The sequence below is a fragment of the Aspergillus neoniger genome, assembly GCF_003184625.1.
Source record: "Aspergillus neoniger CBS 115656 unplaced genomic scaffold BO87scaffold_16, whole genome shotgun sequence".
Taxonomy (NCBI): Eukaryota; Fungi; Ascomycota; class Eurotiomycetes; order Eurotiales; family Aspergillaceae; genus Aspergillus; species Aspergillus neoniger.
In genome coordinates, this window is record NW_020291144.1 from 888 (window position 1) to 66,462 (window position 65,575).

Here is a 65,575-nt window from a genome sequence, read left to right on the forward strand (position 1 = left end):
CTTGACCAGGCATAAAAGCATATTAACTACACTGAGCTGTCACATTACAATTTAAAAAATACCCGGTACCACAGTAGCCGCTCGCGCTGCAGCACGCTCTGTTACTGTATGGATTTTCGGCATCGCATGAGGAGCTGTCTCGAGGACCAATAACACAGCTACTCCTATCCAGAGGTAAAATCTGGATATGTTTTGCATTGATTCCAACATGCTTGTCCCGCAGAAGGCGTCTATGTAAGGACGCCGCTGTAACTGGGGCAAAGACACTGATAAGAAATGCTGTGATAGCCAATTATTTCAGTTTCCTAGGCGGCTTTCCGAACAAACTGTCGCCCAAGGCCATAGTACAGGCGCTGTTATAAATAAGATGACTACAGGAATTCCGGCAGTAGTAGTTGTACAACACAGCCAAGGAAAAAATGCTTTACTTATCAACCTCATATTTTTTTCCACAAGGAAGATGCGATTGAATCAAAAACTGCTTTAGAATTCATTTCTATATTATATACCATGGGAATGTGCATGGGCTGGTCTCTCCACAGGGCATACTAGTATTGTGATAGTGGTAATGAGGTTACAACTGCTTGTTCAAACTGGATTAGCCTTAATATTATTGACTGGGTAGCTAATTAAATTAGATATGGAAAGTACGGGTCTGATATATCAATATTAGTTCCTGGGCAATACATTAGCTGAGATCTATGAACCTGAAAGAATGGTGAAAAATAAATAGAGATGCTTAGGTAGGCTTAGATAAGAAGGACTTGCTATGAAAATCCTTCATTATCTTTCAAGCATGGGCTTATCATACTAGTTCCTATATACTAACCATTCTAGGAAGTTGCTACTACCCCATTTCCTGGATCCCTGTCAAGCTCAATCTATTAAATACCGTGAGTCCTCAAATCTTGAGACTGGCATCTCCAGACTTATCGATATAGTCCGACTACCTGATATACTAAAAAATTTAATGGTTTCACACACATTTCCTGTATTTATTTTTTATGTGTAAATGGCTTCTTGCCAGCTAACAGTTTCGCCCTTTATTTGTTATTAAACTAAGACCAGAATTAGTCTACTCTAAATCTATCCCTGAATCCTAGTACCTTCATGTTATAATACAGCAGTAGTATTTTCCTTGTAGTAATTCAACAAATTCCAGTCTCTGAATTCTACTACATATAATCTCTTTTCATGCATGATCAGATACTGTGAGTATATACTACTGGGTGGTCTACATGGCACAGCTTTCATACTATTATCTCTAACTTATATCATGGACTGGATTGTTCAGTTATTTCCAGTTCATCGACTCCCCTTCTCATGTAGTTATTTCTGAGTAGAAAATTCATTACGGCAATATGATAAATATATTTTACTGCGGCATTAGCAAGCTTTCTGCCCCTGTCTTGGGCACAACAATTTGCTGGTACTACAATATTTATGAACTATACTGGCCTCAGTACATTATGTAAAGGCACCTTAGCAACAAATTACTTGCTCACCATATCTGGGGATTATCTCCGAGAAGCACACTCACAAAAGAAGACACTTCATTAGAGATATTGTGTTCGCTGACCAATCTAGCAAAAATGGCGTTATGACTACTGATCAGGTCAACGCAGTCTGTGTTGACAGCTGCTACACGTCACTAGAAGCTGCTCGAAACACCATCGCAGCAGCGTGTACTCTGAGTACTGACGTGATCACGGTACACAAAATTGCGTATCCCCCTGCATTTACCGTTGATAACTACATATACACATACGAATTATCATTATCTTGCAGAACAGATGAAACTACTGACAAATTTTGCGACCCTCTCATTGCATCATGGTCGAACAAATCTTTGACCATTCACCAATTGTGCTCTGACTGCTGGCTAGGCGGTCTAGCTCTGGAACTGGCCAGCCCCTTTGGATACGACACTGCCTTGGCAGAAAGCTACGCATCGCTCACCTCCAGTTGTAATGCCACCATGGACACGTATGCCACGCCAACACAATATGCCATTAATGCCACAGCATCGATTAGCTCAACAAATGTCCCGGCATCTGCATCTTCAACTTGTACAGTGTCATATATGGTTCAGTCGAGCGATGATTGCAAATCTGTGGCGCTGGACTTCACATCATGTCCACTGACAGTCTCTTATATATGAAGGACCTGGATCTGTACTGTCATAATTGGGCCGATACGGTGGTCAATTCAACTATATGTATGCCACCGACATGTGACACCTATGTGTGGCAAATGCAAGAAACTTGTGACAATGTCGTCAGTAGGCTCGCCAATGTCACAGTGCCACAGTTCCTAGCAAGGAACCCCAACTTCAACGCCCTTTGTCGGAACGCAGTAAACTACATTGGCTATGTTGTTTGCATAGGGTGCTATATGATACCCTAGCCTTGCACCCTTTCTTCGAGGAACGAGATGCTATGTTAGTATCAGTCCACCTGGAGGTTATCTCAATCACACCGCAGGCACTGTTAACTTGACTGCTTCAAATCCATCCGGCATAACTACTGTTGCCCCTATCCCAACAAATACTCTTAACGGATCTACTTTATACCGTGGCAAGTAGTACACTGTAGGTGTGCATCCCTCCCTGTAATCAGAGTTCAACTCCCCAACGGCAACTAGGTTGTGGAAGGCGACACCTGCAGCGCAGTCTCAGTTGTCAACTCAATCTCGCTGACAGACTTCTACTTTTTGAGTCCCGAAATTGATGCCAACTGTACAAATCTCGAGCTTGGTCAGGCGTACTGCATCACTGCCGTAGGCAATATCAAAACCTACTCTGGCTATCCGATAACCACGCCCTGGATCACCGTGCCGACAGCAAGCTTTTCTGCCGTCGATACATCGATTCCCATAATAACCAGCGACCCGGGATTTATTTACACACCCAGGTACCTCCCCGCCGCACCGGGGACCATCAGTAACTGCCAATCCTACGTGAATTATGACAATACAACCTCCAATCTCAATTCTTGTATTTTTATCGCATACGCATATGACGTCACAACTCACAACTTGTTATCGTGGAACCCTAGTCTTGACACAAACTTGACGACATGTGCCTTGCAACCTGGATACAGTTACTGTGCTTTACTCAATAGTACTTATTGTGAGATTATCCTGTCATTATTTGCTCACTGGCTTTTGTTTTTTTAGCACGAGATCTCTAATTTCAGTACCAAGCAGTAATCAATGGTGATTACACTGACAACGAGCGCGACTCATTATGCCTACCAATTAGTGCAACAGAGTCAATCACGGTGGTGAACTGCAATTGCTTCACGCAGATCTACGGGTACTTGGTTGGAGGTATGTTCCTATAGTCCTGACAGACAAAAGCATGACCACGGACATATAATAGAAAAGATCAAATACAGCGCGCAAATGCTTATGAATCGCAGACTACCAATGTGAAGACATCGAGTCTGATTTCAACATCACAGCAACCGAACTGAAAACATGGAACCCCTGGCTTAGCGGCAACTGTGATACTGCTCTTTACGCGAATATCACCGGTAACGACCTCCGCGCCGTTTGTGTTGGGGTAGGCTCTAGCTCGTCTATCACCACTACTGCAACTACGGCTACTACTACAACAAAAACAGCCGAATCTGCAGCACCAACCCAAACAGGTGTCATCACTGGATGTCAGGAGTTCTTCATTGTTAAATACGGAGATGACTGCTCAACCATGGAGGCTGAGTTTGGAGTCACCCTAGAAGAGCTCTATGAATGGAATCCAAGTAGTCCGTCTCCCCTCCGTCCACACTTTACTTACATTCTCCATGTTCATTGAAAGAACCATTCTGAAGGCTGATTAACTTGATTGGCATTAGTTGGACCTACCTGTACAAACCTGTGGCTTGGTTATGCATATTGCGTCAATGGGCCTGTACCAACAACAATAGCACCAGTCAGCATTTCTCCAACAAAGACGGGAAGTGTTAGTAACTGCAACAAGTACCACACAGTGTTGGACCACGACTCATGCGCCGCCATTGAGAGTGAGTATGACATTACCTTCGCGCAACTTTATGACTGGAACCCAGAAATTGGGTCTGATTGCCGGACGCTTGTCATAGGCGATGCTGTTTGTGTGGGTATTAGTTCCGAATCGGTATGTGTTCTGGACAAGCACCTAGAGACGATGTTGGGGAATGCAGAGGAAGAAATGCCACAGAAGATATTGCTTAGAATGGAATTGACCAATCAGACTTCCTTTTGCTGTGATTACCTTTTCACTCTTCTTCCAATCTTCCCTATAACCACTCATCTTCAGTCCTTGTACATGCAGAATTCTGTTGCGTATATTACCATTCTTTTTGGTTTTCGTTATCAGTCACATGTACCTAAATTTATTCTAGCTGTTTTCTGGATGCCATCCGACTGAGACTTGACCTCGTTGTGACATGGTGTTTATATTGAGGCTTTTGACTCAGTGCAGTCGGCGTTCTAGCTTTTCGTCTCGAGTGTCTTACATGCAACAGTACGACTAGTATATGTGACAGGAATGGATGCTCTACATCCTACAATATTATTATACGTAATAGACTTCATATTACCTATTCCATATTATTATATGAAATATGTTGAGCCATTGAAACTTATCACATACTCTACGCTTTACCTTCAGTAGGACGGTAAGAGGATATCCATCGTCCTGGCAATCTCCTCTTTATAATTAGATTGTACGACCCAATTGAGTTCAGAAAGAAGGGTTTCCGGATGAATATTGAACTTCAAAATGTTCACCCAAAATCTGATGTTCTATTCCTGATGACGATCAATGTCCAACTGACGGGAGGTAATCAAGCCAAGACGAAAATGTCTAGGTTGAGGAGTGTTAGTATTACATTTGCCATAATGTATTATGGGGCTCAGATTATTACTCCACGAGATTTAAGACGAGCCTAGAAGCTACGCTACAATATCAGCTCCATCGAAGGAAGGTGTAGGTGGGGTGTTATCGGCCGTCACCCTCGCTGCGTGGGAGTCCCAAACCCTACAGCTGGATCTTCGCATTCGCGAAACACTCTGACGAGCTCAGCCACGTACAGCGATACGGCGTAACATTGGACCTGACCTCCCCATTAGCGCCTATACAATCCCATCTAATGCCTTCATTCACCGATACCGGGCTGAACTGCACTCTTTATCTAGATCCATGGCACTAGGATCCCGGCCGAATAGTCGTGGACAAGGACGCGTTTATCGGATGGGGCGGCGGTATCTTTTATACAAAGGCCTGCATCTGGCCAACTTGGCCTTGAAGAACATATTGGCTTACACGCTGATGAGCTATCGGATTAATCTGGTCAGTAAGGATGGTAATTAAGTCGCTGGCGCCCCCGTCCAGACTGGAGGTACTACTCAACATGACAGCCCCAGGGGGTTGCACGCTTCGGTTTGTAAGGTGCAGACAGCGAAACCGTAGGTTATAATCATTGTACCAACACATGAGCAGGTAGCACGCCACACTGCAATCCCCACAATATCTCCATCGTTGGAGCATCAGTATTGATATATATACTATGCCTAAGCAATCCCTTCCTACTAGATCCCTAGCTAAAACCAAAACATATTGTTATCGCTAAAACTCTTCCACATTTTATTCAAATTTTCATATTTTATTGGACATAAGTCTATTATGCTATCGCATGACTTGAGTGCCTTGATCCTTGTACGTAGCTTTGAAGTATGTAAGGGTAGTTATTGTGATCTTTATCCGATGTATAACCCGCTACAATATTTTTACAACTTGAGTTATCCACCTCATATGGAAGAAAAGCGCAATTGGAAATATATTTCGTCAAGATGAAGGCTCAAAGATATATGGTTTTGATCTATTTAGATCCCAAGGGGCTGGGTGGTCGGTTGGAAAAGGTGGTGGTCGGAGACCACGCAGGAAGAAGAAGCGAAGGATCAGCTGACCGCTGCCTGGCTGCAGACAACAGCCTCCATGGGGTCGCGTGAAAGTGGCTTATCGGAAGACTTAGCATATAAGGGATATGTTTACCCAGCCCGATCGCTCAGAACCTTACTTTTCTATCTGATACCGTAACCAGTAGGCAGCGGGCACCTAATTAGGCGTCTGAGTCCCCTGGTGGAAATCAATGCTTCCTAATATTACCTTTAAACAGGGTAATATTTGTATGTTAACCGGGCCTACATTCCTAGTTTCGCCTATTTCGTCCACCTGCAGCATGTCTTAAGGTAAATAAACTGGTTCCTGGATTATATGGTTCCTAATTGACATTATTTCGCTGACTTATGATCATAAAGGACACACCATGGTTCTCTATGGGTTGTACTACTAGAAAGGCAACGTATATTAGCCATCTGATAGTTATAAAGACCTTGCCTTGTCTCCTTAGTTGCTAAGCATTGGAAGCCAGAAATCTATTTATGTTCGCTAGTGAACGTGTAGCCCGATGGCCCATACCAGGAAATTGAAAACTCGCAGCTTCAATTTCTACTTTCAATTTCCCCAACGTACATACTCAATATGACCTTTACCATGACGCGAATGTATTGCCACTATATCAATCAATACGAGGCCCCACAATACTAACGCATATTTCTCACAGGCCTGTTGAGTAATATTCTCTCTGCTTAATCACGAAGCAAAAAAGCTTTGATTCATCTGAGCTACAAAATGTCTCCGACCATCTAGAAGCTGTAAAGTCGGAAGCTCTGCTCGGTAAATGGGAGCTTCACTTACTCCGAACTGGACACCCTTCAGAGTCGGTAGCAGAGAGACTCCTACCTCTTATTAAGATTGTCCACTCCAACACGTCCGTGACAAAGTATTCATTGGATGGTGAAACAAAGAAGTCTCTTCCCGATTGGGGTGACATGTTTGTGAGTCTTCGCACCAATTCCTGGTCCTATCCCTTACATGTCTGTCCCTTTTTGATTATTGCATCTTTCTTGACCTCAACTGATGTGAATGGCTGAAGCTGTTGGAAATCGCCTATCGCGGTCTTTGCTCTATGGCTATGATATATGATGATCATCAACGGATAGATTACCTTCGCTATGTTAATAAACACATCATTGCCGGTGCTCACTGGCCAAAAAAGGAAGACGAAGCCGGAGTGTTATATTTCTACCTCACCAAGGGTTAAGGGGCAAGACCTGAGCGTCGGCCTTTTTTGTCCAATTATCTTCGATATATCGTGAAACTCTAGTTTTACGTTCCTTTCGCTTCATTTTACCATGAAATGGAATCCTGAGCTTGTCAATATTGCATCGACCGAGTCATTTTCTTGCCTGTATTATAATAGCCCCTTTCTTCCGCACGAGGTAAAACATGCCTTAAAGGCTTCGAAGTATTTGTCATTCGGTGAGGCTTGTATTGTGCCTTCTAGTCGTTTGCTCATAACATGCCTAAATTATCCGATCGCTGGATGACTGGAGGGCGCTTTGCCAGTATTGACTGGGGACATGAGTCATTTACGTAGTCAGCACATCGCAGACTTTAGTGAATTACTCATTATTCATATTTAAAGGGTAATAGATCTTGTATGATAGTTGAACCTAACCAATTGCCATGTTATATCCTGCAGATCATCTATGAGCTTCCCAATTTCGCCGGATACATAGTGCAATACATGCAAGGCCTGGTCCTCCTGGCGTCCCGTGTCACACCCATTCATACAAAAGTAGACCTTTATAATGATAAGATTTGTCAGTCTATGATTTAGGTTACTGTTTCACGTCCCTGGTTTTACAGCAGTCTTATCTAGTATTTTATCATAGCAGGACATCTTCTATCTATCTTAGTGTTACAGGTCTGGCACAGACAATTAGTGGGTAATATATATATCTGCTGGGAAAGTAGAATCCTACCATCCTATTATCATCTTGGCCACATTTACTTGATCCGGCAAGGTGTAGCGCAATTTATGGCAATAATATTTTAGAAGCTTGATATGTATATAGACTAGCTAGCTAGCTATGCAAGAAGGTGACTGGATCGCTAGATCCGAGATCATGTCATGTTCCCTCACACCATTAAAGACACACCCAGCACTATGATACCCTAAGGCACCAATAACTCCCTTGGACTTGCCCCGATTTTATGTTTAATTGCCTAAGGTGTTAAATAGGCTGAAACCACGTCACCAGCAGACCTGGCACTGACCTCAGAGGAGGACCCAGAGGCGGTGGAAGAAATATGGTATGAGCAGTTGCCACTGGCAAGATCCCATGACTGGAATTTCCTTATGATTTCTATCTAGGTGTCGCGAGGTAGGTGGAGATTGGTTATGAGTCGAATCTCTACAAGATCCAGAGAGCGCGGGCGTGCCTTTGGGGACTCAGGCATCAAGGTTGTGGGGATGTAAACCTTAAACTTACGGCTTGGCTTCCTAATCGGGTCTAGTGCAGTCACGTAGTACTGTACTTTGGAATTGTCGCATCTCGCATGGCTTCACATATCGTTGAGATGCGCTCTCGATGTTCCCCCAACCAGACTTTTTGGCTCGCTATACAGACGGCCTTTAGTTGATTCATGTTTGCTCACGATGAGCAACCCTCATCTCCGTCTCGATACGCCCCAATCCCACACCATTTTCATCCGCCCGGGCATCGAACCATATACTTCATCTTTGCCGGGTTCTGTTCGACTTTCAAGGAAGGCTTCCATGGACATGGACATGACAGATAGTGCACGCAATATCACTATAAGTCTTGTTCGATCAGTGAAATTCGATGGCCATAGCTCACTTCGCACAAACCTCAAGGGTCGCTGGCGGAGTACTCTTCGATATCGACAGTCCACGACAAAGCAATTTGTAGCACCGGGCTACGAAGAGACTATTTTGAACTGTATTCTTTGGTCCGCACTTAACAAACTGGTGTCATGTCGGAATACAGACACGGAAGATGGTGTGGTATACTACTTTAATATTCCGGTGCCGAACTGCCTCCCTCCAACGATGAAAACCGAGCTCGGGACAGTCGATTACTACCTCAAGGCCACGATTGACCTTGAGTCTGGCCGCAAACTGAGTGTGTCCAAGACCCTTGACATTCTTTATCGCTTGATACAACCAACATCTTTCCCCAGCAATTATTCTCGACGGTTCACTGCCTCCCCTCTGATGATCCAAACTACGATATCACAGCAACGACCAAAAGACGCGACTACCAAAGCCATGTTCTCCGTGGAGCTAGCAATTCGGAATTTGCTGACACCAGGTGCCCGAGATGGTGAAATGAAATATATAGCTATCTCAGCAATCAAGTGGAGGGTCGACGAAGTAGCTATGCGCCGTAATATAGCCCATTGTGAGATGCAGGCTTTTGCTAACACTACAACGACGTCGAAACAGTCATTGATAGAAGGAAAGCTCGAACCCCGATGCCCGAAAGTCATATTGAATTGCTCGGATCAGAGCTGCCTGCGTGATGGCTGCTTACGGGTCGACTTCGAAATCAGGATTCCGGAAAGTGCAAATGCTGCAGACGAAATCTGTGAGAGTTACTGTGGCGGTGACGATCCACGGAATATTTTTCCACTGGCCGATCTTCCAGGAATTGCTATCAACCACGAATTGAAGGTCGAGCTTATAACCCGGGAGGACACCTTTAGTGGTAGAACGAATAAGAAACTGGACCGGAAACCCATCGCTAAGTTGTACGGTGCAATATTCCCGCTGCGAATACACAAGCTTGCCAATGATGTCGACGCGATGGAGACATATTGTCTCGACGAGCCTCCGGCATTTGATGTGATCCAACAGATGCTACCCCCGAAATACGAACCATAAATCGATCCACAAATCGAAAGATTCTTCAAGAACCAGAGGGAGTTGGGGAAGTGGGAAGATAGAATACATGGATTGCTTCAGTCAGCTCAATAAAATTTCGAAGCATCCTTGAAATGCATATGCACACCACTTTGTAGCACTCACAACCTGCCAGATGGTTTCTTCTATTGCGCAAATTATCTGATGTCTGAGCTGCCCGTTTTGTTTTGCACTGAGTGTAGCAGGCCCTTACAGCACAAGCTGAGAATCTATCTCCTTGTGAGAACTGATGGTCATTGAGTAAGCACGATAGGATCCTCACCCTTTACAGACAACCTCAATCGCAATATACAAGGAAAAGTTACATATCATTGCAAGAGACATAAGCAGTTCTAATGCTGAAGTTCAATCCAGTGGGCCCCGTTGAACTCTCTAAAATCGCCCCTCAAGACCTCAATCCCATCGCGTCTTACTTCCGCTACCAGGTCCTTGATTTTAATGGCGATGCGATCTGGCACAAACCCGAAATGAGCATATGCATCCTTCGAAGGCAAACTCTTTCCAAAGTAGTTCATGGACACGGATGCATCAGCATAGCGCTCCCATCCGTTAGACGGGTAGGCCTCAATCACGACTGTTGGCTTGCCGGCGCGAGGCTTCAATACAGAGTGCTTGTATTCCCGAGATTGTTGCTCGAAAAGCCTTGTGCAAGGGAATGAGACAATCCGTGCGCGGAGAGCATATTCCTTAAGAAGTAATTCGCGGGTTTGCATCGCATATACCATTTCTGAGCCGACTCCGATGATGGTGACGTCAAAGTCGTCGCCCTCTGCCTCAGCAAAAACGTACGCGCCTCTGATTACACCTTCGCGTGAGGAGTATTGTGGATACTGGGTCAAACCCTGACGGGATAGTGAAATGACAGTCGGCGTCTCAGTCGCGCTAATGGCGGCGTTGTAAGCGCCTGCAACTTCTTCTGCATCGCAGGGGCGGATGTAGAGTAGGTTAGGCATAGCACGCCATAGCGCAGCAACTGCGATGGGCTGGTGCGTAGGTCCATTCTCGCCGACTCCGATGCTGTCGTGGGTGGCGATGTGGATCTGCTGGAGGCCTTGTAGTGCGGCCATGCGGATAGCGGCAGCGGCGTACAAATGGAAGACAAAGTATGTACTCGTCATGGGGATGAAGGTGCCTCTGTTAAATGCAGCAAGCCCGTTGGAGATAGCGCACATGGCATGTTCCCGGATACCATAGTGAATGTATCTACCGCTGTAGTCTCCGGTCAGACCACACATGGTTTGGAGGTCGGGCTGCAGTGCATGTAAGTGACTGAAATTATCATCAGGAAAGGAAGCTAGTGACACGTACAGACTGGAAATCGACCTTGTTCTTGTAGGCGACATTGCAGGAGGGTGTAAGATCCCCAGTCCCGATCAGGAACGAATTGATGTTCTGTCCCAGGGCGTTGGTTATCACACCAGCAGATTTCCTTGAGGCAGTGGACGCGGTAGGCTGCTCTTCCTTGTTGGGGATGTACTTGTTCCAGTCTTCTGGAAGCTTTCCTGCAACACGGCGCGCAAATTCAGCGGCCAGCTCGGGGTATTCTTCACGGTACTTGGCAACGGCCGCATGCCAGCTCGCTTCATGAGCCTCGCCACGGCCAGGTATATCACCGAAGAAGTCATAGACATCCTGTGGAATGTAGAAGTGTTCGTTAGGGTCGAGGCCGAACGATCTCTTGACGTTAGCCACTTCCTCGACACCCAAGGCCGATCCGTGTACATCAGCCGTGCCGGCCTTGGCGGATCCAATACCAATCACGGTGCGGACGTTTAGGAATGTTGGCTTATCGCTAAAGCGAGCGGCATTAAGCGCGTTTACGACGGCTAAATCGCATTAGCAGACTCTTCACACGAAGTCAAGGGTTTGGGAGACCTACCGGCAACATCTGTGTCCCCATTGTACACGTCTACCACATTGAAACCAGTAGCTCGCATCTTCATGTTCATATCCTCGGTGTTAGCAACATCTGCACTTCCATCGCACGTGACGTTGTTATTGTCGAAGATGACACATAGATTGTTCAGCTTCCAGTGGCCAGCGAGCGAGAGCGCTTCGAGACCAACACCTTCCTGAAGGCAAGCGTCACCGACCATGCACCAGGTCATGTTATTTACCACTTCATGGCCAGGTCGGTTGTATGTAGCAGCCAGATTTTTAGTGGCCATGGCGAGCCCAACGGCATTAGCGACACCCTGGCCGAGTGGACCCGTTGTGACCTCCACGCCTTCAATCTCGATTTCGGGATGACCGGGGCAGAGCGAGTCAAGTCTCGCGGAGTGGTATGTCTTGAGCTGATCGTGTGTCATGCTCGGAACACCAATAAGGTGCATAAATAAATATTGCCATAGGCAGGCATGGCCTACAATAATTTCGTTTTAGCCAGAATTTGAGTAGAGTCAGACAGCTCGGCCGGAACAACGCCCAAAGACTTACCATTTGAGAGCACAAAACGGTCGCGATTGAAGTAGTTGCAGTTCTTTGGGGAATACTTCATGACATATTTATACAAGGCGATACCAATGGCAGCCATACCCATCGGGGCTCTGTTGAGCTTGGTTAGCGCTGTTCCCATGTTGTCAATTAGGATATACAGGATATGGAGCTGACTCACCCAGCGTGACCTTCTCCATACTGCTGGGCAAGATCAGCAATGAAGGCCCGAAACACATTCATCACACGCTGGTGCTTCTCTGGGCTTTCGAGACCGATACCGACGCCGGCCGAAGCTCCATTGCGAATACCGGAGACTGCTTTGGTGGGCAGACTCTGGATGGGCTTCTCTGTAAGTTCTAGTGCGGGCGCCATAGCCGGTATGTCAAGGCTAACAGCGAAATCAAGAATTTGCTGTTAACAAAAAGGCTATGATAGTGAATTTGAGATTGTCAGGCCAAAGACATCGAGATAGCAGTATTCTTATATCTCATGCCATTCAACCCGATATGCCATATGCCCCAGATTTGAGGCACTGACCAAGTTATGGGTCATGTTGATTCTGGATCGAGACGAAGTCAATCAACTGTCAGTGAGGCCACTGACCATAGGGTCGCCGTGTGTCAGACGCAGTACAAGTATTTCCATAGGGTTCTGGGTGCTGGTCATGGGTCGGAATAGCGCCTCGCTTCGAGACCGGTGACCCTCGCCTCGATGACCCCTCGGCTACGTTACTGTGAGAAACGGACTGCCCCCACAGTGATGATACATGCCTAGCAGGCATAATTAGTCATCTTGACATATCTTTGACTAACTTACTACTGATGAAGTTAATGTCACCAAAAAAGGGTGTCGGATTCCCCTTCCCAACAACATGTTGTACTCCTACAAGCACAAGAGACATGGACTTGGCGTATACGCTTTGAAAAGAGGTGAGTTCACAAAGACCCACAAGTACTTTATAGTATGATTCCAGTTGCTTTATTATCGAACAATATGATCTATGTACATTGTACATGCCTAATATAGAGTTGCATTGAAGTTTACGAGGCCCAAGGTTCCCGCCCCTTTCGGTCATAAAACACCCGAGCCGGGCTATTATTTTATAAGTGACGTGGATGATATCATTTGGAGGAGGCGTTTTCAACCATATCCACCGTAGGAGCACTTTCCTTCCGCCCATGTAGAACAGCGTCAGTAAGCACCAAAGCATCTTGGGTGATTTTCGCCATCTTCTTCTTGGACTGTGGGCCAATGAGCCATTTAGGATTGGTCTCGAACAAGACATCAATATTTTCAAGAGACGCCTTGCGGGTTTCGGGAACTGTGGTGTCAAAATGTTAAGATAGGGTTCAAACTCGGGAAATCCAATCCGTATCGTACGATGCAGGAATACTTACTGAAAAAGTATATCACTGGGATGAAAGACAGATTCGTACATGCCCACAGGATGTAAGTACCATACTGAATGCGAGAGATTAGGACAGGAGATATCATAACAACAAAGAAATTACAGAGCCAGAAAAAGCCGGTGGAGATAGCGACGGATGTTCCACGCGTTTGCAGCGGTGTCAACTCGACGGGTAGCAAGAATGCCAGCCCGTTAGTGCCGATGGCACAGACAGTGTTGAAGATGCTAAACATTCAGGCGTCAGCAATGTAAACAAATAAATATCTATAGACACAATGACTCACAAGACGCAAACTACTGACACGTATCCGTATGCTGTATTGCCTGGATACGCAACGGTGGCGGCGAGAATAGCCATGCTGACACACTGCCCGACCGCCCCGAAAAGCAGCAAGGGCCGACGCCCAAGTCTGTCGATGAGGGGGATTGGAATGAAGCTCGCAATCCAGAATTCCAGGCCGACAAAGCCGGACATCAGCAAACTGAGATGTCGGGAAAACTTCAGTGTATTTTGGAAAATAACGGGACTGTAGTATTTAAACATGATGTGGTAAGCGGGTGATGATCACAATATATTTGAGAGATTGGGGGGTTCCGGACGATAGGACGATAGCTGGACTTACACATAATATGTAATAAGATTGACACCAGTAAGCTGGTACATGCACATCACAAATGCAGACAAGACGAGTCGCTGGAAGAACCGGGGCCTTCCCTGAGTGAAGATAGCCTGCCATTTAGAATCACTTTGGGAATCTTCTTGGAGTGCGTTCTCAATCAGAGACACAACAGTGCACTAGATCAAGCCCGTAACATTAGCAACTCTGTTTATCAAAGGATCTTAATACCACACGTGGTATACGAACAGCTTCAGCAGCGCGTGTAGCAGGATCTTCTTCCAACGACAACATATCAACAACGTCGCGTGCATCATCAACGTTTCCGTTGCGCATCAGAACTCGTGGGGATTCTGATATATCAAATACATTGCACATCAGTCTTCCGGTACAGTGTTTCTATATGAGTGTATTGCCACTTACCCGGAAGAAAGAGTGCCATAACAATAGTCACAGCCGAGAAAGCAGACTGTAGCCCCAGTGGTAGCCTCCATGCCCAACCATTGTTACTGGTACTAGAAGAGGCTGCCAGGCCATAGTCGACCCAGTATGCTAGGGCAATCCCGAACTGCAGGGATCAGCTTATGATTTCTTGTAGGTTGCTGTCAATGCACGCTGGCATACCAGGTTAATGTTAAGTTGCCACATGACGGCTCGACCTCTGTTCTTGGAACGAGAGCACTCGCCATTCCAAGTTGGCAATATAGCAGCTGCCATACCATTGCCAAACCCGGCTGCAGGCAGAATATGTCAGTATTTCTCGATGTTAGGCACTCAGAAGCGAAGTGGAACACACCGACAATACGGCCTACTATTAATTGGGCTAGATCAAAAGAGGAAGCCTGAAGGATGGCACCAATGATAATAATCAGCTCTCCCACCATGACGGTCAGCCTTCGGCCGAACTTGTCACCACTGATTATAACGGTCAAAGCGCCGGCTGCACATCCTAGTTCATAGACAGCCACCTGTTAACGTTAGAAGCACGTCCCCTGGTGAGGGATTGCTGTAAACAGCCCAAGCGCCATCTTCACGTACCGCGAAGCCTTGGAGTGTAGAGTTGCCATTCGAAATGGAAGGGAATGTTGCTTCGAATGATGGGCCCGTGAGAAGACTACCCATGACACCTTGATCGTAGCCGAAGAGCATGTTCCTACATGGCGCACAGGCGTGCGTTAGACTCCGTCTCGCTTGTAAAGCTGGCGGACATACTCACCCAATGCCACATGTAGCAGTAATTAGATACTCGATCCATGCTGATCTAGCCCCTCGGCCTCTAAGGCGCTCGGTGAGGAACGTATAGGGCGTTGTGAATGGTTTCATTCTAATTTTCGTCTCGCAGCTGACTTGGCAATAAGTTTCAATGAGGAATCAAATCTCGCTTGCAGGTAGGTTGAAGAGAAATGTATTTCGCCAAGAACTCCATGAGACTAAGCACTGGGTTTGTTATAATGAAATTACTTTCTGCTGGATCGGCGATAAACAGCTTGGAGGATTGGGGTATCTCCGGATTCCCCGCATTGTGGGGGGTCTCCCTGATTATCGCTGCTGAAATTTGAGGCTTCCTAAAGCTACGTTTGCCATCGTCTCGGGACCGGCCCAGAATTGGACAATTGGTTCGAAACCTTAAAACTGTCATTGAGCCACACGGATAGCCAGAATCTTAAGCTTCCCGCTGCATTCGACGGCGCCTGACCCCAGTAAGTTGCCGTTACTGGCAAAGCGAAGGCGATGAAGTCGCCACATCCAGGTTCTTAACCTTGCCAATTCTGGTGTTCACGATGTGACATTGAGGGTTTTATCCCACCGGTCGCCAATCCCAACCGGTAGGTCTCGATGCGAGCCCCTTGCCCCTCGCAAGCCAACCAGGGCCACATGAGCATCCGTTCACCGGCTGGTTTGATCATCATAGATCCCGTACACCACTTGTGGACCCTGAACTAGCATAACTATGCCGATGACCGTCTCCATATGATAGCTCCAAAGGCCGGGGTAGCTGTGGTATATCCACCGACGGAGAAAAGACTCGAGTTTTTTCTCCAGATTCTGGGGTTAACGGCAGTCCCACATCGCGGCAGCGCAACACATCCGCAAACCAAACTTACCCAGATCGAAGACCATGGTCTCGTGTTATCTCGTGTCTATGTGTTCTCTGCCTTTTCCATATGCAATTAACAGCATTCCAGATACTTGCTATTGCTTCTTGGTACTATTACGATGAAGGCCACTTTCTGTAAAGGGTCTCGAACAGTGGATCGGAGTCAGGCATCGCCCCAAGCTGACCATGTAGCCACTGGCAGAGTATCATACGATAGCTGCACATTCCAATCTATGATATCCACGTTCACATGATCTTGGATCGCAGAAATAGACACTAAGTGTAATTTGCTCGTCGATAGGTGGCTTCGTGACGAGAGTTAATTACCCCCTGTCCCATCACCGTGACTCCCATTTATCGCACAAAAGACTATGAATATAGCTGTGCCTGTCATTCGAGCTGATTACAGCATGATCTTACATGCAAGAGAATGTGTATATACTAGGTATTACTACCACTAAGCAATTTTCCTTCCAAGACAATGTCATTCAATATGTTCCCTTGTTCGAAACTGGATTCCTCCTAGCTAGCCAATGTCCGCTACGGTCAACTGCTATCCACCTCCATGAGTACTGCAATACAACGCCTTTACGAATGGCGTCAATGGCGCAAAGAAATGGTCCCGCAGTTGGCCTCGATGCGAAACACTTCGACCCAATTGCTCATTGCTGTCCGGGGTGTGGGGAAACCCCGAGGGGCGCGGAGAAAGATTGTGGAGGCGGATACGGTCTTGCTTAATCCGGGGCATGACAGGTGGCCTGATGGCCGCGGGTTTATCTGACACCGAGAAACTTGGACATACTCGAACTAGTTAGCCAGCTTTGTATATCTCGGGCACAGTGGTGGGACATAAACCTGACAAGCCCACTACTCCAGCCCTTGACGCCTTTTCTCTTCGACTACTGTCCTCGCTGTATTTACAAGCCATCATGGACACAGTCGACATTCACGAGGGACACCTCAAGGATGCCTCATCGCACGAAATCGAAGATGTAGATGCGACCGAGGTGATTTCCTTCACGCCAGAGGAGGAGAAAGCACTGGTGAGGAAGATTGACATGACCCTTCTACCTACCGTCTGGGTCATGTATCTCCTATCTTACCTGGACCGGACCAAGTAAGTGTGGCTATGTCCACATTTGTAATTGACCATATTTCAGGGGCTAATGGTTGTCTCTGTGCAGTATCGGCAATGCCAAAATCTCCGGGATGCAGGTAGACCTCCATCTGACCTCAAACGAATACTCCATTGCTCTGGTTGTCTTCTTTGTCGGATATGTGGTGTTCGAAGTTCCTAGCAAGTATGGCTTCTCTACGCACGTGTATTAGACTGAGACTATAATAACCAAGCGTTGTTTGCAAACAGTTTGGCGTTGGGTCGGTCTCGTCCATCCATCTTCCTCTCTACCATCATGATTCTCTGGGGCGCATTGACCTGTGTCATGGCTGTTGTCAAGGACTTCTCGCATCTGGTAGTCCTGAGAGTCATCATTGGGTGCATTGAGTCTGGCTTTGCACCCGGAGTATTACTGGTCTTGTCATCATGGTACAAGCAGACCGAGCAGTCCAGGAGATTCGGCGTGTTCATCTCGGCGGCCGTTCTATCAGGTGCCTTTGGTGGACTCATTGCGGCCGGCATTGTCGACGGCCTTGAAGGTGTGCATGGAATTAGAGGCTGGCGATGGCTTTTCATCATCGAAGGTGTTATCACCGTTGGTTGTGCGCTCGTATCTCTTTTCGTCCTGCCTGACTTTCCTGCTACAACGCGACGACTGTCCGATCGCGAGCGGCAGATAGCTGTGGCCCGACTGGCCAGGGAGAATGTCACGGCAACCACCGAAGATACCGAGCATTTGAGTAGCTTGGGGGCGTGTAGAGTAGCCTGCAAAGACTTCCGCACCTGGGCCTTTGTGATTGGATATATGGTTCGTTGATTCTTTTGCCTGGCTTGATCTTCCATGATACCTATACGACAAACCAGATTCCCTTACTTAACTTGTCTCTTGAATTTTAGGTCATCGTTGGGTCAAGCACTCTAACATACTTCTATCCTACCCTAGTCAAAGGGCTCTTCGGCGACGCGTCCACCGAGAAAGTTAACTTCCTGACCGTTCCGATCTACGGCGTGGCCTTCGTTGCCACAGGTGTCACGTCCTACTGCGGTGATAAGTTTCCCACATGGCGTGGGCTAATCATTGCTGGCTGGCTGGCATTTTCCCTGATCTGTTCCGTCATTGTCTGTGCTGTGTATAACTTCACTGCTCGATATGTACTCCTGGTTCTTATGGCCGCTGGGCTTTGGTCCACCAATGGCGGTACACTGGCGTATGCCTCCTCGGCCTTTGCTGGAATGCATCCGCAGGCTAGGGGTGTTGCTTTGGCGATGGTAAATGCGCTGGGCAATTTAGCACAAATTTACGGATCGGTATGTGCTTTACCCCAACGTTGATGTTCCCTAGTGCTAGAGCTAATTGAGATGTAACAGTATCTTTTCCCTGACAAGGACAGCCCGAAATACATCATGGGGTTCTCTGTGATCTCTGCTATGCTGGCAGTGGGCGTGGTTGTCTTTCTGGTCTTGCACATCTGGTTCCGTCGCCGTCTACGGTCGGGGAACGTCCAGTGATGGTGGTGTGAATGCGGGCGGCTCATGGATGGCAATATCACAATCCATGCTTCACCATCTAAGTCGGAACTCTTCTCCTTCAGGAATCAACTATAGGTAGAAGTCAATCCACCGACTCATTCAAAAACAATTGTCTCCGATTGTAGTAGGTTCCCGTAGACTGGCTTTTAATACGACATTAAACATGACTTATCCTGCTCAACATATTTTTTTGTGTTTCGGAATTGATGTGGAGTATGATGTGAAACAGGGTTACAACTCCTTTGGCCAATAACTTAGGCAAAAAATTAACAAAACTGTGACTTGAGACGACGTTCAGGAGCATGATTTTGTCATAAATGCATATACATCAGTCTCCAGCCACAAGCATAGGTGCAAACTGGAGAGAGCGTCGATAGTGTGGCCAAGGACAAAACTGCAACAAGCGAGATACCGTGTGGAGATACCGAGATGCGCTCCGACCACCGCTGATCCGGGGTGGCCTCGAAGCGAGGCACTGAAAGACCCACCGGCCCATAGGATATTGGATGCAGATCGCAAATTGACTTGGACTCGCTTCGGCAACCAACGACCATCGCAGTTGTGTCCCATTGGCCACATTCTTCCCCGGAGAACTGAGGCATTGGCTAACCCGTGGCAGCAAGAGCATGTCCCCAGAGAGCCATGCGACGCCTGTCTATCGAGCACTGCTATCTCATGGCCCACAGAGCAAATGTTGGAGAGACTTAAAATAGGCAAGTCGCCCCCTGCAACAGCCAGCCAACCTTCCAAAGATCTTAACATCACCTAAACACATCTTCCACCATGCCTCCAAGTATGCTTGACACCCCAGCGACCAGCGGCAACGGCAACGCGACCGCATCCAACACGTCACCAGCCTTCCTCGACACCACCCCAGGCCCAGACCATGACTGGAAAGTGTCCTTGAAGGGCAAAGTGATTGGCATCACCGGAGGCAACAGGGGTATTGGGCTGGCTCTCGCACAAGTGTGTCTCGCCAACGACGCAGAGGCTATCTATAGCTTAGACATCTTCGAGCCCGGCGAGGAATTCGCTGCCCTTCAAAAAGCTCATCCAAAGCGACTTCACTACGTCCACTGCGATGTGACATCCGAGGAGAGCGTCAACACTGCCATCGACGCTGTCATCGCCGCACAAGGTGCGGTCCACGGTTTCATTGCCAATGCCGGCATGACGAAACACCAGCCTGCCTTCGACTTCAGTCGCGCCCAGATCGATCAATTGTTCAACTTGAACGTCTTCGGCGCTTACTTCTGCGCTACTACTGTCGCTCGTCGTTTCATCGACCTCGGAATCAGGGGGTCTATTGTCTTCACGGCTTCGATGACTTCCTATCGCCCCAACCGTGCAGCTCCTTCCGCTCCCTATGGAGCCACCAAGGGTGCCGTGCGGAACATGACACACACTCTGGCCATGGAGTGGGCCAAGCATGGGATTCGCGTCAACTCGGTATCGCCAGGGTTCATCAAGACGGCCATGACTTACTTTGTGGATCAAGCCCCGGACTGGGATCTCAAGATGCAGTATTATGGCGGTATGCCCAGGTTGGCGGATCCCAAGGAGCTGGGCGGAGCTTATGTATATTTGCTTTCTGACGGTGCGTCGTATACGACAGGCATTGATATTCCCGTGGCGGGAATTGTGGGGGCATGGTAGAAATTAGAATTATAGAGACAATCTCAAAAAACATACTTTATGCATTATGCGATCGTTGTACCTTAGAACATTTGTGATTAAAATTACCAATAGATTTAGTGTAGTCATTGAACTTCTCTCATAAGATACATGTGGTGACATGGGCTCCGTGAAATACATCGTATTATATACATCTTCTATACCTGGTCGGGACCTCATTCCTGCCACACTCTCTGCAGTCGGGTAATAAGACCTTTGGCTGGAAACTTACTTATCCGTAACATGTTATTCAAAATGCGTAGCAGCTCCTCTCGCATCTCGGGCGACCGAACAAACTGGCCAACTGGTATTATGTTAGTCTTGGACCAGAATAGCATGAGTGTGACTTACCTCCAAATAACGCTTGCACATTGATGAATGCCATTGCGCAGTCATGCTCCTGGCACGAATTGGCAATTCCACAGACCATTTTGACACTTTCCGTCAGCTGCTTATCGCGAAGCAGGTAGGCATTAAGTCCGCCCAGCGTGGGCTGGTTCAGCAGGACTGTCGCCTTAGCGAAATGGTACATCTGCATGGCACCTGCATGATTTCGCGGATGGATCCATATCGGAGGAAAGACGACGCTTGAACCAGCACCCCCGGCAACTGCCACGGGCTGGTACGAGGCGGGCAGGATATGATACCACTCGTCGAGCGCACTCAGGAGTCGGTCACCCTGCTCAATCCGTTCTCTCGGATCCTGGTGTGGCGGGATTGCAGCCGAGGCGGCATATTTCACACACTTCCCGCAAAGGTAGACAATTCGTGTAGCTAGCTCGTCCGAGCTGAGTTCCTCGAGAGGTTTGCGTGCACGCCAGAAGGTGATGGTGGGCCGGCCCGCCTGAAAGGCTGCCCAAATGTCTTGTCGCAACCAAGCCCACCATACGGCCTGTCGCAGACCATCGGCCGACTCGCCATCATTATCCTGAGACCGCTGGATCCAGAACGAGCCGCGCAGATGCTGCTCCCAGACACTGCTATTCGCAGCGCTGTCCGCATCAAACATTTCATATGTGCTGATCATGGTGGCTGTCGCCAAGATCTCGTGAGAGTCGGCATAGGATGGATATAGTAGTGTTTGTGAGAGATAGTGAAGGGTTTCGTAGTAGTACTGGGTCGCCATGTGGGTTGGAGCAGAGTCTGATTCTGTCGACAGAACGGTTCCGGGCAATGAAGCTGGGGTACCTGCTACATGGCCATCTGCTGCATCTCCATCCCCTCTATGCCGAAGACATAGAGACATGTGCTTGGCGCCCACTGCGAGGATAGACTTCAACAGCCCCGTGTTTCGTAGTGCCAGATGGGGCACAACATTACTGAAATGGTGAGCGGGATCAAACAAGTCTAGAATCGGCCCAACCACCTCGATATAGTACTGAAAGAAGGTGAGGTCGGTTGGCGATAGTTGTAGCCTACTTGTGTTGTTCCAAGGCTGGGATAACTGCTGATAATCTGGTAAGGGTGGTCCAGTGTGGCCATCTCCATGGGTCAGAGCGTGTCGCTGCTGCTCGTTGTAACTCGCCTCCTGCTGAAGCCGAGCCCCGGGATGTTCAGGGGCGGGTGACTGCCTACGAGAGAGTGCAATCTCAGGAAATCGCCATCTGGGGTCGCTGCTTGACGTATCATTCAATCGTTGGATGTGGTTAATGGCATCCCGCGCTAGCAAGTCGTACCACTCGAAGGGGGAGATATTCAGCAGCGAGATTTGACTTAGCGAAACTGGCGATGTCGGGAACGCAGGGTCAAGGCTAGGCAATCTCTGCTCATTATGTTCGTGCAAGGGGTCAAAGTGCGGCGACTCGACTGAGCCGTCTGGATGCAGTGGTACAGCGGCCTCAGGAATGACCGAGGCGGTCGGAAGAGACGTCGATGCTGCCACAACATTCGAGTGATATTCTTGGGGCTTCGGGGAGCTCTCCTCGACAGCATCTCCATTGCTCGCCCTGTTGTCCTCAACACGGACCTCCTGGCGACCCGTTCCTTTGGGACTCGAATGCGCCCTGGTGGGCTCCCGGTCGGCCGCCGAGGGAGCTGCAGCTTTAGCTGCATGTCTGTGATCAGAGTGCTGTGTTGCGTCCGAGGCATACCGACAGATGCGAGTAGACTTAGAGCATCGCAAGCAGGTCGGCTTACTGTCATCGCACTTGACGCGTCTCTCTCTGCAGGTAAGGCTGTCTGGTGTGTAAGCGAGCTTGATGTTCGCTTAGGTGCCATTGTGAAGATGGCAGAGCAGTTAACCAAGCAAGAGAGGGTCCACCTACCATCCTGTCTTCGTTCTCAATCCACGTGAGCGTGAGGGTCTGATGCGTCGACGCGACTTCCCCGTGGCGCTGCCCCTCGTTTTTGAGCGTTGCGATGATGAGTTGCCACCGACATTCATGGGGGACGCATTCTTCACTATGGAGTAGCAGTTCTGGAGTTGAGGGAGTGGCTTTCGTCTCGAGGGCCTCCCGTCCGTTAAATACCCGTTCGTTACCCGGTACCATTCTTACCCCGCGTTTGGTCTGCCCCACTTCGATGTACGTATTGCAAAGAAAAAGTGAATCTTTCAGCCACTATTTAGTGGAGGGAGAAAAGGGAAATTCAAAATGGCGATAAGATACTGTTCAATTATGAACACATGGTTGACGTCTAACCCAGTTATTCAGCAACTCTGTTGTTCATCAATGACCCTTAGAGTGAGGAGCAGCTTCCGGGCTGAAAAAATATATAAATATACAGTGAGAGCACAGTGGGGAGTGCCGACAAGGAATTCTGTGAAGCAGAAGTAGACCACCATCTATATAGACATCATACAAGTATAGTAGGGGACCTCAAATCTAGATCCTTTACAACTCTGTGCCTGAACAGCGTAGCTCAAGATCTACGATTTGATGAATTCTGAAAATATCCACCCCTTCTCGATTCTCCACAAACCGAACCCTATCCCTGGCTACCAATTTGACGCTTTATGAGGGGAGAGACCTAGACTTGTAATGTATGGCTCTTGTATAAGCATCTATTCGTCCATTAGAAATTCCCTCCTATGTTATCTAGAACCTGGTGGCTACTGAGGGCTGAAACCCGACTTATAGCAAAGGCAGTAATTTACGTCAAGAAAAGTATTAAAACTACACGAGCATCCCAACTGCGCGCAATGCAGACATGGATGTTGGACCTAAAGTATGTATTCTACACTAATTGTGTCAGTCGTTCGTCCTTGCATCCACGGGCTCATCATCGGCCGGCTCATAGTGGACGCTCACATCTACCATGACTGCTTTCTTGTCGCTACCAATACCTGGCATCCAGTGGCATTCATGATTCCTAATACCACGTGGCTCCCACTTCATAGTATGAACCTTTTCTGTCCGGAAGCTTTTTCAATTGAACGACATGACATAAAGCCGCATTCAAACGCTGTTGCAGCCTGATAAAAGGCCCCACGATACGAACTCGGTGAAGTCCGAATAGTCGGCCTTGGAACCGCCGTTTCAGGCGTATATGAGTGTATAAAAAGCCTTCTTCTCGGTCGATGCACAAAGCATGGTGTATTATCCCCTTTACAATATTCACACAAGTTTCCAAATTCATTCTCGTGTTTGTCTGCTGTACCCCGCAAGAGGGCTATGGTGGTCATTTCGAATAAATCTTGCCGTCCCACTGAGTACACTCGGAAAATGCTAGCAGATGTCGTTTTGTTGCCCAATAGACGTGGAATTCCTACGTAGGTGCTTGTTGAAGGGTTCAGAAAGCTCGGCTCAGTTTCGCCTAGTTTACTACGTACGATCTCAGGAAGATCATGCCACCATCTCGTGAGGTCTTTTAGAATGCGGACTTTAAGTTTCTTCTTTATGTGCGTTAAATTCAATGTGAAATATAAAAGGGTATTGAGCAGAAGGTGGCTGCGGACCAACGGTGGATATATCGAGTTGGCGGATGATCATTCATATGGAGAACGAGAAAAATGGCTCTCATTCATTTCCTTAATTTCACCGAAGTTTCTCCATCACAGGCTGGTTTTCACGTCCTACCTGGTCCATGTCGTTGGTTTGGTTATAACTGCCGTGTAGCTTCTAGCCAACATTTGTTGTGATAATGAAAAAAATGGATTCTATATGCGGTCATTTATGGCATCACTTTAGCTAATGCTGCGTGGCGGTAACCATCGCAGGGCAACAGAAACTTCGGGGCGAGCATCGATAATAATCCCCTTGTGGAAACCAGCCGGATGACGGGGTTTCAGCCACTCACAGTTGACCCGAATTTACAAGAAGGGTTTTGAGAAAGGGCCAATCATCTTTACTTGTGACCGCCATTCCCGCATTTATCACTGTAACCTTGTTTGTCACTAAACTTAATTGCGGAAAGTCACAGTCGCCAAAGGTAAGGATGTCGCTATCTTGGCCGTCAGCCATGCGAATAGCGTTTGGTCATTGAGCGAGGGGTGCGCCAACCAACCAAACAAATTCTACATGCTTGGCGGAGGACAAAGGGACATTCATAGTACATATTGCACGAAGCGATACACCTTCATCCACACACTAGAACTCACACCAAACTACTAGCGTTGTACGTAGTGGTGTTTGATTTTCGTCTTTGTCAAATGTGTATTAACCATTGATTAGGATTCAAGTTCATATTTGCCCTCCTGGGATTAAATTAACTTGATGTGACATGATGTATGTAGCCAGTCGTCACATAATTGTCTCCACATGTGGTGAAAGCTCCGCCTGAATCCACCTGAACAATCGCTCCTGGAGATCACGGTCGCGGCTCAGTTTGGATCCATTTTCGGCCTTGCCTATAGGGCCGTAGTACTGCCCGTGCTTCGCTTCAGGGCTAACGGCCGCAAAGACTTGAGAGAGCGCGCCTTTTTCCACCGGCGTTGCAGCAAAGTGAACCGCAGCGTGGAGGAAGGGTCTAAGGAAGATGCCAGTGGACGAGTGATGAAGATTGGTTGCCACCATCCCGGGATGAACCGAGATAATCTTCACCTTTGTTTCCCTCTCAGCCAACGCTCTGGCATAATGGAGATTGGCGAGCTTGGACGTGGTGTAGCGCTGAGTAGTGCGGCGGTTGGCAGCGTTCGTGCAAAGTTCATCGAAGTTGTACACATCACTGGGCGCCATGGCATGTGCAGCCGAGGAGAGCATAACCATGCGAGTTTGGCTATTGACCTCTGCTGTCTTGCGCAAAGTGGGCAGCAGAAGTTGGGTAAATAAAGCAGGACCCAGCACATTTGTGCCAAATTGGATTTCGTATCCGTCCGTGGTGACATCTTCTGGAGTCATCATTATGCCAGCGTTGTTTGTGAGGATGTCTAGGCGCGTCTCTTGACGAAGGAAGTCTGCAGCAGCTTCTTTGACGCTCTCAAACGAAGCCAGATCCAGTTGGAGGAATCGGATCTCGGTGTGTCCTGGATTTTCCCGATTAAGCTGGGTCATTGCTTGTTCGGCTTTGGTTCTAGATCGAGCAGCGAGATAGATGCGACCTGGGTTGTTCTTGCCGAGCTGGCGGATGGTTTCGTACCCTAGACCCGCATTGCCTCCAGTGACAATAATGACCTGGCCGTGAAGGTCAGGAATGTCCTGGCTGCTGAATGTAGACATATTGAAATGATGGGACGCTTCACTTGGGGTTCTTTCTAACGTAGACCGAGTCAAAACAGACTAGAGGGCAGCAAGATGAAACCTAGCAGGGTGAATGAAGAGGTTAGACAGCGAGTCTCCGGGGTTCCAAGCAAAGTGTAAATGCAGCAAAGGAATCAATTATATAGCTTCAGGGTATTCCCCAAAAGCCTAATCGAGCGCAATCTATCAACAGTTTCCGGTAACATTATGGCCGTTACCTTCCAGGAATGTTAGGTTGATGCGTCGATGGAAGTTGTTGTTTAAACGGCGACTATTGGCTGATAAACCGTCATCCGGCTGTACCCACTTAGTACTCCGCAGTACTTATCCTTGATGAATTGGTCAGTCTTCACCCGAGTCACAATGATGTGATTGGCAACAAGTCCGTCATCCATGGTCCACTCCCTTGAGTTAGTTCTAGTACTACTTAGTAACAAGATCCGACCCAGCGACCAAGGAAGACTGACAACCATCCCCACCCTTCTGTCTTAAAGGACCATCTCTCTTGTTCTCCTGTTGACGGGTAGGGATAAATTAAGAAACAATGAAACTATTTCCACCAAGAATCATCGAGATATGGCTAAAGTAAATCAAGACCAACGACCGATGCGAAATGAGAATACACAAATGCACACGGAGTTGGAGTAATGTCTTCCAGCTTTGGGAATAAGAAATCGATAAGTAGGCTTGGTACTGAATGTTGAAGATCGTATCGGTGGGGCCTACCGGCCTAAATCGTGGAACAGGTCCAGCTAATTAATTGTAACGAAGGGGCGGGGAAAGGATAAGGGAGAAAAATCACAGAATCGCACAACAGACTCCAAGGCTGCGACGCGCCACACAGCGTTTACTGTGGACTATATCCCTTCTTTGGTGCTGAGCATGGTTGCTATTTGTGTATTTAACCTTGAGCAGTTTCGTGTACTGGAGAGTTTTACCGCGGTGTACTAAAAGTGCAATGGCTATTATCGTTGCTTCTTGACAAGCACTAAAGCCACCAGTCAAGCTAGTTTATGACGTGAAAATGGCCACCCTCTTTGTATTTTCCATGCTCTATGGAAAGGATGTTACACCGATCACCACATCTGCTGCAGCAAAAGCGCAGCTTGCACCTTTAAAGGAACATACACACCGTCTGTTTGCCTTGCTATTTACTCCGCTGAAGAACCCGCTTGGCGTGCTGTAGAATACTCTTCTAGCCCACCCAGCGCGATGGGGCCAATCGCGACATAGTTTGACTACCGCAGTTGTGACTAAAGCTCCAGCCAGCGCATTGCTACCTCCACCGGGTTGCTAATGCCGCCTTTCATGACGTTGCCGTCGCTCGGCTCGAACCGACCTGCAGAATCCTATCCTCCTTGGCAAATGTCAGGATTCGCGTCGAAAAACTCCATCCAAGGCGATTTATCCATAGAATTTGTTCCGTAATTGGGAAGCCGTCTCTTACTGGCGCCAGGCGAGGTTGTACAGCCTGGCATCTTTCAAGGTTGAGCTAATCTGCACTGATGCCAATCACAGACATTGACTACAGCAGCGCAAAAACCGTTACTTAGAGCCAGTAGAACCTGAAAGATAGATCAAGTAAATTCTATCCCCTGTTAAGCTTACCCGAATTACCAGTACAATAGCTACGTCGCCGGAGGACTGTAAAGGTATATATCACTCGGCATACAGAATAGGGCCTCCTGCCAGTAAGGTATTACGATGATCAGTTCGGCTATATAGTGGTCTTGGAAGGACCATGATATTTGTCTTCGGAATGTACGATACATGATATCAACAACAACAATATGACCTGGTCTTAGGAACTCTTGGGCCTGAAACCCCAAAAGATGTGCGTATCGTAGCGAACATAACATCCCGAATCGATGTCCTTATAAGCCTGCTCAACAACGGACTCGAGCTCTTCTGGTGGAATGCCACCTCGTTTCCTCGCAAACGATATTAGAGCAACCATGCCATTTTTCGAAACGGCCTTGCGCGTCCCAGGAATCCTGTCAGAGCTAACCATATCATGGCCAACATTGACAAGCCCAGCAGAGAGCATGTTATTGTCCAAAGAGTCCCATCCGTACCGTAACTGTTCACCTATGCCATCCCTAAATAATTTGCTTAAGCGTCGTGCTGCAGAACAGGTTGTATTTTCTCCGCCACGCAAATGCCATGCACTGCCAAAATTACACTCCTCCCACTGCAGTGCACCACCAGGCTTCAAGAGGCGGCATAGGTTCTTCACTACTCCGCTCCAGCTAGATGGAAGCAGGCCGGCTACTATAAGGCGCACGTGGACAAGGTCATAAGTGCCGACCAGGTGTTCCGGAACGGGTTCGAGCACGTCAAGTGGAAAGAGCTGTACGTTTGGTGGGAGGGTGGTTGCTGGAGGGAAGAGAGCAGTCGAGATGTCGGAGCCATGTAAGGTCGCCTCGGGATAGATTTCTGCGAGTTTCTGCAGAAAGATGCCGGTACCAGTGGCAATGTCAGCGATGCGGGAGGTTGGTGGTAGAGCTGCACTAATGTTCGGGTGTATAAGGTATCCGATGTTCCTTAATAGATTAGTCAGGAACCTTCACAAAGGACGGCTAGGCTTAGCAAGCGTGGAAGTAGGTGAACCAACTGGGTTGTCAGGTCGAATTGCTCATTGAGCCTGGTGATAACGAGTCTGTTAGAGATACTAGTCCAAGCATCAATGACTATATATACCTTTCTGCCTCTGCCTCATTGCGAGGCATATTCTTGCTGTACGTATCTGGCATAGCTGGGACCGCTACTGCGAATGCCGGCAAAGTCTGGAAGTGCTATGCTTTCCGTTGTAAATATGGGTCGAAACAGGCTCCTTAAATGTCACCAGTTAGCCATCTGCGTCCTCAGTCGGGGTTTGGGTATGAAACCCAACCATGACATGCAGCCTGTGGGTAGGCTCTTGAGAGACTAAGCTGAGGAATCGCCCGGACTTGGCCGAGCTGATCGGGCACATGGGCCAATACGGCAGAGTGATCTTCATGGAGCAGGGAACTACCCCTTACAGTATGATAGTAATCCACGATACCACACCAGGTATGTTTGACCTGCCGCTGTTCAATGAAACTTGCAGACTCTAGTATATTGTTTGCGTGATCCGTGTCACAACCGCCCCCACCTACTTCTCCTCCATCTTCCACTGTTTTCTGGTTTCAATATTTGCTAAGAACAGCATTCTACGATAACTTGTGATCGACATCTGTCAAGCTACTGCATGTCAGTTTCACGCCATCCAAGTGTTCCGTGCCTGCGACCTTTCCGGCAGCTCAGCCCCAATGGACGCACCTCTTGTCACACGAGTGGCCAAGCCTGTGATAAAGACAAGTCATCTACTTTATAAAGCGAATCGCAGTTCAAAGGATTCGCCTCCCTCTTTCTGTACATAGCTCCTCTTCCTGTCAACCAGTCTACCTCTTTTGACACCCACAATGCCTCTCAGTTCTTGCGGTATCTCATTTCTTGTTTGGAATGTTTGTTTCAATTGCCTTACCACAACCATTGTCGCCCTACGGCTCTGGGCAAACTATGCCGACCGCAAGGGGGTGCGCCTTCCGGATTATATGATGCTTGTTGCTTATGTCAGTTGTCCTCACTTTGGCTATTACCCTCTTGATTGGCCATTGCCAACCCTTCTCTAGGTTAGCCTTATATCAAAAGCAGTGTGTGAATGGTGGTGTGTCTTCAACGGCCTGGGCAATCCCGCTGCCGACCTCACCACGTACGAGGTCGGGGTCATATGGAAGGTACGTTTACTCGGCATGAGTTTCTTATACCAGGAGTCATAGGTCAACAAACTGATGAGCGTCCAACATACACACATGCAGTTCTTCACTGCTGCTTCTGTGACCTGGCTCTTCAGCAGCGTCGGATGTAAACTTTCTATGCTCTCCCTCTACCTCACCTTATTCGGTGTTTCGCGCCAATTTCGGACCGTCATATATGTCACCAGCGCTATCGTGACTATCTATTTTCTGGTACTTCTGCCGCTGTTCCTTACAAACTGTCACCCACTGTCTTATGGGTGGAATCCCGTACCCGGTGGCGGATGTCGAGATCTCGCGCTCGAGGAACCTATCATCATCGCTGTCAATATCCTTCTTGATGGCCTTGTCGCAGTTCTTCCAATCCCAGTCATTTGGAAGCTGAGGATGCCGCTTCAAAAGAAGATTACTATTGTGGTGATGTTCTCATTGGGCTTAAGGTATGTTCTAGCGGGTAGTTTGGACTTTATTGGCACTTGAAATGCAATATACTAACACCAGACTTCGGCATAGCGTTGTCGCTGTGTTAATTTGGCGACTGGTCTTAACCGTTCACTCAGCCTCCGACTTCTCAATCAGCACCTGTCAGATTCTTCTCCCTAGTGCGTTGGAAATCTGGCTCAGTCTCATAGTCGTCAGCCTGCCCCCAATCGCACCGCTGTTTCAGCGGCATGTGGCACCGCGCCTAGCCTACCTAAGACTCACGTCGAAGAAGGAAGCGAGCGATGCACAGCGTCATCGAGCGGGAGTGGATAGGGCAGAATACACAATTGGGGGTAGTCCTCAGAAGCGGAATGTGTCAGGGCAACAAGGTGTGGATCAATCTGCGTCGACTACAGAGTTGGTGCACCGCAGTCAAGACCAAGTGTACACAGGGAAGATTGGGGCCGTGAGGCAGGGAGCTTCCAGAGGAGAGGAATGGGATGCGAGAGAGCTTACTCCCGGCAGGGGCTATTCGGTGGGTAGCATGATCGAGATCAGAACTGATGTTTCGGTGCAGCGGGAAGAGGCTAGGCAGGGGCTTAGTGAGGTATAGGACCCGTAGAACGAAGTCCCAACGCACATCACCTTAGCCTAGCTGAAATTCACCAGTAATGCCGCTGAACTGAATGATAATGTGAGGCAATATAGAACGTCAGAGGGCTTCTTAGAACAGGGCCACTTCACCCCTCCTTTACATACAGTATAGTGACAGACAACCCTGACAGTGGGCAGATTTTAATCGACCGCTTCCTTGGAATTGGGTAATTTTTGATTAGTCCGTAAATACATACCACGTTCTCACCAACTTGGACAACGCGGCCTTACTGAAAGGATCTGAGCGCACGTTTGATGTCTCAAGCGGCTTAGAGAAGCGAGCTGAAAATGCATTTCCCGCCCTTGACCAATTTGAGAATCTGTTCCGCCTTCTACTGCACTGTTCCACAAGCATAGAAACCATTCAAGTGGATGGTGGCTAAGCTGGATGCATCTGCAGATGAATGCAGGCTATTGGGGTAAGGCGGGAGACGGGAGACGGGTGTATCTCGCCGTCTTCCGCAACCAACAGAATGTCATCAATAAGGTGAACCAACAAAAAGCGCTATTGGCGATGTTTCAGCGATAATGCAAAGTGAGAGACCTTCGAGGTGTTGCTGCCTCGCGTCTGTCGTGGTGTTTGCTGCATAGGAGTAGTTTGTCATGGCTGGCCGCCACGGGAAGACAATGCATGCATGGCGGGGATTACATGCAGCCGTAGGTGCAACATTCCTTATTCAGAAAGTGGTCTTGAAAATCTAGTTGGGTCAGTAGGTTCTTCGGGACCCACTTCCTAAATTTTCATTACCAATTTCCCTTTGAATTCACTAGTAGTAGTAAGTATTGACTGTAGAACAACCACCCAGTGCACCCGATCCATGATGCCCACCCGCCCTGCCAAGTCACCGGTCTGGGCCGAGAAGATCTTCTATCCGTCGGGCCGTGAAGGTCAACTGCATTTTCCCCTCCTCATTCGCTCCCACTACTGCGTATGGACGGACCTAGATCCTGAATGATATCCTATAGGGTAGTCTAATATCGGTCGTGCGGCTGACTTGGGATGGTCAAACAGCATTGGATCACGCCGGCACACACCCCGGGCAGCACGGCCCCCAATTGACCCATGATAATACCCACGCAGGCCAAAAATCAATATTCCATGAATCTTCCGTCGCCAGCATATGCACCATGGTTTTCGTCTAAGTAAAGCAACAGAGTGATGGGGCATTGAGGTGCGATCTTGGACCCCACGGCTTCTTATTTGCATATAGCCGGCCAACCGTGGCCTATCATTTCTTCAACTGTTTATTTGGGCGGTTAAGATGCCTGTCATCTCCTTTCCCGCGCGCCGCACTAGATTAGGTAGTGCTGTCCCCGGTCTACCCCTTTAGGGTAAGGATGTTCTTTCCTCAGATTTGTTCTTTTTACGGATTGACAAGATGCAGGAAACCAAACAGAGAGGAAGACAGACAGGCAACTTTGCCGTTCCCACCTCCTACCCGGAACAACTTCCAAAAAGAAGCCTACTTCCAAAATGACGATCAAAAAAGCAGGAATAAAGACGCGGGGGCGAGATAACGGTAGTACGGCCCAAGAATATTACACTCCTGTTACGAGGAATCCCCGTCAATTGTCTTCGTCCCGTCGCTTTAAATGAGACTTTCACGTTTGGAATAATCAATCATGTCACAAAAACAGTTTTTCTACACTAGCATTACTACATCGTATTTGCCAAATCCGTAGGAGCCTCAAAGGGATCGTTTGCCTTTTTCACGCCCCTCACAGTCTGCCTAATTCCTTGGGCTGAACTCTAACCAACACGGTCCTGGATTGGCAGTAAGCTGATCCTTCAGGTCTCTTTCCACTTGTTCGCCATTAGGACTGGCCGCGGCAAAGGATATCCGATACTGCATCACCAGTGATGCTACTACAAGCCGAATTTGTGTCAGCGCCAGGTTTTTTCCCACGCAGCTGGTATTACCTGTGACGAAAATGACATGAGTCAGAGACAATTTCAGAGGTGGTTTTGCAAACTTGGAGTGAGAAGGAGACTCGGGTGGTTCAATGTACTGACCAATACCAAATGGTGCAAACGCTCGTCGGTCGCGAACCAATTCCTCTTGGCAGTACCAACGCTCAGGGATAAACTCATTGGGCCGTTCGTATGCCGACTCCACTATTGGTCTTGTCAGCATATTACAGGAGCTTAGAGGTCGAGCAGCCGATACAGAAAAAAAAAACAAAAAAAAAAAAAACAAGACAAACACGCACATCGCCCAATAGTATAACGGGGGGCACAGATTTTGGTCCCGCCTGGGATAAACGTTCCGGCAATCATCAAGCCTTCCGGTGGAGTAACCCGCGTACCAAACGTCGGGACGGCTGGAAGCAACCGCAGGGTTTCATTGATGACCCCGTTCAGGTGAGAGAGCTTGGATAACCCCACTGCATCCTCTGTGGATGTAAGACTTCTCAGCTCCTGGTAAATCCGTTCAGTATGCTCCGGGTAGCGAGCCAGAAAATAGAACAGGTGTGTGAGGGTAGGTGCATTAGTGTCACTGCCTGCAACCACGAGAGTGGCAGTGTCACCACTCAGCCATTGCTCTCGGCGCTGATCGGCGCTGGTGAAATGATCTTCAATGAAGAAAGAAGCGATGTCCTTATCCTGGATGGTCCGACACATCCGTTGTTCCATGCATTGATCGCAAAAGGCCAGCATCTGGAACCACCACTTCGCCCACCACAAACCCGGCACGATTGTGAACGCGAGACGTGGAATCCAGATAGCTGGACTGAATGGTCCAAGAAGAGCTAGCGCAGACCGAAACAGCAGGATACAGCGATGCCATTCCTGGTTCTCCATCATTCCAAAATTTATGCTGAATGCAAAGTCACCCATGGAGTCAAACGCGAACCAATACATGAGCTCATTCACGAGAATGGGCTGGTGCTGCTGTGCAAGAATGAGACACTTGAGCTTGTGCACCTTCTGTACGATGCGGTGTTGGTATTGTCGAATTGCTGGGCACACTTTAGTACATATATGCGCAGTGGATATCGGAAGGATGCCCTTACCACTACTGCTCGTGGCACGCGTCCAGATCCTGCGCCTGGTGTTGTGCAGTGCACGGTCCCGTGTAAAGATAGACGATATACGGGGGAATAATAGGTCATACCAGTCCGAGCGGGTGTTCTGGTTCCCTGGACCGTCCATTGCTTCGTATGCTGCTGGGTGATAGACAGTCACTTCTGCCGGGCCTGTGGGGTATAAGTTACTCTCCACATAACTGAATGGGTGAGCTGCGATAAAGGAATAGGAAGGGTAAAAATAAGTGTAAAGGCCACGGCGTCCATAGACACGTGAGCAGGTGGCAAATGTAGGAAAGAGCCATACCAGTTCTCACAAAAGATCCATACTTATGATACCAGTCTTCGAGGACAAGATGCCCCCGCGAGCTTCGACATCTCCAGACATGCCAGAGCTTGGTAGCCGCAGCCAATCGAGGACCAGGAAAGTGACACAGTCGGTGAAAGAAAAGGCGATATACAATAATGCTGCAAAAAAGAGAAGAGAAATAGAGGACCATAATTATTTCTGGTCGTAAATTGATGGAAGTCGAAGTACCATAATGGAAAGACATATTGTCATAGAGGTGTAGACCCCCAAGCACGATTAGATGAGCTCGAATGAGCATTGCGATTTTCAAATGCCATTCTCCATGGATGAAGATGAGCTGATGGGCCAAGAGGCCTGCAATAAGAGCGAAAATCTCTAACGTGAGCATGATGGAGCGATGTCGGTTTACTTTGATCAAACCCGGGCGAGGTCTTCGGAAGGGATCCTACGGCCCTTCTTAAGTCTGTTTGCGAGGCTAGGAAGGCACGCAGGCTCACAAGTACTCCGAAACCGCCAATCCAACATTGAACTACCATCATGCATACAGTCGGGGGCCATAATTTCATAAGCTGTTGTGGCTTTGCTGGTAGTGTAATGTGGCCCTGCCGTGAAGAACGAGGGTTCATAGACAGAACGTGTAATATATAAAGGATCAACTAATGCCCATTTATATGCCAGTGGCCAAACTGGCACATACAACGTCGGTGTCTTTTCTTGGTGCATTCACAACTTGATCGGATACTCCTGATTGGGAAGGTATGGTTTACGCTTCCAGAACTCCTAGGATCTCTCTGCGGAAGGTAAGAGCAGCTGCAGAATTCCAGTCACCTTCAACAGTGGCGATCGCTAACCCGGATCCTTCAGGAGTTTAGCATTGCTTGGCCGCAATGCTATCTTCCAGAAATCATTATACGACCTTTTAACTGGCTCACCTATCAATGTCATACCATCTTCCTATTCATTCATAGTGATTTCAAAACTATTGTTCTTCCCAGCACCGTATTTGGTGTAGTCAACTCTCTTGCTACTACCTCCTACGGCTTGGATGATGAGACATCTATTACTTTGCCACTTCTCTTTCGACGAACCTTCTCATCTCTTCTCTGGGTGTCACTGGTCTTCATTCCCTTCTCGATCAATAACCAGCGTACTCCATCGGCTATTGCGGAAGATGCTGTCAACAAGCCCTGGCGGCCAATGCCCCAAAGGCGCATATCACCCCCCCAAGCCCTAGTCTTAATGGGCGTTTTTATCTTTCTGGCTCAGGTCCATATCCAGCTGCATGGAGGAATTGGAAGACGCCAGTCGTTGATTCTTCTCGCCCTCGACGTTTGGTACAATACTCTCAGTGGTGCGGATAAGAACCCTATAGTTCGAAACGCCATAAATGCCCTGGGATATACGTGTTTTCTGTCCGGTGCTTTGGAAGTTTCTTTGGAAAGACCTCTATCTATATTCCAGCAAAGCCCACTTATACATGCTGAAGGAAGCCGTCGGCTCGATCAATGGCTTCTGATCATTGCATGTGTTGTCTTCAGCACCATACATCTACAAGACCTATATGATCAAAAGGGGGATTTCATCCGTGGCCGTCGGACCTTGCCGTTGGTTATTGGAGATACGCTTGCACGATGGATAGTGGCTGTGCCAATGCTGTTCTGGGGTGTGGCATGCCCACTGTTCTGGCACCTAACATCGGAGATATTTGTACTCAGTATGAGCCTTGCCTGCATCGTCGCGTGCCGCGTCCTGGCAATGCGAACTGAGGAAGAAGACCGTACGACGTTCTTATTCTGGAACTGTTGGATTTCCATCATCTACATGATGCCACTTGCTGCAGAATGGGGGTAGCTTACTGGGCGTTCTCACCCTGCGCCTGTATACTTGTTGGGGGAAATGGCCTGTATGGTAAACATTTAAAGGAACATGCTTGCAGACGGTGTATTCATTGAATGATAAGCGGCAGCGGGATTTTGTAAGGTTTAGTCATTCGTTGCCTACCACGGAATCCAGTTATTACTAAATCACCACATAAATCCTACCTACATATAGCTTGCAATTAGGCTAGTATCACTAGCTCAATATACTCTTGAAAGGGGATGCGGGACATCTTGCAGGTGAACATATTGCCATCCGGCACCACCGCCAGAGAAACCGCGTATCCTCCGTTCATGCTTTCATGCTTTGGGGGCCATTGTCTCACCATGGCTGATGTGCTATCATCATGGCTAGGATACTATTATGTAGACCAATTGATACCTGCTCTTGGCCCCACCAGGAGGGTGGGTGGGGTCAGTCCTTTCAATCAGGGCGCCCGTGAAACCCAATGTCAAATACGCCCGGCTTTTAAATAGGGACAGTTGAGGATCACCCAGACACAGCCCGCTCTGTTCCAAATATAACGATCCAGCCCCATAGAGTATCTTGTTCTCTGTCCTCTATCAACACATCGTATTCGATCAAGCTCTTGTACCACTGCCTTCACTAGGGGGGGAACATCAAATCATGCTCTTCACAGAGATCGTCATTGATGCTGCGCCATCAGCCGTGCGAGAGGCCGTGGGTGTCCCTCCTCCCCCGCCCCCCCTTCACACACCTTTGCTCTGAACTCATCGCCTTCCTAAGCTAGTTTCTCGACTTCGCAAGCCTGTCCACATATCATACAAGCTTCTATCAATCTATAGATCTCCCCAAGCAGCGTGGCGCTGCAAAGCCAGGGGATCACTTGATATGTACCGTCGACAACATCCCGTGGCCCGCCATCGTTGAGGTCAACACTGCAAGTGTTTTCACCTGGCGGGGTTACATTCTTTGGAACTGGCTGTTCAGTGGCCTGCACAGCTTCAAGTTTGAGCCGCTCGATGCAGACAGCACTAAGACTCGCTTTGTGCAGTGCGAGGAATGGGGAGGTCTACTGGGCGGGGCCTTGTGGATGGTTGGTCGCCGTAAAATGGTGACGGGCTTTAACAATTTTAACGAGGACTTGAAGCGGCATCTGGAGAAGGCGCCGGTCTCAGGAAAGAATGTACGGTTAGCGCAGTAGATTCGTGACACACTGCCACTCTTGCCATCACAATACATGGACGACGTTGGAAGCTTGGCATCAGGCGATAGGAAACATATCCAGTGGGGGCCTAGGGAAGGGAGAATATGCAAGCCAGACGAAGCGGATGATCCAGGGGGCAATCAACGAATTAGTACTTAGTAACCATCTCTCGGATAAACACGGACACTGGAATGTTCACCCCTGTGTATTGTTATGCACCACCCCCGCTGTTCCGCATCGTACTCTACGTATTTTTCGTCATTCTGCGGCACATACTAGGGTTGCAACATCGGCTAGGCTGCGCCCTACTACTTACAGCCTTAAGTTCTCAGCCGTCTTCTCCGCCCTCTGTATGCTGGCAGCGTGCTCAGCATGTCACTAGCGAACTGTAGCAATTTTATGGCGGATAATTGATTGACCTCCAATTTTTCGCCCCCCTGCCTATCTCACTTGGACAACTATACCTCCCCTATTGCGCGACTCACGCCTCATTTTCCCGATTTTAGTCGATTCCGTCTTTTCCGTTTTCCATACCCCACCTCTCTCGGTGCCCGTTTGGTGGTTCTCATCGACCCCCAAACTAGTCATAACCCCTTTCGCATTTTATGAAGGTTGCATTCCGTGTCCAGCTTGCCAAATGTATGTGTCACGGAAATCGCAACTAGATTCTTTCTCTACTCCCACCACTTCTTCCTTCTTCCCGCGGCTCTGCTGACTGCATCACATGTCGCTGCTCGGTCCGGACTCGCACATTCCATCTGAGGCCGTTCTCGGCTTGGGTTTTGTAGGCTGAGTGGCATGGGAATTCGTCCAGTGCGTATTGATCTCCAGTCTGTCGGGACAAATAACCCACCCTCCCCGTACTGCTCTGGAAAGAAGCCATTCTCTTGGGCATGTCCTTTGTTCGTCTGAGGCAACAGTCTCGTTTAACCATTATGTTGATAATGGCCAGTCACACGAGCTATACACCGGTCAATCTTGGGCGCCAGGGTCGTTCGGGATCCCTCAACACTAGTACTACTTCTATGCAAGGCATAATTAGGCTCCTCAAATCTCAGACTACTAATCTAAGAATTATGATGGTTGTTATGTTATTACGAGTACCAGACTTTTTCCCGCACTGTGTTGGAAGACGGGGCAGATAAGGCTATGTTGCACAGTCCGAAGCAAAGGGTAAGTCAATGATCCCCTAGCTTGGCCCTTAATCTAGACTACCACCCGCCGGAAGCTTCATATCGATGGTACTTCACTCACCCAGCCACGTTACCATTGTCTGGCAGGACTGCTATCGCAGTTCGCCTGAATCTGCTGCCTCTACGTCTATGAGCAAAAGGGGCCCCGCAGATGACAACTGTGCATCTATCTCTGCTATTTATAAGTCGCTAACGCATCCTGCAGTGTGAAAGCTATCACGTTTTTGCCTCTTCCCTTAGCAGCAGCACTGCTTCTTCAGGCAATCTCCGAACATCCAAGGACAGAAAAGTCGTGCTATGGTGGGTATGATAACCGGATCTGGAACAATGAGCGCCAGAAATCTTGCAAATTGCAGCACTCAACATGATCGCGGCAGCACCGACAACACCTGAGCATTGTGACTGAGGAGCAAGCGTGCATATTCCTTCCTCATAGGTAGTCTGACTAATGTGTGACTTATAGTTAACTAACAGCCCTTTCCATGTTAGGCCCTGTACCAAAATAACACTGATCGTGTTTCTCAGGAAACGACAATATCGAATATTTGGAATGAAACACCAGTATTTCTCAAGTATAACCATCCGAGTGCTTTGTGGAAGCTTTCAGCCATCCCCATAATTGGCACACATTATAGTCGATCGTGTTATGGTGTAACTTACGTCCATGCTCTACTCACATCTACATTTGTTGTGAGCGACATTTCATATACCGCATGACGAAGTAGTGTTCATTTTGCTGACGTCAGAAACATCCATATACTTTATGCTAATGATCAGGGACTATCCTGTGGACATGCACCACTCAGTCCGCCCATGTATCTGGTCGGCCTTTTACGGGGCGATCAGGAGACCATCTCCGTTTATCTACAGAGTTTCCTATTGGTACCAGTCTTCTGTCTGGTCATGATCCCTTATACCTGAGGTCTTTGGGGGGAATTGGTACCGCTGGTGCACGAACACCTTTATGGCGATCGTTATACTCCCCTAGACTGTATCGATGATGACAACTGCGTTCCTCCGCCAACCTATCAACGATAATTGTAAGATGATCGTTAGTAGGGTATGCGGGGATATGGTTGAGATAGAATTGACCGTGGGGGTTCTCACTTCGTGGCGTATCCTGCTGATCGTGTCTCTGCCAATGCTGATTGTGTGGTGCCCAAGGAGATGAAAATCGGTGTTACTGCCGGCCTTCCTACTAAATGTTGCATGTACTGTTGCTTGGCTATCATAACCAGCCTACTACTATATACGCCCCTCTTCATTTCTGTCATTTATGTTTTCGACAAAGACACTGTTACTTGGCAAAACGCTAATAAAAGTTCAATCGCTCTATATCTACAGGGTGCTGGACCTATCAACGTCGACCGTTCTCATAGAATATCACATTTCACGCTCTTAATCCTGTTCACTCGCCTCTTCTAGTCTCTTCATCTTCAGTACCTGGCGGTATTCTTCGGTATACTCATCTGGGTCCCATGCCAATACCCTATTTTTCATATCGGCAAGCTTCTTCACCACCAGTTGTTCCATCTCATTTCTTTGGCTATCATTCAAGAGTTGTGCCCTTTCTTTCCATGTCTCACTTACGTCTTCAGTCTCGGTGGGTCCATAATACCGTTTGTCAATCTCCAGCCAGTAAATCGCATCGAACGCAAAGCTATGCAAAACAGCATACACCACCCAGAAGTCGCCGGTCTCCCAACTCTTTTTCATTTCATCCGATAGTCGAAACTCGCTTTGCAGACCCTCGGCATCCTCGCAGTGCCGTAATGCCGAGAGAAATGTCTTGAGACGTTGATCAAATATCCGTTTCCAGTCCTCGATCCCTTCAGACCATTCGTCTGGATTCTCGATCAGAAGGCACCACGGCGGTGCGAATGAGAACTCGACCGGTGCTGCATAGGTAAACTCCCAGTCCACCACACCGGTCACTCGTTTATCGTCATTTAGAAGAATATTCCCTGGTCGGAGATCATCACACCAGAGCCTGAATGGCCCATGCTCATGGCGTGCGCTGAAGAGCCTCTTTTCCTTAGCAAGTTTGTAGAACAGTTGCCTTGCAATGTACTTCCTCCGACAGTCGTCTGCGGATTCTACTGAATCATTCCTTTGATGGATCAAATGCTGGATATTAAGCTGTGCTAACGCTTCCATGTACGAAGACGTAGTCTTGAAAGTGGCGTTGGGTGGTGGAAGCTTTGAGCGAGGCAATGTCCCCAAACGAACGAGCTCGTTCATGTTCATTGATAACGGACGACTGGCTATTTCCCAAGTACAATCATCCACCTGCACCAGCGACCCTATCAAGCTGAATTCTGGCTTGACAAGCTTGAGAAGAATTTTAGCTTGTTCGGCGTAGAGCTTCCAAAGATCCTCTTCATTGATGTCTGGATTAAGATACCCTCGCTTCTCCACCGGACAGCTCGGTGCATTCAATGCAGTATACATGTTTGTCGTGTGTTCAATATGGCTCATCATAATAAAAGGGCTGAGTCTGAGCGGACTCTCATCTCGTGTCCCAGAGTGAAGAACAGAAGGGACCAGGATTGATGTCCGATTTGACAGGTATCGCATCAAAGCAATTTCGTTCCTCGTCTTTTCCTCGGGGAAAATGATTGCTCCAGGTTGCGGGAAGCGAATATCAGTCGCCCCTTGCGTGTACTTCATTTGCAAGATGATGTTAAACGAGCCTTTTCCGATAATACTGAATTCGGGGTCGTCGCCAGAATCATGTGTGAGAATAAAATGCGCAATTGCTTTCTTCACCTCGATGTTAAGGAATTTATTCACCCAAGTGTCCGAGATTTCGTCCGACTGCTCCCATGCCACATCGTCATAGCTCATTTGAGGCTTCATATTCGTAAATCCAAGCGGTATATTCGCTCCCTGGTGAGTCTGTCAATTCGGTAGGATACGGAGTGTGAGTGACAAATTATTGCTTGGATACCCCATCTGGTACAATATATGCGAGCGTTACCCGACATCGGGGATGAACCTTTTATACCATTTGCAAAGTCGAGGGTTGGGGCAAGATTTCAAGGAATATGCCGTCGAATAAGCCACGAGAGACAAAGTTGGCAACGGAATCAGCCGTGGTTAATCTATCACGAAACGACAACCTAGCAGTTCACCAAATGGCTCTGAATATATTCCTGATTCGTGAAGATAATCTACAGTGTATATAAATATTAATGCCAACGATCGGAGATAGCCCGGGCTATACACTATCTGAGTTATGTTACATGAGCAGAAATCCGGCAATACTTGAGAATAACCACTTCAATTGACCTTGTTTGCATTCAGAATCATCAAGGCAAGCTATTAAATTCTCAACTATACTCGGCATACATTACTGGTGGCTATTATCTGGGATGAAGATTCCGGAGAACAGGCTGGGTGGGTCCGGTGGTGGCACCTTGGCTTTCTCCCCACCCTTTTCATAAATCTCAACAGTTTGGGGCAGTCTTACCCTGGGCTTCTTGGTCACGAAGTCGAGTTTGGTTGACGAAGTCGCCTTGGGTGGTTTTTTCGCACTTAGTAAGGGCGGATTTTCGAAGCCCTTCGAAGACGGGGTTTGCGGGGCTTTCATACAAATGAGCGAGGTCCTAGCTGGTAATATGACGACTTACTCGTGAAATTAAAGACACTTGGGGTTTGCTCGTCGTGAAAGGGCTTTGTAGTTTGTGATTTAAGATTTTTCACTTCTTGCGGACTCAAAAACAGTGACGACTGAGTCGTCGATTTTGCCCCTGTGACTGGCGGGCGAATGTCCTGAAAGCCGATTCGTGGTTTTTCCAGCTTTTCAATTGAGGGTGGGCCACTCAATGAAGGCTTTTGGATGTTGAAGGTCTTGAGAGTGCGGAGACCTGCCTGCAATTTCTCGACCTCACTGGCCAAACGGTCTCTCTCGTCGCTAGTAAAGGATGGCTCGGAGGCTAATTCTCGGACCTGGTCATCGTGCATATTGTTAATTACCTGGCTAGTCAGAATACGCTGTATAGGGTCAAGAAGACAATTTTCGATGCCCAGAGTTGCGACGTTGTCGACGAAGGTCACTATAGCAGTCTGCGAGAGAGAAATTAGCACGCGCCATATTTTTTTCTGAAGCTAAATCTTCTGCTGTTTCGTTCTTACATCATAATATGCTTGCATTTGGTCGATGATATCAGCCGCCGCATATTCATCGCGGTTTAATTCCATGTTGGAAGTTGCTTCTTCGATTGCTTTCATCGAGAATAGCGCTTCCCCCTCAGACATATGACTATTACTAGACATGAGCTTTGTCTTCAACGAGGATAGATGCCGTTCGCTTCGCGCCTTTTGAATCTGTGTGAGGAAGCTCTTGCCCACAGGCAGCGGGTGGCCCCGTTTTGTGTATGCAGTCAGCTCATCGAGCTTGGCCAGCAAGTTTTGCCTCAGCTTGTCCAATGCGGGCTCAATAATTAATCCAACCAGCAAGGAGAACGTATGGTCGTCGGCTGTGTGCTGCATCACAAGTAACGCAAAATACCGCACTGATTCCCAGGTCTTCATGAGGTGCTCTTTGGCAAGCCCTTCCCATGGAAGGGACTGATCGCGAAACAGGCTACCAACAAGGAGCTGGTTGGCGCTGCCTGGCAGCTCAATCCCTCTGTTTTTCCGAGCCTGTTCGGCGACCTCCTCTTCCAGATTTTTCCGAAGGACATAATGTGGTAACTTTCCAGATAAGTAAGGATTTTTCAAGTCGAGTGGCGCGGATTCCTGACCGAACCCAGGGAAACGATCTACGATGATCCGCCGGGACCCTCGAGTGGCCATGGCGTCAGCGAAGTATTCATTCAACTGCCTGATGACGGCCCTGAGTCGCCGGAAATCGTGAATATCACTTATACTCTCAAACGCGCCAAAGAACTCGTCGGCATAAAGCCCGTGCAACGCTTGCCCTGTGATGCGCTCAAAGCTGGTGCTGATGTTGAGAAGATATCCCCTTTGCTGTTGTCGGGTGGTGCGTGGGGAGCCCAGCTTTGAGAGCGCCTTCTCCCGATCAGAAGCCTTTTCTTTGATGTCGGCTAATAGCCCGGGAAGGTTACGACGAATTTGAATAAACAAAATACTGCTGAGGCGCCGCCGGAGACTCTCTATTCCGACATTGTTCCTTGATAGAGATGACCATCGGCCCTGGTTGAAGAATTCCTTCTCTCTTGCATCGCGAGCGTCATCCGGGATATCCCGTGTTTCAAAGGAGCGATTGCGCAAAACGTGCCACCCTAACTGCAATCGAATTTTTTCATTAGAGACAAACTGGAGATACGTCTTCTCCTCCTCTGAGTCGGGTTCAAGAGTATCCGGTTGCGTGATGATTCCGAGCGTGCGCTCCCGCTTTGAATCAAACCGTTCAGCAATGTTCAGAACCTCCTGGAGATGGTAGTCGGCCTTTGCGCTGATGACTGCAAGAATGATGCTTCTTTTGTTCTTCATATACTTTTCCGTCAAGGTTCGGACTACCCTGATTCCTTCCAAGCTCTGGTCCTGGCTCACAGAGTAATAAAGGCCAGGCAAGTCCACCAAGGTCAATTCTGGCTGATCAGGCCCCAGAATCTCGACCTTTAGAACATCATCACTAAATCCAGAATGGGCTGTTTCATTTACGCCCATTTGACCTTTGGCCTTCTCGATGATAGTTGGTAAATCATTATCGGCTGGGGATAGCTCCTGTGCAAACGCCTGCAGAATTGCTCGTTCTCGTGCATCTTTACGCGATGGCCCCGGTTCGATGGAGATCTTAATTGTGGGTGTTGGGCTTCGGCGCAGGATGACTTCGGTCGCGAATCTCGTACAGATGTTGCTTTTCGCTGGGAATCTAACTCTGGAGATAGCTTCAAGGACGGAACTCTTTCCACTTGACTGGTTACCGCAGACCACCAGCTGAGGAAGTTCCACGAGGCTGCCGACTCCAATCGCTCGTAGCTCGTCGATGCCATCTAGCAGCTTAGACTGTTCTCGTTGCAGCTGATGCAACGCCTCTTCCGCGGGTGTGGTAGGCATGACGATGTAGCTTTGGTTAAGTCAGATAATGGGACATGGAGTATTGCGACAAAGCGAGGAATTACTTCTGTCGCGGCAGGAGATCAGATTAAAGAGGCGATGCCAGCTCCAGGGACATCACCCATCTACTCTAACCGCCCATGTCCCTCGAAACCGAGCAATTATCTGGCACAGCGACCTTGCATTAGCGTCTGTAACGTGATGGGTAGCCGGGCAGTCTGTCTGGTCGGCCGGTCGAACGCTTCGGCGCTAATGAGGGCTCGGTGGTTCAGGCGTAGCCAATCGCGCTTTCCAGAGCATAGCATAGCCTCTGTCTACATATCCAAGGGAGGCGGAAAGAGCACTTTCGGCGCATGATGTGAAAACTTAAGTCGCACTTAGAATCTTTTGTTGCTATGCATCCCAACTTCTGTCCACAGAAGCACTGCAAAGATTGTATGACTTGCCCAGTGGCTGTATTTTATCCCTGCATCAACAAAAGGGAAGCTGGTCCCGAGTCAGAACCACCATTAGCTGGATGCTGTTTCTCACAAGAATACCTACGTCCGGGTGCTACCGCAAACCTAGAAATGTAGATCTCTCGCAGGTGTTGACATCGGGGATGCTATCGGCGGGTGGCCGCAGAAGTCGACTCCACCTTTCCGGGCGGTGCGGACCTCCGTATCATCCGTTGCGCCTTATGTACATGCGTGCATATGTGTGGGGATGTTCAACTGAAAGGCACTGTCACTGTCTGTGTGCTATAGCATCAAGTCTGAGTTTATTATTAGGGTCGTCCATCTGATACTACTAGTTCTTGGGGAAGATTGGAGTTTGTGCCTTTTGATCATCATACCAGTTGAATTAAACTGACAGTGTACTAAGACACGCGATTTGGCAGTTAATATATATACTATCCACACCAAGTTACATTATGTGGAATTACTAGTAGCAGGTGAACACACTGAAGATCGGACTTCTGGTAGTATGCAGAGTAGCATGGAAGTAATAATTCTCGTAAAACTAGTGGCAGTAAGTGACAATTGGCAGCATAATTTCCTGAACATGGTCACCTTGTAGGACCCACGATCACTAAGTAGCGTTTATAACTTCGTGCTCGTAGATAGCAGACTACTACTAGTAGTGGAAGTCAGAATTGAAGCCTTTTTTTAAGGGACAGACGATCAAGGATCCTGCTGAAACGGAATATAAAATATTTATGGGTCTGATGATGCTTAGACACCCCATGTTCAAGTATTATCATGTTAAATCGGAAGCTTCTGTCCTGAGAACCCAACCGAGGCAGATGAGTGCACGTGACCAGTTCCAGCCCCGTGTGGGATCTAGCTGACTATGTCCAAATTCCTATGAAACTAACTAAGATACATGACAGTGAAATTTCAATCGTAATGTCTGTCGTGATCCTCCCTTCCCGCCATGATATACGGACTGAATACATTGCATCCTGCTCAATGTCAAATGCAGTGTTGAGAGAAGCGGAGGATGGCGGCAGAGTGGATCCATCCGCGTCCAGTTGTTGGGAATCTTGGGATAACCCCGAATCCAAGAATGTTCGGTGGAGCCCACCAGCCGCGGCAGAAGGCAGTAGAAGGTGCAGAAGGTCCCAGCGAGGCGAGCGATTATTGACACGATTAATGCATCCTTGCCGACCGGCGGGCCGCGTCGGAGCCCTGCGCGATGAGGCAGAAAGTCTAGAGCATCCCTTCGAAAGTCTAGAACTGCCTCAAGGGATAAATCATGGACGTGTCATTGTGTTTTGGGGTCCGATCGGAGGTCGATGGAAGAATGATCATCACGCAGAGCAATTGATCGGGCATCCGGAGTTACACCGATGCCCCCAGGCGAAATGGCATCTTCACGACTTCTCTCCCCTTCTTCATCATCGGGATGGAGAGCGGGCTCGCCCCGCTGCAGATAGTATGCGATCGGACGACGTCTACAGAGGATAAGGCGGGTTGCTCGGCGACTTTTATACTCTTGAACCTGTCTGCGAGTCCGACGCTGCGGGATCTTGCTTGGATGTCGCCCGAAGTTCTTTGCATGCAGCTCCGATCTTGTCAAAGTCTTCTACAAGTGTTAGCTGGCAGTAGGATCTGTTTTCCGTATCCAAGTCACTTTCTTCCAGCCGATCCGGTCTCCGTCCATTGCGAGTCGGTGATGTTGGAAGGGTGGTTGACGAGAGTTGTGAATATCGCCTCTCCTCAGCTAGTCCATCGACCAACCTCTGGATCCTTGGGAGATGTTTGCACAATCCATTTCGATAAATGAAGCTGGCTGGGAGGGATTTACATCCAGGTCATTCCGAGGCGACATGGTTGTCCTGGCACATTGTGGCGATTGTGAACCGGCCACTGCCTTGGCGTTGTCGGTGTGACGCGGTTTGCTCCGTGTCCATCCCCATCTTCTACCGGATATCTGCGACGTGATGTGATGGGATAGATTGAGAATCATGTTGTTGATGTTGCACTGCCGACTGCTTGGTGTGATTTATCCGGCATTGTGAGGGTCCAACATTTTATCCACATCATCACCCCAGTGATAATCTTCGCCTGCATCGTGCCCCTCAGCCCTGCCACACTGTTCTATTCTTATCGATATCCTGCATTCCAGCTATTCTTAGCACAGTGCATCCCACTGGGCATTGACAGGTTGCTGAGTGCATCGGCAATGAATGGTGACAGATGGTGATGCGGTGTTCAGCTGCACCAGCCAGCACATCCCGACTGACTGCCGCTTGGAATAGAAACATTCAGTCGGACTGCCTCTCCAACACTTCACTGCGGTCGCATCCGGGCAATATTCATAACAACACAACAACTTCTCTCGTGTTCCCAATAATGAAACCAGGAGGCTTTTATTGCCGATTAATCGCCCTGCCCTCGATTATCCGATTTGATCCGGTGATCCGGCTCGTCCACCTGCCGCGAAGGATGAACAGGATTCACCAGGGCCACTTCATCCCACTGTGGCTCCATGATCGCCATCCCCACCCGGCCTGGAAAACCCCAAATGATGGACGTGGCGCATCCGAGACATGCATGCAGTGAGCCGTCCCTTCAGCCCCCCAAAGCTCCCAGCCTCAGCGGCGCCCAGCCCCCGCCTTCGATCGATTGATTGTAACCTGGGCCGGCAGTGGACTCTCACTCAACGGCGGGAACTGAGGCAAGAAGAAGAGGAGTGAATGAATTGAATAGCAGATATAATTATACTAGTGAAGGCATTTTTAAGGAACCCCAAGGGCAGAAGAGAAAAAGGCAGAGCTTGGAAAGACGGTGAGAGGATTCGCCGCTATTAAGGTTGCAATGGCATCATGAGAGGGTCCAACTCGGCTGACGGACGGCATCACTTTTGGTCTTGAATGGCAGGGATCGTCGAGGCAAGGCGCCGATCTTTGCCCCCGCGGATGCGCGAAATCCCCAATTGATGAAAGTCTAGGCTAACACTAGTAGCTGGTGGTTGTTGTTGTTGCGGGGAGACCGATAACTGGGGCCATTCACGCTGACTGACAGTCGGTTGTCTATAAAAAGAGGGCATGCACCTGCTTATTTCCTCTTTATTATCAACAACCTCACTCTTCTAAACCTAATAATTCATATAAGCTTATAATACTTACGACTATTACCACCCTACTACATCGAGAAATACTCCTCATCTCCAATACTATCTCAACCGCCAAAATGCAATTCACCCTGCTCCTCTCCGCTCTGATGGCAATGATCATCTCAACCCTGGCCCTCCCTACTGGCGACACTCGTCTCGCTCAACTTCGCCTGTTCGGCGAACCCGGCTGCTATGATCAAAACATGGGCGAACTGGGCATTTACCGATCGGCTCTCAACCAATGCAAAACCTTCCCCGGCAACCAAACCATCGAATCTGTTAGCTTCGAATACAATGTCGCCGGCTGCGGTGGTAAGCTTTTCTCCTCTGCCAAGATTATACAATTTCGCGTGCCTTGCTAATTCTGTATACAGTGCAAATCTTCACTGAAGACGATTGCTCCGCCGGTCAGCACAATGTCACTCTGGGACAATGCCTCCAAGGCGATGCCGAATATGTCAGCTACAAGTTGGTGTGCAACTGAGGGATTGACTTCATGATATTTTCTACGATAATGTCGATGCGATTTGAGTGGATGGTGTATAATGAATGATGGAACAATGTATAGAGGAGAGGAATGGCCACCTTTCCACGCAGTCTCGGGAAAATAATAATTGTGTCTATACGGCCAGATGATGACGATGGATGATGGGACTTTATGACATGTTACGGTCGCGAATGCTGTACCTAATATTTACTGCCTATACGAATGATATGCAATCATGCTTTAATGCAATTGCATTATGTGTGCAATAGACGTTTCAGTCTTTCGGCGAGCTTGGTAGGCTGCTATATAGCGCAGCAAATTTTACTTGGTCCCCGAGTATTGAAGGATACACTGTAGATTCCGGTACCCATTTTATCTATGCCTTTACCTATCTTAACGGGACAGCAGAAGTTAACAAACCCCATTCTAGAAGAAAGCTTGGTGCTACTGAAGGCACCATTAAAACATCGACGCGAATACCACGCTTGATTGCATATGAAAAGCAACACATATATAACGTCCTGCGACCCTGAAAGCTCAGATTATGCTCAAGGACTAGCTTTGCATTGAGCTCAGCAAGTATAAATAGCAGATCAGCATGCTACATATGGTCAGACCGGAATTTCCTTGCGAATCCCGTTCTCATCTCGGGCAACTCAAAACGCCACACCATCCACTGCTCCATCAACACAACCGTCGCGCAAAAGGGGTGAAAACAAGGCGACTTCTGGAGACTGCGAGAATCTTTGCCCAGTTTTCAAAAGCCTGGAAGCCAACACAGAAGCCTGCTCATTGCTCATCACACTGCTCGAAGTAAGCACCTGTATTTCCCACGTTCGCTCATCAACAAATGAACGAACTCGCAGCTGATGCGGCAAATCGCCCCGGCCGTCCATTGAATATTGCACAACTTCGGCGTCTTTGAATGAGAACGATGGAATACTTTGCGTAGGGAAATGATTCAAGTAGCAGCCGTAGTCACTGCCTGCCGACCAGTTAGTGCAATTAGCAATGATGTCGGGCAGTTCGACGTATCCGAGACGGGAGGCCGAGGTGCAGCTCTCCTGTAAGCTCCGACAAAGGTCAAGGACCGTCCAATTCTGCTGCAATTGCACTCTGATGGGACTGCGGTTGAAGCAGGGCCCAAGGAGAGTCTCCACTCCTGGGATGGGTCCACGGGCGTTCAGAGACAGTCCATATGTTACGTCGTGGGCTTTGGCCGTCTCGGCCAATGTGAAAGCGAACGCTGCATTGACAAGAATTGCGAGCGTGATTCCTGGCGGTGGTGAGGGGAGTTCACCAGCTACGATTGCTTTCACATCTGTAGCTTTGGCCTCTCCTGGAAGGGTGGGGTCCGATAAGGTGGTCAGACGAGATCCTCGCAGATAGTCTTTCCAGAAGCTGAATGCCTCTGGTGAGCGGTATTTGGCAGATCTATATACATACTCCGCGAAGGGTACTGCTATTGGTGGTGAGAGTTGACAGCCATTGTAAGCTGACTCCAAATCAGCGAAGAGGAGCGGCAGCGAAAATCCGTCGTACTGTGCATGAGACAACCGGACAACGAATGTGTGGTCTATCGGAGACTGAGAAACGAGTTCAAACTTTGTAAATAACTTTGTGGGGACATCGGAAGCACCGGAATCAGCTTCATCGTGAATTGCACCCCCGACCGACTTGTAGGTAAATGGAACGTTGACAGCTCGCAATACAACCTGAACGAATCTCCGTTCGAGTTTCATAAAGACAGTGCGTAATATACTGTGCTTTTGTATCACTGCAATACAAGCCCTTCTAAGCTCATTCAGATCGACCTTGCCATGGATATTAAGGCGCATGGAGACTGGGGTCCAACGGTTAAGGAACCAAGCTTGTGTGTCCGTGACAGGAACTACATCAGCTACTTCGGTGGGATTCAGTCCGATTCTGACAAGCTCGCTCGTAACGGCAGATGGGAGACTACCTCCGACAAGCGAGAATGGCGCGGAGCTCGAGGTTGAATTCTGAGAGGCAGGGACATCGTGTGTCGAACTGCGCCAAGATCGGATCCTTTCCGCCAGACCGGCAGCAGTTGGACACTCGAAAATATCACCGACTTTCACATCAGTATGGAGGCTTTGGTTGATTCCAACAACCAACTTTACCGCAGTCAGGGAGTGTCCTCCGTGGTCAAAAAAGCTCGCAGATATGCCGATTTCTCTGCCTAGCACCTTCGTAAATTCGGCAAGCAATGCACGTTCGACATCATCATGCGGGTTTACTCTAGCTGTGATGGTGTTTTGGGATGTATAGACAGCAGCCATGCTTGCCAAAGCCTTGCGGTCAACTTTCCCATTGCTGTTGACAGGTATTTGCTCCAAAACTCGGATGATTCTGGGCACCATGTACGGAGGCAATGTCGTTTGCAAGGCCTTTCGCACCCAGTTCCCTATATCTCGATTTAATGCCAACTGTCGTGGGTTGTTAGTCAATTGGCGGAGGGGCCGTTCACAGTGGTCAGTTGGGAACCGGAATAGCACCCTTGCGCCCTTGTGGTCAGGCTGAATGCGGTGGAATATGGCATCCAGCCCGCCGCGTTGGGTGTGTTGTCGGGCCCAGCTGATTTCGGCTTGGAAACCAGACTGCTTGGCTAATCTGGTTAGATCGAGTGGTGTGAGGGACGGAATATGTCTGGCGATTTCATCGAGTGACTGAACCCATCCAGGCCCTCCAACCCTTTCAACCAGGCGACCCTTGAGCAGGTCTACGATAAGTCGCTCCAGGATAGTCTTCCTGTAAGGGATATTGCTTATCGCCACCACGGATGTGTCATTGGGCTGCTGCTGCAGATATGCCAAAAGAGACTCGTAGTTCATCTTCCTCGCCGTAAAGTCAACCCATTGATCCTCTTCAACATCGTGAATGTGCCGTCGCTGAGCTTGTCGGTGCTTCGCGTGCAAGACCGCGGCATACCGGTAACAACTGAGCTCGTTGGTGGCTACCATACGCTTGGGAAGAATTTCCACATGCTCAATAAGCTGCCGGAATCGGTCTGGTAAGGATGTGAAAAAGGCCGGGTCTACCAACAGCTCCTCTTCCATGTGAACTGTTTCGGCCATCTGTGCTCGAACATCATCCATGGTGGGTAACTTCTGCGTACTACTGGCCAAGGCCTTGCTCACTTGAAATTCTTCGTACAGCGCATATGATCGTATGTCACCAAAGAAGATGCGTTTGGCGCCTTGCAGGCACACAAGGTCCTCGACAACTTTGAGCAGATAATCAGTGGACGGAAAGTACTGCGCCACAGAGTTGATGATGGCCACATCGACGGAGTCAGATCTTTCAAGCTGGGAGATATTGTCGGCTGTCCCTTTTTGCAACCGGACCTTGGCCTGTAAACCAGGAACATCTGTGACTGCTGCCCGGACAAAATCGACTGCCCTGCCTGATGGCTCAAGCGCAGTGTAGCTCTCTAGCCCCGCGATGATATTGAAGAGAATCATGCCGGTGCCTGTCCCAACCTCAAAGACATGGCCAGCTGAGCCCCCATCAAGGAGGGCGCCAATGGTGTCATCTAGCCATTCATTCATTTCTGCATTGTCAATCAAGTCACCGGTATACATCGACTTCCACCCTACAAAGTCCCTTCCAACCTTAATGGATCGAAGGCGCGAAATACCATATATGTTGGTATCGAAGAGATTTTTCCATGCTTCTATCTGCTGGGCGCCGTCATCGGTCTCTACTTCCCCGCCTAGGGACAAGCCCTCGCCTTCACGAACTGTGATGAAGCTGACCAACTCTGCATCCCCAGCTTTTTCATGTCGGATAATTGTAACAGCATGCTTGATAAAGCCGTAAGCGAGCATAGACTGATCGATCTCATCCACCTCCACGCGATGGCCACGTATTTTCACCTGGTGATCCCTGCGACCAAGGTATTCAAGCTGGCCATCAGTGGGCCGATATCGAGCAAGATCCCCGGTCCGGTAGGCCCGCATTGATGGTTGCCCGGGGAGATCCAACATCACAAAACGGTCAGCATCGAGCCTTGAGTCAATATACCCTTTAGCCAACCCGTCGCCAGTAACGATGAGCTCGCCCATTATTCCCACAGGAACCAGCTTATTTCTCGGATCCATTACGTAGGCACCAGAATTGCTCACAGGTGTACCTATAGGAACACGATGGGGGTAGGCCTCTTTCTCCGTAACGCTATAGATGGTGCTCAGTACCCCGTTTTCAGTCGGCCCATAAGCATTTATCAGCTCCCCTCGCACCAACGCGCGGGCTTTCGTAGCATCCAATGGATCCAGACGGTCTCCTGCGGCAAACAGGATGTCCAACTGACTGATAATGGACGGGGATTCAATCAAGCACTGTTTAAGCATAGCTGGCGTTATCATGGCAACTTGAATGCTCTCCCGAACGAAGGTCTGAGCGAGTGATCTGTAGTCGAGTACAGTGATATGGTCGATGCAGACCAATGTTCCTCCGTTGAGGAGTGCTGTGTATATCTCCCACACCGACATGTCGAAAGCAAGATTGCTCATATGTGCTATGTTTCCAGCAGCAGAGTCAGGACTGATGACACTAGTACACTGTGTCAACCTGACTATTGCCTTGTGTTGCATTATAACTCCCTTGGGTATTCCCGTGGAGCCAGATGTATACACAACGTATGCGACACTGTCGGCACGGGGCATGCTAGTCCTCGCCGCATGCGGACTAGGTGTCTCACCTTGGACCGTTGCAGCCAGGATATCGGAGATGGAGAAAAAGTGAAGGTGGCTCAGACTGATACTAGGGGGCTCAATGTGGCCCCCTAGAAGGATAAGTTCGCAAGCTTGAGTGGATGACAAAATGATGTCCAGGCGGCTGACCGGGGATTTCACATCGAGGGGTAAGTAAGCGAGATTCGCCTTCAAGATGCCCAAAAATGCGGTTACTGTCTCGCATCCCCTGTCTGCATAGACCCCAATCACCGTTTCTGGTGCTAGCGACTGGTTGGTCAGAAAAATTGCGACTCGATCTGATTCCAAGTCTAGCTCATGGTATGTGAGCTGCGTGGAGGAGTCTTTGACAGCGACTTTGTCGGGGCAGCATCTGACTTGCCGTTGAAACACATCGACGATACTGGATTCCCGTGGATAATCTGTTTTCTGCATTTCGAGGAGGCCATACTTCTCCAGAGAGGATTTGGCGTTCGTAAACGGCATCAAATCAATAGGCGTAGTAGGTTGAGCTAGGCCGTGTTCAAGGATGTCAATGAAAACCAAATGAAGCATGCTTATGGTCTCATGGTGGAAAAGGTCAAGGGAAAAGAGGATCTCCCCTCGAAAACTGTCTTCTGCCTGGTAGAAGTGGAATTCCATGTCAAACCTGGAGGCCGATGACAGAGTGAGCCGTTGAGCCTCCACACCTTCAAACGCTAACTTGCCTGAGTCGGATTGGGAGTGGACAGCGAAGACGATCTGAACAAGTGGGTTTCGGGAAATATCACGCTCTTCTGTTAGCTTCGACACAAGTTTCTCGAACGGAAGATCTTGGTTATCGAATGCCATGCTCAACTTTCCCTGAATCTGCTGAACCAGTTGATAGAATGTCGTACACGCATGCTCAACCTTCGTGCGGATACATTGCAGATTGACAAAGAATCCAATGAGTGGCTCCAGTTCTTGGTGATGCCGGCTGGCGAATGGCGCCCCGATAATCACGTCCTCAGCACCGGTAAGACGATATTGCGCCGCCCTGAAAGCCGCAAGCAGCACGGTGTAAGCGGTGACCTGGTGAGCTTTGCAGAAGAGCTTTAGTTTCCTGTAAAGTGCTCCACGTATATCAACCGCTTGAAGTCCAGCGTCACCGGAGAGGATTGGGGGACGTGGCTTGTCACAGAGCAGTTCAGCGGGCTTGCTTCCTTCGATTTCCCTAATCCAGTAACTGACTTGCGATTGATTCTCATCTTCCTGCTGCCGTTGCCAAACTGAAAAGTCACGATAATTTGTTGAAAGCGGGTCGATTTGGGAAAGAGGTGAAAGTCCCCGTATTGCTGCAGAATAGAAGACATTCAACTCCTTCTGAAGAATATCCAGCGACCACCCGTCGGAGATAATGTGATGCATGAAAATTGACAGCACATGATCATCAGCTCCCAGGCGATAAACTAAAGGTCTCCATCCCGGCTCAGCCTTCAAGTTGAAGGCGGTTCGTTGTTCCCTCTGCAGAGCCTCGCAGATGTCCTGGTTGTTGCTGATAGTCATGTCGACAATCTTGAGCTGTTTTGGCTCAAAGGAATGAACCACTTGCACCCCAAGCCCATGCTGGTCTTCGAACGTGGTGCGCAAAGTCTCATGGCGCTCTACTACTGCATTCAAGGCTACCTCCAGCGCGGCAAGGTCGAGCTGGCCGCGAAGTCGTATAGCGAAAGGCAGGGCATACCATGTTGAGCCGGGATGCAATTGGTCCAGAAACCATAGGCGACCCTGTGCAAATGACTGTATCACCGGGCCAGTATATGGAGTCTTCGGTATTAGCGAAAACCCCTTGAATTGCGATTCGAGCCCTTTCGCGAGAGCAGCTATTGTTGGAAACTGGAAAACCTCTTCGACTGTGATATTAATGCCGAGACGTCGATTGATCCGGTCAGCAAACTTGGTAGCCATTGTAGAATCAACGTCATAATCAGTTAGACGATCCGTAGCACTGACGCTGACTCCAACTATAATGATAAATTCCTCAAGGAGGACAGATTCGCTCAATGGCTCGAAAGACTGTTCGGTGACCCGCTGTTTACTGACTGGTGTGGTAGATGATGCGTTAGTCTTATTGCACCAATCTAGCTGCAAGGCAAGATTGGCCACCGTCTGCTCTTGAACGATATCTTGCATTGTCAAGCTGTAACCCATCTGACTACAACGATTAGCCAAACGCATGGCGCTGATAGAATCCCCGCCAAGTCGTATAAAGCTATGATTGATGCCAAAGGAAGATGACTCGATATTCAATATTTCCGCAAAAAGCTGATGCAATTTGATCTCGAACTCAGTCACTGGTGCCACGGCAGGAGATGTCGGTGTCTGGTCATCCTGCAGTTCCTGACGAGTAGAGGTGGAAATAATCTGACGCAGTGCCTTTCGGTCGGTTTTTCCCGTTCTGGTCAACGGAACAGATTCGAGTGGGAGGTATATGCTTGGCCACATGTGGTCGGGCAGAGTTTTCTCCAGCGTCTCCTTGATTGTGTCCACATATGCTTGGAAATGTAGCAACAAAGCCGGCTGGTCTTGAGAGTACAAGAAAGCAACGACGATCGGTGTCTCGCCGCCCTTTGGGGCAGCAGCTTCCACTATGACCTTTTCCACCGATGGGCTGGTCTGACGAATCTGGTACTCTACCTCGCCCAGTTCGAGTCGTTTTCCGCGGATCTTCACCTGCGTACTTTTGCGGCCGATGTACCGGAGTTTGCCGTCGGCATAGTCCTGCGCCAAGTCGCCCGTTTTGTAAAGTCTAGCTTTAGTATAGGTTCCCGAGGCCATCGCATGGAGCCACCTTGGAGGATCAATGAATGTAGATGCCGTTTGAGATTCATTGTTGAGATATCCCTTTGCAAGTCCGGGACTCTCAATCAACACTTCACCAACAGCCCCGACTGGTGCCAGGCGACTATGATCCGTAGGATCCACCAACCAAAGATTCCCTGTCGGCGAGGGACCAATGCATCTGATATCTGTCGCAGAACGAATGGGCTGAGAGACACAGACACCTGCCCATTCAGTGGATGCGTATACTAGGAGCATATCTACCTCGTCCGCCAACTTATGGAAGAGGTCGCTGCGCATGGGCTCACCAGCGAAGGCTAGTGTCTTCAAGGACCCTAGAGGGGTTGCTAGTGATAGTGCTGCTGAGGGGGTGAGTACCGCCCAGTTGACCTGCATTGAGTCTATCGCGCTATTGAGTCCATTCATGCAATCTTCCTTCGACGGGATGCAGACTGTAGCGCCTACTGCTAGTGAACAGTGCACCTCCATCAGGGACGCCGCAAAGCCGTGCGAGGCAAATTGCAACACCCGGCTCTCGGCTGTAATTCTGAGCGCCTGTGACTGGTATTCCACATTTTCCAACGCCCCATGGCAAACAACGCAACCCTTAGGCTTTCCGGTACTTCCAGATGTAAATAGCACATACGCCGTGGTATCGGGGGTGATCTTTGGCCACTGAGGATTCGAAGGGGCGTTTGACAGGCTTGATGTTGTTTTCGCAGATACAATAACAACATTGTCAACGAGACTTGATAGAATTGGTACCACGTCCGAAGACGCAAGCGCAACCGTACTGTTTAGCTGTCTAACCATGTCCTGCAGTCGACTTGTCGGTTGGGTTGGCTCAAGGGGCACAAAAGCGCCACCGGCTTTCATGATGGCAATTTCTGCCACAGTCATCCACCGAGGGTTGGTCATCATGACAGGGACCATGCTCTGCGGCCCAATTCCCAAAGATTGAAGACGGGTGGCCCATCGTGTTGTCAAGGAGTCAAACTCAGAGTAGGAAAGGACCCCATCCCAAGCACAAATAGCTGGGTGATGAGGCCGCTCGCATGCATGCCGATGGATCATCTCAATCAGAGATGTTGCTGGACCCCGACTATTCTTGAGGTTCCATCGTAGAACATGGGCGCAGTTTAATTCGCTGAATAGCGCCAGGTCCATGATGCGTCTATTACTGTCGGCCAAGATCTCCTGGACAACCTTCAAGACGGTGGACGAAATGTTCTCAGCAAGGCATGGTGAGAGGGCTGAACTCTTGTGGACTAACGATAGTCTCACCAAGGCTGACAGTTCGTTTACCTCACCCACCAACGCAATGCTATAGTTCCACTTTTCGGCCTATAAATTCCCATTAGCACCCAACCTTACCCAGTCTGCTGCTATGTGGGCGGATATCAAGACTCACCTCCATCAGGAATTTCGATTGATCAGATTCTGAAATTTCTCGAATCAGGGCAATGGCGGTATTATGAGCTGGAGGGCACTCGGCACAGAGATCCTCCGGCTCTGTACCGAGATCCGACTTGAGCAGCTCTATCAATGAGGCATCGGGTAGTATGTCTGATTGGATGACTTTCTCGGGGCCTGATGCCAGGTGTGGAGAGCTATCGCGATAGTCCCGATAACCAACGCATATACGGTCAATCTCCAGAAATGGCCACATGACAACTAACCACACAGTCCTTATAAACAATGAGGTTGCAATTCCAGTGTCGTGACAGAACTTCTCAATGTCCATAACTGGAAGAGGGAGAATATCTTGCGCCCGGATGGTGCATTCTGCCTCTACACTGTCGTTTAGGCTTGGAAAAATGCCGTTGATGTCCCTTTTGGTCTCCATTATGAGATTTGCTAAGCGATGTGAGACTTGAACGTTATAGTATTGAACCCACCCAGCTCAAAGTGATAGGTTATGACTCAAGAATTCAACCTGGGGTGTGCTGATATACTGCGCCGTGTTCAGATGGTAATATCTTGAACTCAGAAACTGTTGGGGCTGGACACAGACTCGAACTTATACCCAGTTCGGACCGTGAGAGACTCCCATTACATGCTGAAATCGGAGCATATCCTCGTGTCTTACCGGACAGTCCGACTGATCCATCATATCAAATGTTCTACACCGTGCAGCTGCTGCTAAAACTACCACGCTATGCATTGTATCTCGCATTTGACAGAGGGACACACCGCTAGAACCTCATGGTGGCTCCAGTTGGTTATGGGTGGTAATGAAGTGGTGGCTGGCACACCCCGCCGTGGAGGAAATGGTTGTTACCGGTGAATGTTGATGGTTAGTTTATCATCTCTCTTCAGTCAGTCATGATGTCTGCACACCTCGCTGTGGATAGTTGCAGTCTTGATCTTCAGGATATGGTTCTGGCCTGGTTCTGAATAAACAGCATTATGAACGGATAAGTAAGTAGGTCTACAGTAGGGGGAGGAATTGAATGAGGTGGCCTCAGGCCACGTGGCCACCGCCCTTCCTGTTCTCACACACCGACCCAGCCCGTGAAGTATCACACAATGTTATACATCCTATGGATATGTCAGGAAAACTCTAAATGCCCTTGAGATGTTTACTTCTTCTTGGGATGTCTGTTGTGATCTTCCTCGGACAACCAGTGGCAGGAACTGACATATGTTGATGAATCGACGCTTACCTACACCAGCACCATTTGACCTTAGGATCGGCCTCGCTACGCCGAAACTAAGGGCCAACATTGAATTCATAGGGTATTACTACCATTTCCATTAAACACATTATTTGAGTTATTGTTGAGTGGTGGTGCTAGCTCTGAAAAACATACATAGCTTCTCTATCCTTCATAATACTTCCAATCAACAGTAGGGCCGTTAACAGACGTTCGGCATCGAATGAATGGATGTCAACCACGCCAATCAGTCAAGGTCCAATGGATCGGTCCTTTACACACCCTGCCTGGTCATCAATGTTCTCTCTGCACTCATCTCCCCAGGATCCATATTCTATTGCAGCCATGCATTAACTACTAGAAAGAAAGAAGTCACCTACTCAAATCACAACAACCTGCGGGGAAGAGCTGCATATTACTTGTGGGCTTAGAATTGCTGTGCACATGAAAGGAAGCGATCGGAGCCAACAAGGGATATAGTACACTCATCACCGCGAAATCTACGCACAAGAGACAACTAGGTATCTGGCCCGTTCAGCGCACTTTAGTTGACACCTACTGACAACACCCGTGACTGGTTTTTGTTGCTTGAGATGTTCATCGGATCGAACTCTCTAAGTCAATATTCCCTTCTTTACTTACTGACACAAAGCTCCAAAGGTAAGCTACGCCTCGGGGCTGCTGTCAGGTTGGTCAGATCCGATTAGCGGTCAGATCTACGGTAGCAGGGTGACCTGTTGGAGGTTGGAGGATCGGCAGTCAGATACATTTACTGACGTCGCAGAACCCTGATCGGCGTTGAGATTTGACATTTTGAGTTGGGCACAGTCGATGACTCGTACACAAGTTGTAAATTACAGTCCTTCACGAAAAACCAATGCCTTTGAATAGTCTTCACTGCTGTTTCATATTGTAAGATATGAGGTATGATTTGCTTGTCGCTAATGGAGAGATGGCTCTCTTGGGTACTAGGAGCTTCCAGATGTTTGCTTGTGACTCTCTCTGGAATTATAAGTATATTTTACCATTTGTATTACTCAAGGCGATCACACACGACACAGTGGACTAATGTTTATTGTCCTAGAATCTGGTGCCAAAGCCACTCAACATACTAATGCGCAGGACTTACCATGATCTTGCGTCGTGACCTGCAATTCTTGAATAAATACTTAAATCCTATGATTGCCCATCAACTACCTTTTAAGAAAACTTATAAAACCCGGCTTTTCCTTTACCTCTTACCATCGTTTCTTGGCCTGCTGATATTTTTGTCGGCTTTGACAGTCGTGTGCTTTACCATTTACTGAATACAAATTGTAGCAGTTGCAATTGTTTCCATCAATTGAGTGCCACCGACTGCTATCCTTTACAACTAAATAAATAATATCAACGTTTGATTATTAGTGTATGTAGTAGTGAGCCGGGTCTGGCCCTTCAGATTAATTTAGTGGATAGCAGATACAGCCAGCCGCCCCTATGATGAGATCCCCATTCAAGCATGTCTGCCCAAGACAGGTCTCTGTGATTCGGATCCCATTATTGACGCCTTCTCCTCGAAAATGGTTGAGCACTTTTCAAGACGAAAAGCCATTTTAATTGATCATTTATTCCGACCGCCGCTTGCAGGTCACCGAATACTCGGTCGCCATCATGATAGCCGGCTCGGAATTGCCATTTTCTTGCTTAGGCTCCTCGTGCAGGCTCTCAACATCCTGGGTAGTCTCACCCGCGTTGGTTCCTTTGATCGTACTGAGGTAGTCCCAGTTGCGAATGACCTTCTTGCGCGCCGCACCGAAAGTATCCTTGGCATCGGCAGGGCGGATGGGCCTGACTCCACTGCTGGCGTGGCTGCCAAAAACAGTGGGGAAGAACCGGATGAGTAGAGGCCGCATCACCGGCAGGCACGAACAGATGATACCCACGTTGATCTCCACCATTCTGTGTTTACGTGTCAGTTGAGTGCCCAAATGAGGGTCGAAAAGGCACGAATACTTACGCCCACTTGGCTAAAGTCACCTTGTACCAGGTAAGATCCATACTAGAGACAAAGGGCATCATGGTCACAATCCGGATGATTGCAATCACACACGCGCTGTTTACGAAATCACCATATTAGCTTAACTAGGGAGAGTGATGACCATACGTGAGACACTTACAAGGATCCCATCATCAGCACTATCATCAATAGCACCCGCTGCTTGAGAGTAGTCTGAAGAGACCAGCAGAGTCGAATGGGTAGTGCCAAGGTGATAAGATCGGAGAACAGGTTGAAAGCCGCATTGGCATAGACAAAGGAGAGTTGGTCAACACATTTGGCTGTCGGCATCAAGGTCACATCCCAACTAGCCTGCACCGGTATACAGCCAAGGGTAAAGACCAGCAAACTGATGATATTGTACAAGGCAACGAAGACCATGATGCCGTATGTCATCTGCCGGAACCGCTTTTCGGGGCTCAACCGCAGGTAGAACAACAAGATGGACGTTTTGACCAGCCAGATTCCGACAACGAAGATGTCCTCGGCCGCAAGATCATACTGCAATTATTAGTTGCGGCCCGCTATGTGTGGGGCACACCTGTGAAACGTACCTGCTTGAAAGGCTTGATCTCACTGAGGTATAAATCCCAAATGTGGACCCCATATCCGTTTCTGATATCTGCCCATATTAGTAATGCCTTTACCGTACATCTTAGTCTTGATACGTACTGAGCATGCACAAGATGGCAAACAACCACGCACAAACTTGCGCCCAGATACAGAACCCTGCGAGCCCATCAGTAGGGTGTCCTCATGATATGTTCGGGATGGGCACTCACAATCATCAACTCCGATGGTCTTCTGGAGCTTACCACGGGTGTACAAGCGGAGGATCAAGACCGCCGTGCCTGTGAGGCAGAGGGCGATATTGATAGAATAGATCTGATAGTTCTGGTTCGGTGGGTTCACAAAGTTGGGCGTCACGCCATCGGGGGGCGTAGAGGCGGGGATCTGGTTGAGGTCGACCGACGGCATGATGGGAGAGGCTTGTCTTTGCGCGTCCGTGAGAGAGCAGGTCCTGGTCAGAAGCGAAGATTGCAAAAGACGCTGGCCGTCACCTCGCTACTTATCCTTCTTGTTCATGGTGCCCTCCAACTTTCCCTGGCTCGGGCGCGGAGGAATGGACTCGTTCGTATGCAGGCCGGAGCGACTACCGAGAAACCATTCTCACCTGCATCGTATAGTTTGCGATATCCGGGGAACAGAAAATTGCCCTCACTATCCCATTGAGGAGACGCCACTGGCCATCAAACTTCCTAGTCTGGCTGGAAAGGATATGGGAGAAAGCTTCCTGTGTACCAGGATCGTGTGACGACAAGGCTAGTCTGGGATACATTGATCTGATTATCCCTGTCAGGGGCATTGTCAGAGATCCCGGATGCGGCATCAGTTGCATCTGTCAGATGCAGGGGTTGATGGAAATCTGGGCGGAACATGACAGGTTCGAAGACCCTTGGGGGTGACCCCAGAACCTGCGGGAAGACATCACAAAGCCAGGCTGACTGGTTCGACGGTCATACATAATTTGGTGGAGCCGGACAAGGAGGGGAAAATAAGCTGCGGTGGAAATAGTGAGGGGGTGAACGGATGATCGGCGGAGGAAATGAGTGGATTTTGGTTATAGTCTAGTCAAGCTGCTATCCGGGATGACGGGGGGAACAGTGGTCGAGCTGAAATGTGAGGCGAGCACAGGCCCTGGCCTGATCCATCCACAGCAAAGTACGGATCCGTCCACCGACCATGATCCTTCGCCTCTATCTTGAATCCGGATTTTGTTGTACCTATTGGAGGGTCACCTCGTATTCCTGTCGGCTGTTTCCCCGACTTGGCTGAGGAAGCTGGACGTATCGGCTTGTGGCGCACCGGCGCTGCCTGGACGCCGTCTGGCGCTATCGCTGCAGGTCGCGTTGCCTATCCACTCGCTTCCCGCCAATCAACCTGGCAAGATCCCAATGTTCCCCCTGATGCTAGAGCCAAGTGTGACAGGTATAATAGGTAGGTCGCCCTGGTCATTCCCAACGGAGTGGTTCCATACTTACTACCAGGGACCCCGGTCACATACCCTTGTCTATACTTCTTACCAATGGCGCAGTCTGATCCCAATCTTGAACAGATTCAGCAGTGTCTGGCCGAGGTCACGGCCGCGGCCGACCAGTATCGCAGTCAAGCGACCACACCGAGTAGTCAGGATGCTCGCTACCAGTTGATGGCTCGGGCCACTCGCTTGGTCAATGCCATTCGGGGTCCGGCCGACCTCGTCTTTGCTAATTTTGAACATGTATGCTCCAAGTTAACCCCAGCCATCATCGGACACAATGGAATATACCGTGTTAGCTAACGATGCGCCATGGCACGCTATGCTAGATGGTTCGAATAGGCGCAATCCGGACACTGTTGGAAGCCGGGGTGTTGGATGCCATCCCGACCGGGGGACAGAGCATCTCGGCCTCGGAAATCGCCTCCACAACCGGGGTCGACAAAGAACTTATCGGTAGGCCATCCCTGGGTTCCTGGATGCGCCCGGTCGGCGCTGCCGGGGGGGTTCCCTGTCGTTGCCGAACGGAACTGACCTGATTCCAGTGCGCCATATGCGCGCCCTGACTCCATTGGGACCGTTTCGCGAGACGGGGGAGGAATCGTATGCCCACACCGCCGAGTCGGAGATCCTACTGGCACCCCAGATGCGGGCGGTTTTCAGTCTAATGTAAGTGCGGTGGCTTCTCCTTCTTCTGGGTCTTAACACATGTCCGATGGCTAACCAATGCCACCTGCTGGCCAGGGTCGATGAGTACTCTCCCGCGATGTTGCGGGGCCATGAATATTTCGTGCAGCAGGGCTGGCAGCATCGCATCGAACTGCGCCGCAACCCCTTCACTTTCGTGCATGGCTGCGATGGACAGACCATGTTTGAGTACATTTCGCAGAGCCCCGCCCGCGCAACCCGGCTCAATGATGCCATGGTAGCGGAGGATTCCCTCCTGGCGGAGATTGGTCTATATCCCTTCAAATCTACGCTGGAGCCACTTGCACAGCCGGACACCGCCACCATCGTGGATGTCGGCGGGGGTCGCGGACATATTTTGCGTCAACTCAAAGAGAGCTTGGCAGGAGTCCCCGGGCGGTATATCCTGCAGGATCGCGAGAGTGTCATCACTGATAATGGTCCGGAGATGGAGGCCCACGGAATCGAGCCGATGGCGCATGATTTCTTCAACCCCCAACCTGTGCAGGGTAAGCAGTCCCCACCATTTCCTCTGCCCCATCCATCAGTCTAACTTAGCACATTGATCGTATGTATCAGGCGCCCTCGTGTACTTCGTGCGTCGCGTGCTGCATGACTGGCCCGATGAGGAGGTTCGTCAGGTCCTCGCACAGCTGGCGGTCGCGATGGATCGGGAGCGGTCGCGAATTCTCATCACGGAGACGATCATCCCTGAAGTGGGCGCGACCGCAACTAACGCGTATATGGACTTGACCATGATGACGTTTGGTGGGAGAGAGCGAACGGTGAAGGATTTTGCGCACCTCTTCGATCTAGCGGGGCTGCAACTGGCCAACGTATACAAGGCACCCGGAGTGCCCATGGTGGTGGTGGAGGCTCGCCTGAAGTGAACTGTAGTGTGGGGAAACAGCCGCTCGGAGGTGCATTCATCTTGTGTTTCCCTGACGTGAAGATTTTCGTTTCTATCAGTCTCACTGCATAGCTGGTAGCTAGAAGGCAATTACAACACACCTCCTTTCCCATTCCCCACTAGGTTAGCCTGCAATGCACATGAAGATTCAGATTGGATGGTTTGGGGTAGAGGAGATAGCAGTAGATTAGATTGTGTTGCTTAGACGAATAGCTGGCAAGAGGAAGCTTGACGGGGGTTGAAGACAGTCCTTACTTATTACTATAGGAAGAAGACTACTAGTACTACTTACCACTGGAGAAAGCAAACAGGGTCAGATGCCCATCGAGCCTATGCAAACAAGGCCAACCGGTCAGCCGTCAGCCTCCAGCTTTGTCTCTCTCTCTCTCTCCATGTTCCCTCGCTTCCCTTTTCTCTCTACGCTCGACAGCCGCTCAGATAATGATTTCCACAAGATGATTTTAGTGACATTATATACAGTATAAAGGGCAAATTTCGTCCCGTTCTAACCCACATGTTCTTCTGTGACATGGAATGACCTCTTAATCCGAACGGACCGACCCTTTTTCAACTCGGCCGCCAAGGTTGGCGTGAGGGGACTATTTAAACTTGCCCGGAAAGCTGAAACCACCGTGGTGGTTATGTTCCGCGTCGCATCAGGCTGGGGCGATTGCCACACGGCGGCATCTTCAGGGTCAGGCCGGGTCCGCGTATACTCCGTGAAGCTGGTCAATGGCATGCTTCCGCGGCTTTTCTTGCCCTTGCGGTCAGGTGGGTCACCGAGGACTGCACGAAAGAGAGGACGGAGAGTGACCAGACTACCCGCTGTGATTCCCAAGCCAACCTCGATAAAG

The 65,575-nt window shown here is 49.0% G+C and overlaps 21 protein-coding genes across 21 annotated transcripts in view; 10 read left to right on the forward strand and 11 right to left on the reverse strand.

Moving 5' to 3' along the window:
- Window positions 1-1,810: 1,810 nt before the first annotated feature.
- BO87DRAFT_435923 (uncharacterized protein) lies at window positions 1,811-4,418 on the forward strand (the record flags this gene model as incomplete). The annotated part of the gene is made up of 7 exons (XM_025627792.1): window positions 1,811-2,355; window positions 2,585-2,590; window positions 2,644-3,130; window positions 3,205-3,330; window positions 3,423-3,764; window positions 3,858-4,138; window positions 4,386-4,418. Exons 1-7 carry the CDS (start codon window positions 2,134-2,136, stop codon window positions 4,416-4,418), a joined length of 1,497 nt encoding a protein of 498 aa, XP_025479613.1. The 5' UTR covers window positions 1,811-2,133.
- Window positions 4,419-8,489: 4,071 nt separating this feature from the next.
- Window positions 8,490-9,833, forward strand: BO87DRAFT_415915 (uncharacterized protein). Its single transcript, XM_025626715.1, has one exon. It carries the CDS (start codon window positions 8,550-8,552, stop codon window positions 9,795-9,797), a length of 1,248 nt encoding a protein of 415 aa, XP_025479614.1. The 5' UTR covers window positions 8,490-8,549; the 3' UTR covers window positions 9,798-9,833.
- A 335-nt stretch (window positions 9,834-10,168) lies between these two features.
- BO87DRAFT_308351 (uncharacterized protein) lies at window positions 10,169-12,644 on the reverse strand (the record flags this gene model as incomplete). The annotated part of the gene is made up of 5 exons (XM_025619432.1): window positions 10,169-11,086; window positions 11,145-11,662; window positions 11,716-12,198; window positions 12,273-12,382; window positions 12,451-12,644. The coding sequence occupies 5 exons, from the start codon at window positions 12,642-12,644 to the stop codon at window positions 10,169-10,171; spliced, it is 2,223 nt and encodes a 740-aa protein (XP_025479615.1).
- A 593-nt stretch (window positions 12,645-13,237) lies between these two features.
- Window positions 13,238-15,446, reverse strand: BO87DRAFT_435928 (sugar porter family MFS transporter; the record flags this gene model as incomplete). The annotated part of the gene is made up of 9 exons (XM_025627793.1): window positions 13,238-13,593; window positions 13,670-13,905; window positions 13,965-14,207; window positions 14,304-14,476; window positions 14,547-14,650; window positions 14,721-14,865; window positions 14,922-15,031; window positions 15,094-15,265; window positions 15,336-15,446. 9 exons carry the CDS (start codon window positions 15,444-15,446, stop codon window positions 13,394-13,396), a joined length of 1,494 nt encoding a protein of 497 aa, XP_025479616.1. The 3' UTR covers window positions 13,238-13,393.
- Window positions 15,447-17,280: 1,834 nt separating this feature from the next.
- On the forward strand, window positions 17,281-19,076 carry BO87DRAFT_459017 (vitamin H transporter). The gene is made up of 5 exons (XM_025628912.1): window positions 17,281-17,512; window positions 17,580-17,696; window positions 17,762-18,320; window positions 18,410-18,820; window positions 18,881-19,076. Exons 1-5 carry the CDS (start codon window positions 17,325-17,327, stop codon window positions 19,019-19,021), a joined length of 1,416 nt encoding a protein of 471 aa, XP_025479617.1. The 5' UTR covers window positions 17,281-17,324; the 3' UTR covers window positions 19,022-19,076.
- Window positions 19,077-19,825: 749 nt separating this feature from the next.
- BO87DRAFT_406710 (short-chain dehydrogenase) lies at window positions 19,826-20,698 on the forward strand (the record flags this gene model as incomplete). The annotated part of the gene is made up of 1 exon (XM_025626014.1): window positions 19,826-20,698. The coding sequence occupies one exon, from the start codon at window positions 19,826-19,828 to the stop codon at window positions 20,696-20,698; it is 873 nt and encodes a 290-aa protein (XP_025479618.1).
- Window positions 20,699-20,823: 125 nt separating this feature from the next.
- BO87DRAFT_334493 (uncharacterized protein) lies at window positions 20,824-22,933 on the reverse strand (the record flags this gene model as incomplete). Its single annotated transcript, XM_025620446.1, has 3 exons — window positions 20,824-21,020; window positions 21,068-22,750; window positions 22,807-22,933. 3 exons carry the CDS (start codon window positions 22,931-22,933, stop codon window positions 20,893-20,895), a joined length of 1,938 nt encoding a protein of 645 aa, XP_025479619.1. The 3' UTR covers window positions 20,824-20,892.
- Window positions 22,934-25,395: 2,462 nt separating this feature from the next.
- On the reverse strand, window positions 25,396-26,452 carry BO87DRAFT_435940 (short chain dehydrogenase; the record flags this gene model as incomplete). Its single annotated transcript, XM_025627794.1, has 1 exon — window positions 25,396-26,452. Exon 1 carries the CDS (start codon window positions 26,308-26,310, stop codon window positions 25,396-25,398), a length of 915 nt encoding a protein of 304 aa, XP_025479620.1. The 5' UTR covers window positions 26,311-26,452.
- Window positions 26,453-28,125: 1,673 nt separating this feature from the next.
- BO87DRAFT_376538 (class I SAM-dependent methyltransferase) lies at window positions 28,126-29,197 on the reverse strand. Its single transcript, XM_025623322.1, has 3 exons — window positions 29,032-29,197; window positions 28,946-28,975; window positions 28,126-28,874 (listed from the first exon to the last, which is right to left on the reverse strand). Exons 1-3 carry the CDS (start codon window positions 29,058-29,060, stop codon window positions 28,133-28,135), a joined length of 801 nt encoding a protein of 266 aa, XP_025479621.1. The 5' UTR covers window positions 29,061-29,197; the 3' UTR covers window positions 28,126-28,132.
- A 528-nt stretch (window positions 29,198-29,725) lies between these two features.
- On the forward strand, window positions 29,726-31,355 carry BO87DRAFT_376539 (uncharacterized protein). Its single transcript, XM_025623323.1, has 4 exons — window positions 29,726-29,927; window positions 29,988-30,092; window positions 30,174-30,550; window positions 30,624-31,355. Exons 1-4 carry the CDS (start codon window positions 29,778-29,780, stop codon window positions 31,144-31,146), a joined length of 1,155 nt encoding a protein of 384 aa, XP_025479622.1. The 5' UTR covers window positions 29,726-29,777; the 3' UTR covers window positions 31,147-31,355.
- A 1,562-nt stretch (window positions 31,356-32,917) lies between these two features.
- BO87DRAFT_396925 (cytochrome P450) lies at window positions 32,918-34,602 on the reverse strand (the record flags this gene model as incomplete). The annotated part of the gene is made up of 6 exons (XM_025625272.1): window positions 32,918-33,108; window positions 33,202-33,303; window positions 33,399-33,919; window positions 33,950-34,148; window positions 34,203-34,385; window positions 34,545-34,602. 6 exons carry the CDS (start codon window positions 34,600-34,602, stop codon window positions 32,918-32,920), a joined length of 1,254 nt encoding a protein of 417 aa, XP_025479623.1.
- A 653-nt stretch (window positions 34,603-35,255) lies between these two features.
- BO87DRAFT_358796 (UbiA family prenyltransferase) lies at window positions 35,256-36,375 on the forward strand (the record flags this gene model as incomplete). Its single annotated transcript, XM_025621486.1, has 2 exons — window positions 35,256-35,324; window positions 35,389-36,375. The coding sequence occupies exons 1-2, from the start codon at window positions 35,283-35,285 to the stop codon at window positions 36,373-36,375; spliced, it is 1,029 nt and encodes a 342-aa protein (XP_025479624.1). The 5' UTR covers window positions 35,256-35,282.
- A 544-nt stretch (window positions 36,376-36,919) lies between these two features.
- On the forward strand, window positions 36,920-37,789 carry BO87DRAFT_415922 (SRPBCC domain-containing protein). Its single transcript, XM_025626716.1, has 2 exons — window positions 36,920-37,083; window positions 37,154-37,789. Exons 1-2 carry the CDS (start codon window positions 37,030-37,032, stop codon window positions 37,565-37,567), a joined length of 468 nt encoding a protein of 155 aa, XP_025479625.1. The 5' UTR covers window positions 36,920-37,029; the 3' UTR covers window positions 37,568-37,789.
- A 2,258-nt stretch (window positions 37,790-40,047) lies between these two features.
- BO87DRAFT_435950 (phosphotransferase family protein) lies at window positions 40,048-41,622 on the reverse strand (the record flags this gene model as incomplete). The annotated part of the gene is made up of 1 exon (XM_025627795.1): window positions 40,048-41,622. One exon carries the CDS (start codon window positions 41,620-41,622, stop codon window positions 40,162-40,164), a length of 1,461 nt encoding a protein of 486 aa, XP_025479626.1. The 3' UTR covers window positions 40,048-40,161.
- Window positions 41,623-42,106: 484 nt separating this feature from the next.
- BO87DRAFT_459026 (dynamin family protein) lies at window positions 42,107-44,836 on the reverse strand. The gene is made up of 3 exons (XM_025628913.1): window positions 42,901-44,836; window positions 42,396-42,831; window positions 42,107-42,348 (listed from the first exon to the last, which is right to left on the reverse strand). The coding sequence occupies exons 1-3, from the start codon at window positions 44,788-44,790 to the stop codon at window positions 42,116-42,118; spliced, it is 2,559 nt and encodes an 852-aa protein (XP_025479627.1). The 5' UTR covers window positions 44,791-44,836; the 3' UTR covers window positions 42,107-42,115.
- A 949-nt stretch (window positions 44,837-45,785) lies between these two features.
- BO87DRAFT_53444 (uncharacterized protein) lies at window positions 45,786-46,867 on the forward strand. Its single transcript, XM_025629360.1, has one exon. It carries the CDS (start codon window positions 46,137-46,139, stop codon window positions 46,737-46,739), a length of 603 nt encoding a protein of 200 aa, XP_025479628.1. The 5' UTR covers window positions 45,786-46,136; the 3' UTR covers window positions 46,740-46,867.
- A 1,600-nt stretch (window positions 46,868-48,467) lies between these two features.
- Window positions 48,468-48,874, forward strand: BO87DRAFT_459027 (uncharacterized protein; the record flags this gene model as incomplete). Its single annotated transcript, XM_025628914.1, has 2 exons — window positions 48,468-48,702; window positions 48,765-48,874. The coding sequence occupies 2 exons, from the start codon at window positions 48,468-48,470 to the stop codon at window positions 48,872-48,874; spliced, it is 345 nt and encodes a 114-aa protein (XP_025479629.1).
- A 659-nt stretch (window positions 48,875-49,533) lies between these two features.
- Window positions 49,534-58,240, reverse strand: BO87DRAFT_415925 (nonribosomal peptide synthase; the record flags this gene model as incomplete). The annotated part of the gene is made up of 2 exons (XM_025626717.1): window positions 49,534-57,738; window positions 57,806-58,240. The coding sequence occupies 2 exons, from the start codon at window positions 58,238-58,240 to the stop codon at window positions 49,534-49,536; spliced, it is 8,640 nt and encodes a 2,879-aa protein (XP_025479630.1).
- A 2,415-nt stretch (window positions 58,241-60,655) lies between these two features.
- On the reverse strand, window positions 60,656-62,064 carry BO87DRAFT_358799 (putative integral membrane protein (Pth11); the record flags this gene model as incomplete). Its single annotated transcript, XM_025621487.1, has 6 exons — window positions 60,656-60,989; window positions 61,048-61,143; window positions 61,208-61,587; window positions 61,641-61,708; window positions 61,759-61,815; window positions 61,869-62,064. 6 exons carry the CDS (start codon window positions 62,062-62,064, stop codon window positions 60,656-60,658), a joined length of 1,131 nt encoding a protein of 376 aa, XP_025479631.1.
- A 1,076-nt stretch (window positions 62,065-63,140) lies between these two features.
- Window positions 63,141-64,731, forward strand: BO87DRAFT_334505 (O-methyltransferase). The gene is made up of 5 exons (XM_025620447.1): window positions 63,141-63,367; window positions 63,454-63,580; window positions 63,670-63,793; window positions 63,869-64,320; window positions 64,391-64,731. Exons 1-5 carry the CDS (start codon window positions 63,173-63,175, stop codon window positions 64,699-64,701), a joined length of 1,209 nt encoding a protein of 402 aa, XP_025479632.1. The 5' UTR covers window positions 63,141-63,172; the 3' UTR covers window positions 64,702-64,731.
- Window positions 64,732-65,226: 495 nt separating this feature from the next.
- Window positions 65,227-65,575, reverse strand: part of BO87DRAFT_308700 (cation-transporting ATPase 4) — a gene marked incomplete at both ends in the record, with an annotated part of 1,384 nt that continues 1,035 nt past the window's right edge. Inside the window, one exon of the mRNA XM_025619441.1 lies at window positions 65,227-65,575. This exon is cut by the window's right edge and continues 28 nt beyond it. Within this exon, the coding sequence (XP_025479633.1) occupies window positions 65,227-65,575 (349 nt within the window).

Bases quoted from the DNA above. Each gene is read 5' to 3' on its own strand.
- BO87DRAFT_376539 (XM_025623323.1), top strand. From the start codon at position 29,778: ATGCCTCTCAGTTCTTGCGGTATCTCATTTCTTGTTTGGAATGTTTGT. The intron at 29,928-29,987 runs GTCAGTTGTCCT...ACCCTTCTCTAG, and splicing joins ATATGATGCTTGTTGCTTAT to GTTAGCCTTATATCAAAAGC. The intron at 30,551-30,623 runs GTATGTTCTAGC...ACTTCGGCATAG, and splicing joins ATGTTCTCATTGGGCTTAAG to CGTTGTCGCTGTGTTAATTT.
- BO87DRAFT_376538 (XM_025623322.1), bottom strand. From the start codon at position 29,060: ATGCCTCGCAATGAGGCAGAGGCAGAAAG. The intron at 28,976-29,031 runs GTATATATAGTC...CGTTATCACCAG, and splicing joins AATGAGGCAGAGGCAGAAAG to GCTCAATGAGCAATTCGACC. The intron at 28,875-28,945 runs GTTGGTTCACCT...TAATCTATTAAG, and splicing joins CAATTCGACCTGACAACCCA to GAACATCGGATACCTTATAC.
- BO87DRAFT_415922 (XM_025626716.1), top strand. From the start codon at position 37,030: ATGCTCTTCACAGAGATCGTCATTGATGCTGCGCCATCAGCCGTGCGA. The intron at 37,084-37,153 runs GTGGGTGTCCCT...TTCCTAAGCTAG, and splicing joins CATCAGCCGTGCGAGAGGCC to TTTCTCGACTTCGCAAGCCT.
- BO87DRAFT_459026 (XM_025628913.1), bottom strand. From the start codon at position 44,790: ATGCCTACCACACCCGCGGAAGAGGCGTTGCATCAGCTGCAACGAGAA. The intron at 42,832-42,900 runs GTAAGAACGAAA...TCTCTCTCGCAG, and splicing joins AAATGCAAGCATATTATGAT to ACTGCTATAGTGACCTTCGT. The intron at 42,349-42,395 runs GTAAGTCGTCAT...TTTGTATGAAAG, and splicing joins AAGTGTCTTTAATTTCACGA to CCCCGCAAACCCCGTCTTCG.
- BO87DRAFT_415915 (XM_025626715.1), top strand. From the start codon at position 8,550: ATGAGCAACCCTCATCTCCGTCTCGATACGCCCCAATCCCACACCATT.
- BO87DRAFT_459017 (XM_025628912.1), top strand. From the start codon at position 17,325: ATGGACACAGTCGACATTCACGAGGGACACCTCAAGGATGCCTCATCG. The intron at 17,697-17,761 runs GTATGGCTTCTC...GTTTGCAAACAG, and splicing joins GTGTTCGAAGTTCCTAGCAA to TTTGGCGTTGGGTCGGTCTC. The intron at 18,821-18,880 runs GTATGTGCTTTA...GAGATGTAACAG, and splicing joins TAGCACAAATTTACGGATCG to TATCTTTTCCCTGACAAGGA.
- BO87DRAFT_334505 (XM_025620447.1), top strand. From the start codon at position 63,173: ATGGCGCAGTCTGATCCCAATCTTGAACAGATTCAGCAGTGTCTGGCC. The intron at 63,368-63,453 runs GTATGCTCCAAG...ACGCTATGCTAG, and splicing joins TCTTTGCTAATTTTGAACAT to ATGGTTCGAATAGGCGCAAT. The intron at 64,321-64,390 runs GTAAGCAGTCCC...CGTATGTATCAG, and splicing joins CAACCCCCAACCTGTGCAGG to GCGCCCTCGTGTACTTCGTG.
- BO87DRAFT_53444 (XM_025629360.1), top strand. From the start codon at position 46,137: ATGAAACTAACTAAGATACATGACAGTGAAATTTCAATCGTAATGTCT.